A 63,681-nucleotide genomic window follows, 5' to 3' on the forward strand; every position below is an offset into this window, starting at 1 on the left:
AATAAAGTGATCAGTAAAATATTTTTATGCTGGATTTCACGGTATTTAGGAGAGAAAATAAAAATATTTAACAAAAATGAAACGTTAAAAAAAGTATTTTATGAAATATAAAAAAAACTTGAGAAAATCAAACTTAAATCCTTAGCAAATACAATCAATTGTAAAACATATCATAGGAGGTATGATATGTACCGCATACATTGTAGAAAACAATGTTTCAGGTAATACATGTCTGTAAGATGAACACAAATATCAACACTTTAAGTAACAGCATCTCTCAGATGGCATATTTTTTAATTAAGTTCTTTTTGAAGTCACACCGCACCACTGTTTAGCTTCAAACTTCACAAACGTTATTTGCAATGTTTAACCTAAGCATACACTGAAGGAACAAACAGTGCTAAATTATAAAATGTGGAGAATTAGCAAACCTAAGCGTCTGATATGTGTTACCAGTTGCGGGTTAAGGAATGCATATCCACCAAGTTTGAATGATAAAAGACTTACTGACAAAGCCCTTTGTTGTTTGGTAAATTACTTTGTAAAAATCATTAAAAAATGCAAGTCCTAAATATATTTGTAAAAAAGAAAACTTTATTTATTATAAATTAGTTTAAAAATGTATGCAATTATGAAAATATAGTTATCAGTAAAATACATTGAACAATAAAAATATAATAAATAAATTACAATCTAACAAAGGTCAACAAATTTTCTTAGACATAAATGAAACTAAAAATTATAACACTTATTTTTTATAAAAATTCCTACAGCTAAACCTAATATTTAATCATCTTTTATTATTATCTTCTGTTTGTATAATTAAAAAAAGGAAAATATTTATAGTAAAAGAACTGACATAAATATTGGCTTTTCCCATTTTTTTTTGTAAAAATTTAATATTTATTTAATTAACAGTCATAACAACAATAAGCTTTTATTGGAGAATTTTATTTTATGCCATTTTCTAAGGTTTTCTAGGCAAATGAAAGAGTGAATCCTTTTCCAGAAGCCTTTATTAGAGAAACATTTCTTTGAGAAGAATGCTTTATGTTAATTTAATATTCACAATCATCATTATACACATCCAGTATCATTTAACATTTATGATTTTTGTGGACAAGTGTATTAATATAGATAAATCTGTTCTTTGAAAATAATTTTTATGCGCTACAGCATTAAATTTGAAACATATAAACTCCAATTTTGAGTATTTGTTATGTAATGAACAATTGTATTTGTGGTATTTAAAAGTTTTAAATACCACAAATATATTATAACTTTTAAATACCTTTTTAATTAATTAAAAGTTATAATTAAAATATTCAAATTTTGTTATTATTTATTTAAAGTTTAGTAAAAATTGCATTTAATACAGCTTAATATTAGAGAATCATCTTTATAAATTTTGAGGAAATTATAGTTAAGTTTAGAAATTGAACTTGTCTTAAAATAAATATCTACTACTCTATGACATAAAATTTCAATAAAAAACACTAACAGTGTTTCTAGTAGTTGTGATTGTAATTTCACTAGGAAATTTAAAAAAAAAAAATTATTATAGCACTGAGTAAATTCTTCATTAGTGAAATTGAAAATTGTTATTGTAAACAATTAGAGAATGATATCAAATGATATGCTAAGTACTGTAGGTGAAGTGCAGTACAAACAAGTGCAATTATGTTACCAGTTGCAACATATAAATGAACACGACGAAAATTCTTGTGTAATTTTTTGTAATGAGGACAGTTTCTTAAAGGTCCTGGATCATGAAATCCAACCTCTTGACCAATTCCAGCTCTCTTTTCAATCTCAGTTTTGGCAGAAATAAGTTCAAGAAGAGGTGGTACAGCGTACATTCTAATGATTAATTCCAGTAAGAAGCATGTGCTTAATGTTACTTCCTAAAACAAAAAGAAAAATATAATTCATATCTTAAAAACAATTACAGAAAATAATTTGATTTATTATTAACATTTCCTAGAACTGATAGTTAAGAAATGTTAGATAATCTTAGAAATCTTGGGGTGCAAATTGTGTTCTACACAAAATTGGTTTCAGATTTACTTATCTACTTGTTTTCTAAGAAAACAAGTTTATTGTAAAGCAGAAAAAGCTTCCCAATAAAAAAATTAAAAGTTTATAACATAATTCTGAGAAAACTTTGGAAATAATTAACCAAAAAAATATAATTAGTTACTTATATTAAAAAGTTATAAAAAAAAATTTAATTTTTAATTTCCTCAAAACTAGGTTTCCGATGAGACAAATTTATTATAAAAAAAGATCAATTTTAATAGATTTCTACGCACTTTAGTGATTACTAGCACTAAAGTTTATATTTTCATTGATGAGATGAAAAATAGAGTATCTCCCATTAATGCAAAAGATTAGTTAAGCGCAAACTTAAAACTCTTATACTCAAAACTGTTCAAAAAATATGATTTTAATAAAAAAAAATCTTTAAAAATGAAAAAAAGAATAGAGAAAAATAAAAGTAATAATAAAAAATATGTAATATTTTATTACTAAATTATAAACAAGCTCATTGAGCTGGTCTAGCGGTTAACTCAGCATCGCAAATCAGTTGTTTAACAGCTGATTTTCAAAGTCGAAGGATCTGAGGTTCAAATCCTAGTAAAAGTTAGTTGCTTTTATATAGATTTGAAAAATAGACAGTCGATATCAGTGTGATTTGGTGGTTGGGGTTCAATTAACCACAGATCTCAGGAATGATCGACCTAAGTCTGTTTAAGACTACATCTCATTTACATGTCATACATATCATCCTCATCTCATTGCACCATGAAAGGGGTTGCTTATTGTTCACTAGTTGAACAGATTACAACATACAGATTAGGAAAATAAAATTTAAAAAATTAACAATTGTAAACTCATGAAATAGTAAATTAATTTTGATTATTGAAGCTGGTCAATTTTCAAATTAATATTATAAATCTTACAATCCTAATAACATAGGAATTGGGATATTGAACAGTTCCCAACATAGAACATTTAGAATAAGAAATTAACCCTCCACCCAGACAAACAGGAGAAACATGAACCCAATTCAATTATTGTAACCAATAGGGTATTCTGTGTAATCTGTTTTTATTTTTTATTTTTTGTAATTTCTTACTGAAAGATCAAAATCATTTTTATACCTAATTTCAAGAACTTATTCTTTTAAACGACGGGTCAGGAACCTTTTTCAATGCCAGAGATGGATCGACGTCCTGTATAGATCTTGCACTCATAAGCGGATCGATAGCACCGAGGTACAGGTTCCATGTTTTAGACGATTTGCATGGAAGCGATCATTTCCCGGTGCAAATTGTAACTGATGTTACAAGAAAAATATATCCCATCTCTAAAAGATGGTTGTTTGAAAAGGCAGATTGGACGAGCTTCACAGCTAGAACGATACTCCCTGAAACAACTGGAGTTATCGAGGACGATGTCGACGCTATAACAAATGCAATACTTGAGTCGGCATCGGGATTCATTCCCAAAACATCTGGGAAACTTACGAAGAAACCCGTTCCATGGTGGAACGATGAAATAAGTGAAGCTATTAAAAGAAAGAAAAGAGCGTATAACGTCTTTAAGAAACGTCCTACCACAGAAAATCTTATTGCCTTTAAGAAATATGCAAAACGTCTCATGATAGATTCTAAGAAACGATCCTGGCAGAAATACGTGTCATCCATCGACAGAACCACTAATGCATCAGACGTTTGGAGGAAAATGAAGGCGATTTGTGGGCGTAAATATTTTTCTCCCATAACTAGCCTTCAAGATGATGATGAAATTAAAGACACTCCAAATGAAATTGCAGAGCAATTATCCAATCACTTCGAAAAGGCCAGCAAAATGGCCAACTACGAAGAAGATTTTCGGACCAAAAAAGAACAACTTGAAGGTCTACTAAATTTTAGAACTGAATATAATTACTTATATAATGTACCATTTAAAATGGAAGAATTTGTGAAAGCGTTGGAAAAAGCAGGCAACACAGCTGCTGGTCCGGATGAAATCCATTATAATATGATCAGGCAGCTGAATACCACTGCAAAACGCAGATTCTTAGAATTGTATAATCAAATATGGCGGGATGGAATGTACCCGCAGCAGTGGAAAAAAGCTCATGTTGTTCCAGTACCAAAGAAAAAGAAAAATTTAACAGATCCCAATAGCTATCGTCCTATCTCCTTGACGTGCACTATGGGAAAAATATTCGAAAAAATGATTAATAATCGACTCGTTTGGGTTTTGGAAAAAGAAAACCTGATATCACCATATCAAGCAGGTTTTCGTCAATACCATTCTACCACTGATCAAACTATTAACTTAGAGAACGTTATATATAACAACTTTATTACAAGTAAACATTGTGTTGGAGTCTTCTTTGATCTTCAGAAGGCTTTCGATATGACCTGGCGTCATAGTACAATGCTCCAGATACATGAATGGGGCATTCGTGGCAAACTGCCAATCTTATTGAGAAACTATATGAATGACCGTACTTTCCAAGTACGTGTCAACAACGAATATTCATCTATAAAAATCTTGGAAAATGGCATACCACAAAGTTCGCCGTTGAGCGGTACTTTGTTTACCATCGCCATTAATAAATTGATATTAGCCATTCCAGTAGAAATCAGCAAAAGCGTCTACGTTGATGATTTGGCAATTGTATATGCCAGCAACAAGACTGCTATGGTGAAATACAAATTGCAATGAGCGATTAACGCTCTAAATCAAGTTGCAAGGAATAATGGATTCCAATTTTCACCAGAAAAAACGTGCTGTGTACACTTCTGTAGGAAGAGAATTCCTCATCAAAGTCCTACGTTGACAATCGGCAATAATCCAATACAATATAAGGGAAATGTGAAATTTTTAGGACTAGTATTGGATAAATCCCTTACATGGGGATTACACATACAGTACTTGAGTGTTAGATGCAAAATGCCCTAAACATTATCAAATGTTTATCGAACATTAATTGGGGCTCAGATAAAGAGATATTATTGCGATTTTATAAGGCAAAATAGTTTTGTTCAATCAAAACCAGACTACGGATGTATTGTATATTCATCCGCTAGGAAGTCGCATCTAAGAAAGTTAGACGTTATTTATAATAGCGGAATAAGATATGCGACAGGCGCTTTCCGCACAAGTTCCGGAATTAGGTACCACGAATTAAGAAGAAAACACGAAATTGCTATTCCTGAGACACTAGCAATTTCCACGAGAGAAATACTGCCATGGCTCTTGCGGCGGTAAATACAAGGTTGGATCTCTCTCAGGGAGAAATAAAAAAGAAGCCAGCAGTGATCATCCAACAGGAATTTTTAGCCACCGTCAGTAACTATGAAGAACATATCAGAATTTATACTGACGGCTCTAAAACTGAACATGGTGTTGGATGCTCCATATATGTAAATGGAGAAGCCCACTTTTGGAAACTGCCAGATATGGCCAGTGTTTATACGGCAGAACTTACTGCCATTCAGCAAGGTCTTCGCTTCACAGAACATTATTGCGAAGAGAGAGTACTAATTTGTTCCGATTCTCTAAGTGCACTTGTTGCAATTCGGAACAAAAACATTAAGGATGTCTTAATTTCAAACATCCTGTCCTTTTTATACGTTTTAAATCAACGAGGACAGCGATGCGTATTTGTATGAACTCCAGGGCATGCTGGTATTACAGGTAATGAGAGCGCAGACGAAGCTGCCAGAAAGGCAACAGTCTGCGATGATTTGGTTGCGTTTGCTGTAAGAGTGGCAGATGTTAAAAATTGTCTAACTAACGTAGTAAAAAATAAGTGGAATACTGATTGGAGAAGTTTAAATACAAAATTAAACTCGGTAAAAACTTCTCCATATAAATGGAAAAGCGACGTGAAGTTGATTCGCCGAGAAAAAGTAGCTGTGACCAGACTTAGAATCGATCACACGCGATTAACAAATTCATATTTGTTAACTGGCGATGAGAGACCAATGTGCGGTGTTTGCAATAAAACACTTACAATTAAGCATCTAATAGAAGAGTGTACAATATATGAGGACCTCAGAAAGAGGTTCCGTCTAAGAAATGGTATTACTGCTGATTTAGCTAATGGAAATGAAAGAAAAATAGTTGCATATTTACATGCCAGTGGACTTCATAATAGTCTATAAAAATGGAAATTTTAAAGCTGTGTTAAAGAGTCTCTAAGAGGTAGTTTCATCCATATATGGGAGTCTCGAAGCGTGGCACGTTTAGTGACGGGAGGTAGCCCTCTTGCCTAGGCCACCCTGGCTTGTCTGCATTCAAGAGCAGTGAGTCGGGGTGTGTCCAATGATGGCATGGGGGACCCTCAAGGGTGGACTGAGGGCGCGAGGCTATGGGTGGGCGCAATGCATGCCTGTAGCCTGTTTATATGGAGAGTCAACTGCCACGGCATCCTGGCGCCACTGATATTCTGCAAACGGCGGTTCTGGTCGCCCCGAGTGTGCTAAAATTAACAAATAATCGAGACAGGCAGAAGAAGATAATGGTATTGATCACTTGTATTTTTAATTTCATGGTTTTTTGAGAACTTTATCTCAAATTTTAATATCAGGGCCCTTTACACCCTGTAAGTGTTGTGCTTGTCTTTGTTATTTGTGTTTTAATGTTCTGTGTAGTTTGTGTTTTTAAATAAAATGTAAGGGCCCTTTACACCCTTACATATGACGATCCTGATGGTGATACTAATTTCTTTCTAAGAACGTGACGAGGGCACGTCACGTATTACTTTAGTAGTCGATGCCCGTAAAAATTCAAGAAAAAAAAACATTGGAAGTAATTTAAAATAGAATCATTTATAATTTTTAATAATCTTTATGTGTTATTATATTTCATCGTGCTTTATAATGGAAATAATCATGTAAGTTTTACATATCACTAAGTGTAATAATGATTCTGCATTATTACATATTCATTTACGAAACTTTTGTATGTAACATTTGTAGGCTTAAAACAAAATAGGAATTCAAGGAATAAAATAATATTCCTGTTACTTCATTAATTGTTAACTGAAAAATCTGATCATAAATAGAGCTAAATTAATTCAAAAACTCTCATATACTATAAAAATTAATCATAAAAGTGAAAACACTTCTAAAAACATTTTGTTGACCATTTTTTTACTCAGCTAATCAGTAGTTTTCCAATTAATTCATGCTTATTATTAAAATGTTACACTTTATAATAAGATGTAAGGGAAAACAGCATGTTAGTTTTAAGTTTTATTAAGTTTTCTTATCTTCTCCAAATTTTTTAGTTTACTTAAAACAAAAAAAAAAATCATTTCTTAAGCTTGTTAGTTTATAAAAATGTTACTGTGTAATAATAATAATAATAAATAAAAGACCATTTTGTTCTCTTAACAGTTATACAAAAATCTATTAACTACATTAGTTGCATTAATTTCTCATTTACTGATATGTTCACATCAATGGAGATTTTCAACCCATTCAAAGAAAAAACATAAGTTAAAATATTCCTTAAAATAGGTTGGTTTCCAAAATACGTACTATATTATATTTATTAAATATATTTAATCTTTTAAAAATTATGTTGCTTTCTAAATTAATACGTATACTGCATATTTCCGAAATCTCATCTACAAACTCAATTCATTTTTTCTCGTTATGGGTAGTTGTTGTAATGGTAACTAGTATGTCTTTCTCATATTACAAACATACTTTGGACATTATATTATTCAAGATTTTACATTGTTAAACCTTCATGTAGATGCCAGTAATAGAAACAATAGTTTAGAAAGTCAGTAATGCCAGTAATAGAAAGCTTTTTCTTGAATTGCAAGTTATTTTTCTGTTATAACAATGTTTTTAGATGAAAAGAGGATATAATTACAGAAGAAATGATACTTGTTTGTACGAGTAATTATATTTGGAAATTTTTAATTTTGACTGTAATTACTTGTATAAACAAGCCATGAAGAACAGAAAAATCTGTTCTTTGTTGTTTACATTTGAAGCACATAAGGTTAATGCACGGATACATCATTTCATCTGGTGATGCTCTATTTGGTACCTTGGTTAACTGCAATGTAATGGTGCATCACCTTCTACTTGATTGTACATGCCAATAATATGTGACATCAGATAGCAGGTTTAAACTGATAACAGAATGGTGGTGATTTAGGTGATAAAGAAGTTAAAAATGATAAACTTTTTAAATTCTTGAAGTTAGTTAGCCTTTAATTTTAGTTTTAATTTATCATATGCTACTTTTCATTTTTGCAGGATCACCTCTACACTCCCCTGTTAATTTTTTACAATCCATACATGCAATTTAATTTGTTTCATGAATATTGATTTTTCTGAGCAATTTACCTCTAGTTTGCTTTCAGGTTTCTTTCATTACTGGGATTCATTTACAATTCTTATCTCAATTACTTACAGTGTCCCTTACACTATAAGAAATCATTTGAATAATTACGCTTATTTATTACTAACTTTTTAATTTTGTTAAAAAACTGCTATTTTTATTTTTTATGAGCTGTAACATTGAAAACTTTTGTTATTTATATCTTTTACATCCTTTCCTAAAGTTTCATTTAAGTTTTACATAGTTTGAAGAACAAGTCATTGTTTGTGTTTATCAGGCAAGTATAACCTACTTTTCTAAAAAAAATAATGGGTAAAAAACTTTGCTGAGAATAGTATTATATTTCTAAAAAGAAATAGTCTCTTCTGACAGACATAGCATTGAAAACAACCTTTGAGAGTCAGCTGGTTAGAATCTTTTAGTAAAAGCTAGGTAGTAAAGGATGGAATTAGTACCAGCTGATGGCCATGATAAATGATATTATATTATTGTGCACATATAAAAATCTACCAAACATGAAGCTGCTAGACAATATGGTAGTAACATATAGGTGATTTTCATTCATGAGCATGAATCATTTTAATTATTTACATTCAAGGTGCTCATTAGACTTTGTCACACTATGATTCCAAGAAATTGATTTTGTTGAATAATGAGATATTAACTGATAAGAAATTAAAATAGCCAAGAGATAACAAAGTTGCTTTGATTTCAAATATGTGAAATAAATTGATGAACAACTCATGAAAATTCTGTTTATCAGCAAAAGCTAAATAATGCTAATACTTATTATTCTCTTTTATATCTTACTTTCCAGGGCATCTTTATTTATTTGTATTATTTACTCCTGCTGCAGGTGAAAACAGAATTTTTAAATGATTTAAAAATTAATTTTTAAATGATTTCTACGTGTTTTTTGTTTGTTTAACCTCTGAATTCACCATTAGGTATTGCTTCAAAGGATGAGATGAATGATTTGTAGCGTGTGTGAAAATACCAAAGGCCGAGACGTTACCACTCACACCATAAAAGCTGGCAGCCTACACGTTTTATCATTTGTTTACCTTACTTATTTACTGTAAAAAAGTTACTCCTTTAGGGCGTAGGTAAATTTTAATAATGAATTATTTTAATTTGAATCAGCTTATGGGAAATGTTATATCTTTTGTGGTATATTAATGGACAAGAATAAATAAAATAACAACCACATCTAAATGGAATAAACACAAATAAATGGAGGTAAAACTGTTTGGCGTTTTTAATAAACTAAACTCTATTTTTTGTAGTTTTAATTGTTCTTACCTTCGGTAACAAGGTTAATGAAGGGAGAATGAGCTTTTGTGGTGCGAATGACAATGAAAATGGATGTACAAAAAATGAGTTGAACTGGACTGGAAAGAATAGAAACTTATGACTTGAACCAAAGTTTTGCTTCACAATGAAAGATATGATAATATGATTAGCTGAAAGATGGCCACTCTTGTGGTCTTCTTTAAGGACTGGTTGGGTCACTGAAGCTTTATTATTAAAACGTGTTTTAATCCTCATTATGTAAAAAAATGTTAAAAATTCAGCCCAATTTTTAACTTGAATAATAATATTTAGATACAGAATAGTTTTTTAAATAGTTTCTAGGAATTACCCACATTTTATAATCAATTAAGTTGTTATTTGTAAGAAATAGAAAACAAAAATTTTTAAAGCATAAATTATGTATCACAATATAATATATATATTATCAATTACTATAGTTATTACCTGTAGCATTTTTCCAGTATTCCACGGATAATTTAGATGATTGAAAGCAATAAGTGTTACAGCACTGAGAAACGTATTCATCCCAAAATATTTTGGAAACAATACTTTTTGAACTCTACCAAAAGCATGTCGAGGAAGTGAGAAATATAAAGATAACCCTGAAAAAAAAATTATACATCTATACATTACAGTTACACATTTTTCCCCCTATACAGTATCAGTGAATTAAGATGTTTTAAGTAATTAAGCTGAAGTCGAGTGGAAGCTGGTGTTGCGGTCGGACGTATTGTTGTGCGCTCTGTCTTATACTGTTTTTTTCGGATCAACGGTTTTTATATCTGATTTTTGGAATTGGGAATCGACGGTGGAAAATTTTCGTAAGTGTTTTAATATAATTTGGTAATTTTTGGTTGCGGACTTACCTTTTTATTGAATTTTTTATCTGAGTAGCCTTATTGCTATTGGCAATGAGGTTCATAGTTGACTGCTGGTCGCAGTGATTAGTGTGAGTTAGTAATGGTGTACCTTAAGTTGTTTTCAATTCGGGTGTAGCTTATGAAAGCTACAGTGGATGGCACAGTGGCTACAGTGGATGTTTTCTGCAGTGGATGGCATAGACAATTGTAACTGGCATCAACTGTGGATAATATTGTTTATTATTCTTCAAATTATAAACTTTTGATATTGGAATTAATTTAATTAATTTCGGTTGTTGTTATCTCTTGATAAGATAGACTGCTGTAGCTTAGTTTATCAAGCTATCAACTATATTTTTTTAATTTTTTTTTGGACACGGAAGTCTGATAGTGCAAGTATGAGGCGCAGAGATTCGCTCCCTTTAGAGGCAACAGCCGCTCAAAGTAGAAGTCAACAGAGGGTGGTGCCTATCAAGAAATTAGAGGACAAATGCAAGAAGAGACCACGCAAAGGGTCATCAGAAGAAGAGGAGCTACCAGATACTTTGGGTAGCCTAATTTATCAACTGGGACACACGCTGGCTTCCCTAAAACAACATATGGGGGCTGGACTTAGCAAATACATTGGTACGCATGAGCAGGAGCTCAGAGCAATTTATGAAGGCCTGAACGCGCTGGCTGAAACGCCATCCACAGCAAACATGGTGACGCAAGCCACACAAACGGATCTGCCAATAACTGAAGATAGCATGGAACATATTCTTTCTAAGGATTTAGAAGATGGGGAACTGTTAGAACTCCTACACAGAAGGTGGCCCGATTCCTTGAGGAGTAAGCTAAATTTGGTGACAGAACTCCCTCCTGACAGGGAAATTACATGCAGTCTAAAAGACTTAAAGATGATGGGAGAACAAGAACAAGGCCCCAAATTAGTCGCAGGAGACATTATAAAAGATGAAGTTTCAGTCATTGGAGACAGCACTACAGAAAAAAAGAGAAGTAAATATAAGATATGTTACAACTCTGGCGTACCTGAGAGGGAAACCCTTGCTACATTGTTAAGAGCGGTCAGGAGGGTTATATCTCAAGTACCAGATGCTGCGTATATTTTGCAGGCAGGGAATATTGGAAATTACACGAAGAAGATCCTGTCCTATTTGTTAAGGAATAAGGAAACGCCAGTATACATATTGACGCTTCAAGGAGATTCAAGTGTAAGGTATGTGGGAGTGAATCATATACCCATAAAGAAAGCTACACCACTAGCGGATCAAAGTCGTACAGTAATCGTCAAGGCTGAGGGTAAGACGTATGCGGAGCTCCTTAGATCGATGAAGGGTGCGGTGACAAGTGAGGAGGCAAACAATGTAATAGCACTGCGCAAGGGCAGTAACAAAGGGTTACATGTAAGGATCGAGGGTGCAAAAAATGCAGAGCACATTACTTAGGGATAAGGCGGCGGATTTGCACGTTGATCTTAAGTGTAGAGCCACCAGAAGAGCTGTTGTCCACATCAGAGATGTAGAGTTTGAAACATCAGAACAGGAGGTGATGGCTGCAATAGCAAACAGGGTTGGTCCAAACGAAGAGTTTAAGATATCATCAATCAGAAGAGGGTTTGGCAGGACCAGGAACGTCACGGTTATCACCTCCTATAGAACAGCGTGCAAACTCGTAGAGCAAAGGCTCAGGATAGACTGGATAAGTTGCCGATCCTATATACGCGAGGACGAAGACAGGTGCAATCGTTGCTGGGGGACAGGACATAGACGTCAGGACTGTAAGGGCCCAGATAGGTTGGAACTCTGTTTCAATTATGGCGGTCGAGGTCATAAGATTGCTGATTGTCGAGAACCGAAGCAGTGCCTCAACTGCAGAAGCAGAGAACATAGGACTGGAGCTTGGCAATGCAAGAAAGACCTACGTGTATAGAACATTATTTGCTAATGTGAACAGGAGTATCCTCGCTCATGATCTAATTGCACGAGTCGTCGTCGAGAGAGGAGTTGATTTCCTTGCAGTTGCCGAGCCGAATAGATACGAGGCAGCCAAGTCATGCTGGATCGCTGATACTCAGGGGGATGTTGCTATTATGGTCATAAATCATAATATTCACTGGAGACTCAGGTTTAGGGGGTAGGGGCATGGTGGCATTGGAGAATGAAACCATGCCCCATCATCACTACACCATCATCATGCCCACTATCATGGGAGTCATGATAGTGGGTGTGTATGTGTCACCCAACATAGAGCTTGCGGAATTTACTCGCTTCGTAGATATCCTACAGGGATTAATTACTAATTCATCGAAGAGGTTAGTTATGTTGGGTGAATTTAATAGTAAAATGGTGATGGCTGGTAGTAGTTACACAAACAGGAGAGGACAGATCCTGGCGGACCTGCTTGAGACTACTGGCTGTCATTGTATAAACGACGGCATACCCACTTATGTAGCAAGAGCCCACCAGTCGGTGCTGGATTTGGCCATCCTGAATAATAGATGGAAAAGTGAACAATATGACTGGATGGTCCTCCTTGACGATGTAGCTAGTGATCACCGCGCAACGATACTAGACCTGAGAGATGCGAATTTCGAGCGAGTGGAGAATCCTCTCCTACCAAGTTTTTCAGCGGAACAAATTGAACTAATAGTCAATAGAACAGCTGATAGACTAAAAGATAGGCAGCAGCAGACCCTTGAAGCTTTATCAAATATAATTAAACAAGAGATAGATAGAGTGGCAAGTAATGCTGCAAGGAGACGTAATGTATATTGGTGGACGACCGAGATCGGGAATATGAGACAAGAGCTCCAGTCCCTTAGGAGAAGAAAACATAGACTTCTTAGAAATGGTAGGGAAGATTACCAGGATATAGCAAGAAGGTATATTGAAACTAGAAGGGCCCTTAACAGAGCAATTAAGAAAAAGAGAGTGCTGGAATAATCTCTGCAGTGAGCTCGATACTGACCCATGGGGCCAAGCTTATCGTATAGTAACTAAGAAGTTCGGCAGACGATTACCTATGTTGGATAAGGCTAATGCTGAAATGCATGTGGCGAGATTGTTCCCTAGCATGATAGCCAATGATAGTGGACCCACACCATGTGAGAGCAGGAGGTTTACTATAGATGAACTGCAACTAGTGGCCAAAAGTCTGACTTTAAAGAAGAGCCCCGGACCAGAAGAATCCCTGCAGTGGTGATCAAAGGTTTAGTCCAGAAGACTCCCTGGGAAGTATTAGAGGTTGCCAGTTACGGTTTAGAGAGAAGAGTTTTCCCCGCGTGTTGGAAAGAGGCCAGGGTGGTGTGCGCCTTCCTAAAGGTGCACCTATGGAGGAGGACGACACTTACAGACCCCTGAGCCTATTGAATACCATGGGGAAACTCGTGGAAAAAATGCTGGCGAGCCGTATTATTCGGGAACTAGAACAGGGAGTCGGGATTAGCCCAAACCAGTATGGTTTCTGGCGTGGGCAGTCCACTGTGAAGGCCATCTGTAGGATTTCGGACTGGGCTAATGAAGTCCGAAGAGGCACATGGCGCACAAGACGCATTCCATTAATGATTTCACTTGATATAAAGAATGTCTTTGGCTCAATCAGTTGTAGTCACATAAACAGAGCAATGGCCACAAAGGGATTGAGCCCTTATATATGTAGGCAAATCGAGGACTATCTTTAGAATATGCTTGATTGAAGGAAGAATTCATTTTGAGATGCAAGGTGGGATGCCACAGGGATCAGTCCTGGGGCCGCTGCTGTGGTTGCTAGTTATAGATGATCTCCTGCACAGAATGTTCCCTGCTGGAGTTGAGGTTTTGGCATATGCAGATGATCTCGCTGTACTAGTTGAGGGCAGGACGGTAATTGAGGTCCAAGAGAGGGCGAACGCGGCCTCTCAGATCATTAATGAGTGGATGATTTCTAGGGGTCTGCAGTTGTCATTGGAAAAATGAAGGTGTATCGCCTTCACTGGAAGAAGAGTACTGGATCCTATTACTATTTTCATCAATGGTAAAGTTATAGAAGAGGTGCATAGTTTGAAATACTTAGGAGTTACCTTCCAGAGGAATTGTAGATACACTGACCATATAAGTAACATATGTAGGAAGGCTGAAGCAATGGTAAAGAGTCTTAACATTATAATGGCAACGCAGAATGGCCCTAGAGCATCAAAACGCAGATTGTTGGTGTCAACGATAGTATCATCATTGATGTATGCTGTTCCCGCATGGAGTCACGCTATAGATATCAGGCGTAACAAGGAGAAGTTAGTGAGGGTGCATAGGAGAGGGCTCCTAGGTGTGGTGGCTGCGTATAGGACAGTGTCCTATGAAGCCCTTTGTGTTCTCGCCGGAGTACTGCCGATAGACCTCATCGCGAGATATAGAGTCGAAAGATCGAAGGGCAGAGCAGATCAAGAGGCCAAAGATGAAGTCAATACTACCTGGCAGGCGAGCTGGACTAATAGCGGTGTGGGTCGCTGGACAAGACAACTCATCCCGGAGATCGAACCATGGATAAGAAGAGGTTTTGGCGAGATGGATCACTTTTTAACGCAATTTTTCACCGGGCATGGCTCATTTAATAATTACTTAAATAAAGTAGGAAGGAGAGCAGAGGCAATCTCCATGTATTGCGAAGAGATCGACGATGCAGAACATACTTTCTTCATATGTGAAAGATGGGCCGCCCTCAGATTTGACATGGTGATCGACGGGATGACTCCCGAAGCTATAGTACCTTTTATGACTAGTCGGGAATCCAACTGGAAGAAAATAGCGTGTTACACCAGACAGATCTTATCGCAGAAAAACATCGACGAAAGGAGAGTGGGTTTTTGATTTAGGTTAGTGAAGGGAGGACAGCCTCAGCGGGGAGAGCCGGCATGTCGAGGTGTGTCGGTTCCAATGAGCCGCTGGGGATTCCTGGGGATATAGTTTAGGGAATAATAGAATAATAAAACACAAGATATAGAGAAAAGACCTCGACACCATGTCACGACACCCCAGGTATGGCGTGGTGTCTGAAAGGGGCATATAAAATAAAAGATTACTCTCAAAAAGATCTACCGGTAAGCCGACCTGCCATGCCTGTATATAGCTGGTAGGCGGGAAGGCCTATTTGAGTATAAAGACACTCCCCTGGGTGGCGTAATACCAACAAGTCGGTCCAGCCCAGGGGAGCTGAGAAAAAAAAAGAAGTAATTAAGCTATAATTAAAATTGCTAATCATTCAATAATTTTACTCCAAAAATTACAATGCAAAACAACAGAATAAACCAGTATGGCTTGTAAAATTCTTGGGTGTGGTGCATATTTGCCGGAACATATTGTTAGCAATGCATTCAACGCACGTATTCTGGTTAGCTATTTACCCCAAAAATAAACATATTCATCTAAATATGACTAAGACAGACATATATAAAAATATTTCTCTGTTACTGTAAAAAATACTAATCAAGTAGAAATAGCTCCTGAAAAATAATTAGCACAATGATATCTGTGGCAGAGTGGTAGAGTCTCTGCCTTTCAGGTAGACATTCTGCTCAAGTCATAGTACAAAATTCATTATCATCCATCATAATGACTAATCTTGGGCATCAGACTGTTTGTAACTATTGCAGGAATAAGTAAATAAAATACTCATTATTTAATAAATATTCTTATGCATATATAAATAGTTCTGAAACTACATTTGTTACAAATGCTACAAAAAACTGTTTCCATTAATAAGTATTAAATTAAGGTACTTAGTGAAGAGAAGGCTGAAACATTATTTTAACCAATAAAATATTACACCAGAATGATGATGCTGCATCTGGAACATCTTATAGATGAGTAATCTGTAAATTGAAAAAAATTAACTTATAATTAATTTTAATATAATTTAATTAAAACATTAATTACTAATAACTACAAATCAAGTTACTGCTGGGTACATTGTATCTGCATGTTGTTGGAATTTAATAATGGCACTAATGGCTACAGCCATTGATGCCACTTAAAACACAAAAAGACTAATGATATACGATTAAATTATCAATATCTTACCAGACAAAATTTAACAGTCCAATTCTATACTAAATTTCCAATTTTGTATAAATTTTTCTGTAATTAATTAATGTTTTTTTTAGTATAAATTTAGTATAATTTTTTTTCTGTGGAATTTATATGTACTTTTATAAATTGGACCAACTACACATCATTAAAAAAAAAAAATTCTAGGCAATTAATAAAACATGACAGTGTTATTCTTTTAAATGTCATATTTAATAAATTAGTATGGCTAGTTAGTACAAAGGCTAGACAGTATTTTTGTTAGCTTTGGTGATATTCTCAACTAATTTTCTAAAATAATTTTTTGATTGCATTATTCTTTTTTATATACCTGATATAAATGTCATCCAAAACTGAGAACCAAAATGAGAGCAAAAGGCAAGAAGATATGTAATCATAATAATAGATGATGGTTGCTGAAGTGAATTGTTTAATGAAGATGATAAATCTGGTGATGACTTTGGTGAAGATGTGTAGAGTAAAGATACAACTGAACTCACAGTAATTACACTAACTATATGAGCTGGCTGTGTTGTACCAAATAATATTCTGAAACAATCAAAGTGATTTAATTATAAGAAAGACTAATTTATCTATTCATGTATCAGAATATAAAAATTAAGTTTTTAAATAAAATTATTGAAGATAGAAAAATAATAAAAACAGAATAATGACTATTAGAATACTTGACTAACCTTTTCACACTCAAAGTGTTACATAAGCAACAAAAAGAGAAGAGAATAAAAAGTTTTCATGCAAAATAAATGTCATATACTATTTAAAAAATTTTCTATTTTTTTCAAGTTTATTCATATTAAAATATATCATTAATGAAAGTATAAAGCTTGACATTTTTCATGCTATACAAAAAATTATCTCTCTGCATAGCAGTTATGATTGGTCAGTTAGTCTCTAGTAGCTTAAATAATAAAATAAAAATTATACTAACTAATAAAAAGTATAGAAAAATATATAGTTTATGTAACATTATAGTGCCCAAGTTCAAAACAACAACTTGCCTTTTACGAAATAAAAACTAAAGATGTAAATAAAACAAAACAATTGTTGATATTTTATATAATCAAAATTATAATCATTTGAAAAAGGGTGCATTAATTTTTTACTTCACACATTGAAATAAAATATTCCTATTGCACAATGTACAATTTGTGTGCATCTTGTTATACAATAAAATTTCATTGGATTATCAGATGATTTCACTTGCAATAAATTCAAACCAATTTTTTGATTTGAAGTATCAGTCGTTAAGATTATTAATATTTATTATACAATACAAATATTCTATCTAAAATTTAATATTATATCCTATGGTTATTAATAAATCCTAAAACAAGTTTTCAAATTGTAAAAATAGACTGAGAGATCTTGTTCAGCTAAAATTTACATTTCTTATTTAAACAATGTAAACTGATTTTCAGTAAATAAAAGAGTTCTGAATTTGCATTTAAGAACATGCAAGTCTTAATAAAACATTTTAATGGGCATATCATATTGATTTGCAAAAGTATATTCAACTTGGCAAACAAATCAATTGGAATTGATTTTAACATTCATTTTTCTTAAAATATCTATTGCATTAAACATGGCTATACTGTTCTCAGGAATGATGTGTAAAATTAGCTTGTGATTTATATCTTTGTTAGTAAGTCTTTTTTCTATGAGATGATTTGATTAAATGATATATATAGTGCTACTTACTATTTATGGATAGTGCAATCATTGCAATTTAATTTGTATAATTTAGAAAAAAAAAATTGAGGTAGATAAAAATATTTCAAATCCTTGACAGGAATTGAACTTGAATGTGAGGGATTAATTTTTGATTGGTGCATAGGTTATCCTATGGTTGGACAACCATTTTCATTTATTTAAAGAAATGGAATTTGTGTTTTAAAATTTTTTTCTAAGCAGTTTTATATTATAATCTGATGAACATGTTGTGAGAAGTTTGTTATCATGAAATTGTACCAAACATGTTAATAATAATATTTTATATAGCTTATACATAATTATTAGCTTTAGGTAAGGCTGTACAAAGAATATTATAGGATAATAGAAAAAGCTATTGTAAAGTGTCATGATATATTTATTCTTGAGTTGTAAAAAGGGTGAAAGAATTATATATCTTATAGGACTTCATTCCATAAATCAAGATGCCACTTAGATCTAATTACCCTCAGTTCCACATTATTAATCTTATAGTGGGATTGGTCAGATATTTTATATCTCTTAAAGTTGTGAAATACAGATGTCAGAAGTTCAAAGGAAGTTATTTTTTTTCTACAGCACTACTTTTATACTCATAGTAATTTGTACATCTGGAATAATGTTCACAAGTGAATATTATTTATTTATTTATTTTTTTATCATAACAAAAACTTGTAATATTTTTTTAACTCATCAAATAAAATTTGTAATAATTTACGAACTACAAGAAATTATGTTTCCAGAAAAGCTTTATTCCACAGCAAATTATAAGATTCTTTCATCTACTGAATCATTGGTGATGCTATTGTTAATGATCCCAGATTCAAAGTACTTAGTCTCTTCAATATGAAGTTGAATATTACATTTGTTCTCTGTTATCTCTGTCCATTTAACACAATATTTTTACAAAATTTAATGTGTATATAAATTTCATACTGTGCAAGCATGATATTGTGGTACTTATGTGCAGTATGTAAGACTTGCATGTTTTAGATAAGATCCTTGTATGTATACCATGTTTTTTTGAAGTTATTTAGAAGAATGATTTTATAATTGTGGATACTGCTGATATATGTGCTTGACATAGTTGAGCAAATGTGTGTCTATTCTACTTGATACTGTGTTATCTGGCATCACTGTAGTTTAATATTTTTACTCTTAGAGTGCTGAATTTATCATGTGTATTTTGCTATATAATCTTATGTATTTTGTTTGAGGTTCTGAATGGGAGACAGTTACCATCGACCCTGAAAATGTTGACAATGACATATAGTTTTTTATTATATATGTTTCCAGTGTGGGCTTTTGTCTATGGGTGATTTTTTTATTTTAGTTCTGCATATTTTGCAACATAAGGTCTATTAATACAGGTGGATAGTTATTAACCTGCACTACAGGGATGAGTTCTTCACTAAAATTATCAGGTGACTTGATTTATTTTTGATCATTTGCTCTTTATTCTATCCTGAGATCTATGGGATAGCTGAGAGAGAAAAAACAAAGAAAATGTTGATTTATCATGATGTATCGTGAACTGTCATGATGAGTAAAGAAAATCTGACAAAACAGAGGATAATGAAGAATAAAACATTGAGATAGAGATAAAATACTGTAGTTAAAGAATTTTGTTATTTTATGGAGTAAAATTACAGAGGATGCATGAAGTAAAGATCAAAAGCAGATTGGTAGAAACAAAGACAGCTTTTATATAATAAAAGAAGTCAGCAAATATTTAGAATGTAGAAGTATTAAAAGTAAGAGTTGAAATGATTTTTTCTTAAAAATATTTTCGTCCTGTGAGTTATTTTATGGAAGTGAAATGTGGTCAAAATAAACGAGTAAGGACAAGAGTAGAAGCCTAGTTTATAAGATAATATTGAAAATTAGGTAGATTAAAATACAAAATGAAGAGGTCTTATGAAGAATAGGATAGAAGAGAAGTGTGTTGTATATATACTAGCATCTCCATTGCAGCTACACTCGCACTATATGATTACTTGCGCTTCCCGTTGCGGTCACGGGCTCTGCTTCTGGGCCTCCTGTGTTCATTAAACTCATGCTTGTGAGAATAACAGTGATAAATGAAAATTAAAGCCTGTTTAATTTATAAAAATATCAGTGAAAAGTAAATTTTCACAGCAACAATTTGGTCAATACAGGACCCACTAATTGGTTTTTAGATTTCCCATCGCTGCTTCGCTCACAAAATACATAATCAGAGTTATAAACATAAATTACCATTATGATGTTACCAAATCTCATAAAGATTAATCGACCTAGTGGTAGCGAAAATCCAAAAATATAAACACAATTTACTTGTATATTCTTTATTGCCTTAAAATATTAAAACTAAAAAAAAAATGAAAATGGGTTTGGGTTTTAGATATTTATCTGAAGAGTATTTTCAAGCTCAAAACAACTGATTATCTCATTAGTAGTCAGTAATGGAAAAAATTTGCAATCATTGTTCGACATTTTTTTTACCTTTCTTCACCCTTTTAAGGTCGAATTTCAAAAATAATCTAGAAATTAGTTTTTAGATATTCGCATGAAGATTCACACACCAAAGATCAAATTGATATCTTCATTTGTTACAGAGAAATGCAAAGAGTAATAAATTTCATTGTTATTCCATTTTAACTCTTTAAACTTGAAATTTCAAAAAATCCCTTATTATTATGCACTTACAGGGTAAGAAGAATGTGTATACAAATTTTCATCACTTTATCTTCACTAATTTTTGCTGAGAGTTGATTATGAATCAGTCGTGACATGTTCTTTGATATACACACACACATAAACATATATATATATATATATAGAAGCAGTTAATGATGTTAAAGAACAGTATATTTCCAGTTGCAAGGTGAAAAGATAAAGATGCTATGATTTGCTGATGATATAGGAATTCTAGCTGAGTGTAAAAAAGTTTAGAAGAAACAATGAATTGCATGGAGAAGTCCTTCACAAGAACTAGCGCGTGAAAATAAACAAGAACAAAACGAAAGTAATGAAATGTAGTAGAAATAATATAGATGGACCACTGAATATAAAAATAAGAAAAGAAAAAATTATGGGGGTCAAAGAAATTTGTTATTTGGAAAGTATGAGAGAATTTCTAAAGATGGACGAAGCAGGAGTGATATAAAATGTTGAATAACACAGGCAAAACGAGCTTTCAATCAAAAATAAAGCTTACATCAAAAATTAATTTAAACATCAAGAAAACATTTTTGAAAGTATATGTTTGAAGTGTAGCTTTATATGGAGTGAAACTTGGATAATCAGAGTACCTGAGAAGAAAAGATTAGAAGCTTTTGAAATGTGGTGCTAGAGGAGAATGTTAAAAATCAGATGGGTGAATAAGTGACAAATGATGAGGTATTGCAGCAAATTGATGAAGAAAGAAGCATTTGGAAAAATTTAGTTAAAAGAAGAGACAGACTTTTAGGCCACATATTAAGACATCCTGTAATAGTTGCTTTGATATTGGAGGGTCAGGTAGATGGGAAAAATTGTGCAGGCAGACAATGTTTGGAATATGTAAAACAAATTGTTAGGAATGTAGGATGTAGGGAGTTTACCGAAATGAAATGACTGACTCTAGATAGGGAATCTTGGAGAGCTGCATCAAACCAGTCAAATGACTGAAGACAAAAAACAATATATATGTTACATACAGATATACAAAAGAATGCAAATACAAAACGCATCTCACAAAAAAACTGAAAGACTTTTAGAACAAGTTCAAGCGTAAATAAAGAAATATGTTCACACAATCGTGGATTCAGAAATGCTTTGATTTTGAGTTATGGTTTGTGAAAAATTTTGTCTGATCTTTCTCAAAGGGTAAAATCAAGTCATACTGAAATTCTTAGAATTTAATTAAGGAATAAATTGATGGTTTCTTATGGTTTTTTATCTAAAAATTAAATAAATCAGGTAACAGAACTGTATCTCTAATAATCTTTTAGAAAATTATTGTAAAACAAAAGAATTGGTGTCACAAAGACAATTACTTTATGTATGACAGAACTTCATTAAACTGTCAGTAAACAAACAAAATTTTGCAATAAAATTTATAGGGAATTTAATTCTAGAAAACCTATTTAAGTAATGTCAATTGAACATGAAAATGGGTGTAAGAAATTTGAGTTTATTAAAATCAAAACAGATGGAAACTTGGCAGAAAAATGGTGGACATATTATAGTAGGAATGGCACATGGTATTTTTAATAACTGATTTTATTTGTAGATATTTTCCAATATTGAAATTATTCTTCTGTTGGTTTAAAATAACAGAACAGTATTCATCATGATCATCATAGTTATGGAGAGTGATCAGGTATGAAAATTAAATCATACCTGAAAATCACTCAGCTATTCATAAGAAAAACATGAATTCTATGCTTACAAAACTGAAGAATGAATTTTTTCCCACTGAGTTGAATATACTAGTATTTCTGTATATTAGCATCCCAAGTCAACAAAATGGCAAGTACCTTCATCTATAGGTTGAAAGGGTCATCATACCTTTGAAAGTTGTTTACCACAGAGTTGTGCAGTGAATACCACTCAGATTAATTCCCTGATAACAAGCAAATTTGAGTGGTGAATGTTAATCAGGGAACCTTACATACTTTACAAACGTTTGAAAGGCAAGGACAATTCCCATCGTTTCTTTATATTGTCTTCTTTATAAACACTTTTACCATCTTTCTTCTCAATTTCCCTAATTTTATAAGTAGGGCTTCTTCTATCCCATGTGGTGGTTTTTACCTTCTTATAAACATGTCATACTTCTTTTTCTTTTCTAAATCTTCTATGTCTTTACATTCTTCTTTTATCCATATTTCCCTAGCTTTATCTGTTTCTCTCTTTAATTCATTATACAGTCATCAATATATTGCTCTGTTACATTCTTATATTTGTTTTTATATCTTCTTCTTTCTTCCATTTTTTGTATAATTTCTTGTGTTACCCAGGTTTCATTTCTTTGTGTTTCTTTGCCTGGGTGCCTTCACAGAAAGGTATTTCTTTCTCTGCAGTTTCCCTCATAGATGACTTTATTTCTTAGATTCTTTAGTACTTTTAGAGCGGATATTGCTCTCTCAATTTGTTATGATCAGGATATCTGTCCACTAATAAGAAAAAACAGGTTTGTAGATAAAATCAATGTTATGTTTGTCTCAGCACCTCTCAACCTTTTGCGTATGGATGTTGAACTTCATGCCTATATATCCTGTATAATATGATTTGGTAAGTTCAATTTTTTATCTGATTAATTAATATTTTAAGTATTCTACTCTCTTTGTATTTTTTAAACTGTAGGATAAGCTGTTCTGTGGTGGAGTGGTGATGATGTCTTAAACTCTTTATCTGAAAGGTTCTGTATTATAATCCCAGTCAGGATTGACATTATTTTCATATGCTACAAAATTTGTTTCTCAACTTCATCATAAAAAAGTGACTAACTGGGCATCAATCTGTAGTTATTAAGAATATGTAAATAAATAAACAATAATTCAGTAATATAACTGCCTTTTTCAAAAGAAATTTGAAAAAAAACTGTATCCATTTTTTTGTCACCTAACAATTATGTAATGGCCAAAGAACAATGACTGTCCCTACATTTGGCTATAATTTTTTCTTTAAAACAAGTTTTTTAAATTTTTTCACACTCATAAACTGCTGTTGGTGAATTTGTAAATAGATTTAATAAAAAAAAGTTTGTCTCTTTTAGCTGATGATGTTAAGGAAATCTTTTCCTTGAATTATCCAGCTTGTACCAGTTGCCTTCATAAAAGCAATTTAAAGATAATTTTCTCAATGAGAGAAATTGTGAGTTTTAATAAGCTACTATAATGATAATTTTATGTGTGACTTCTAATAAAGTATATTTTAGCATTTTATTTTAAGTATTTTAAATCATTTAGTCAGTACTAATTTTCATCATTTTTTATTTAAAAATAGTTAAATTATAAATATGTTATACGCTAAATGATGTCAATAATGACACTATTCAATTAACTACACTTTTCTATGATGATTAATTGGAATAGTAAAAGTAAATAATAGCTGTAAATGGAGTTACAGTCTGTTTTAAGATAACATAATCTTAAAAAAAAAGAAAAGATAATAACAAAAATGAAATGAAAAATTACAAAATGAAACGAAATTAAGTCAATTGAATAGGTTAATCAAAACATAACACATACCAGCAAGAAATATAATTCCTAAAGCAGAATTAATGATTTAGATGTTGCAACAATCTCTGGGAATTAGAAACAGGGACGGTCACATGTATAAGTATGTGCATATAAATTTATATTTAAGCATCTCTCCAATAAGTCATTCATTATTAATGAAACTGTTGACGCCAGCCTGAACTCTTACTAAACTGGTTTTGGGATCAGTTCAAATCAATGAACTGCATTTTGTTATCAAAATCATTATTTAAAAAATTAAATATCAGCATAACTTGGTATAAGCATGTTACAGCTAAATATTAATGGGATGTTTCAAAGATCAAAAATTCCATAGAAAAGCTGATATTTTTTAACTTCTATAAGGAACTAAGGAATATTCCTTACAAAATGTTGCTGCTCCAACTCAACTCTCTCTGAGATTAAGTAAATTACTACAATCACAATTTTTAATAATAAAAAGTAAGGTTTTTTGTTAGTTTCACTTTCTTATAAACAACCTTCTGCAAGCTTGGATAGTAAACTACATGATAACAATCAGCTAGTTTTGAAATACCGGGAATTTCTCAATCAGTACCATTTTGAAAAGTAATATTATGCTGTTAGTAGGATTAATTAATTAATAAACAATGATATCATCAATCAGTGCCATTTTATATATAAATATATATATTTTAAACATTCGAAAGATTCATAAAGATTTTATATATTTCTAAATTATCATTGAATCTAATTATGAATTACTTTAATCGTATCATAGATTGAAGTTTAATGGTTAGCAAGTAGTACATCACTAGGTCTCAACAGGAAATCACTTTAAAGATAACTTAAAAATGAAGATGCACAATATACAAATCCAGTTATTAATAATTGTTAAAGAAAAATCTGATGTAGACACCACATGTCATCATTTTTGCCTATTAAATTAATATTCACATTTTTTTTTAAATGAAAAGTACATAAATTTTATTTCATTAAGTTCTGATATTTTTTCATATTTTTTTGTTTTACTGAATTATTATTCATCATAATTTTTTTTTACAATGAGAGGTTAAGAATTAATAAATCAATACATAAAAATAAAAAAAAAATAGATGAAGTCTGATTCAAGCTGATGTGCCTTCCCCTAAGATCTAAATATTTCATTAATTTTATTTGTCTATAACTCTGGAACCAATGAAAATAAGTCACTTATGCATGATTGAAAAGCTCTCAATGTATTATAGACACTTAGAGAATGGGTAAGAGAAAGGAAAGTTATGCCGTATTTTGTCCCTTGGATAATAGAAAAGGGTCATAAAACAGACTTACTCCACACCCAACTAAGTTGTTAACAGATTGAACCACTGTTCTGTACAACCGGTATGAAAAATTAGGATTGACTTTTACTTTTTAATTTATAGCTTTTTTTATTGTAATTTCTTTAAATTATTATTCCTAAAAAAGAAAAAAATTGTCTCCTTAATGATGTATAAAGGACATCTGTCATTTTTTTAAATACCTTTAAGTAAAATCTCTAGATTGTTGAATTCCTATACTTATGATATAATTCTTTTACAAAAAAAAAAAAGCTGAAAACAAAGTTATTATACTTTCCTGACATTGGTAAATAACCAATTCAAATTCAAATTCTTTTATTTCTTTCACTTTTACAAAATTAATAATTAATGGAGTAATCCTAACACTAATTATAATTATACTCTAAGGTTATCTATTCATAGTCTAGAACCAATATTAAGATTGTTTTATAATACAATTTAATATTTATTACTTAACTTAATTATACTTAATTTATATGATTTATAATCAGAAGTGAGTTTTGTAAAAGATGAAAGATTAGGTGTCCACAAGGGTCTTGGCTGTTTTGTGGCACCATCCCTTTTATATTAATCTGTTTAGTTAGAGTAAGGGGACAAAAAGTAAACAGTTTTATCTTATATAGGAGAATTAGTTTTTGTTCAATTCATGTTTTACTTTGGTGGAAACTTATCTTTTCTGCAGTTAAGTATAGAGAAGATCAATCGTCGTCAAATATTTATGTATACTAATAAACCTTTCATCCAGTGCTATCCATTAAGTTATATATGTAAAAATCTATTACTATGTTAAGACCAATAGTATAAAGCATTATAATTAATTATATATGTAATCATAAATCATGTAATTACATGGAACATACTTTCAGCATCTTCAGTATTAATCAACCATCGTCTTAATAGCTTTAAGAAAGTGTTTAGGTTCCTACTCGGTCTTTATATGATTAGGAAGTATGTTATACAATCTAGGAGCAGTACTTGAAAAGAACTTCATATAAATAATTTTATTTGCTCTGGGGACATATACATTCCTTTTACTTCTAAGTTCGTACTCAGTTATCATACTATCTCTATGACCACTTCTGATAAAGAAAATTTTCATTACTTTATAAACATATTTAAATAACATAGGGGTAATATAGACAATTCCCTAAATATTGGCAAAGAATGATCCATAGTTCTTTTTTTACTGATCATTCTAACGAATCTTTTTTGGATTTTGATTATGGAATCTAAATTTGTAACATAATTTCCTGCCCAACAGCTGATGCCGTAGTCTAGTCGACTAGGCACAATAGCAAAATAAAGTTTTCTCATGGTTATTTTGGGGATAGTTTGTTTAAAAAATAAAATATCCTAAGATAGCTTAATAGTTTTTGCTTTAATAGTGCAATACGATTCTTCCAGGTTAGACCACTATCTAACACAATGCCCAAGTATTTACAAATATCACGTTGTGCAATCTCACTACATTCTAAACAGTAGGATTTATTTATCACACATTTTTTACATTTATATTTTATTGTAAGTGGCAATTTTATTTTCCCCCTTAAGCAGAAGTTGATAAACAAAGTTTTTTCAACACTCAAGATCATGTAATGATTTGAAAAGCATAACCGCAGTGCGTCCAAATCTGATTGCATGTCCTCAGCCACTTCTATCCAGGTGTTGCAGACATAACACAAGGAAGTATCATCTGCAAACGCATATACATTACCTTTAAGCGGGGCCGAACGGACACTATTTACATACATTATGAATAGTATGGCTCCCAATACAGATCCTTGTGGGACTCCATATTGTACCCCAGCAAAATTACTTAAACACCCTTTTATTCTCACGCACTGTTTTCTGTTGATCAGATAGCTCTCAAACCAATCAAATGAAACACCTCTAATACCACTCATCCACAGAATGCATAGAAGGACATAGTGGTCTACACAATCAAAAGCTTTTATGTCTAAAAATAGACCGCTCACACATTTCTTATCATTTATGCCCTGAAATACTTGGGTAGCAAAATTTAATAGCGCCTTTTCAGTATTGCTCCCAGCCATGAATCCATATTGGTTTTTACTAAAATAAGAAGTTTTATTGAGGTACGATATTAATCTGTTCTTCATACATTTCTCACAGATTTTAAAGAAGATAGAAATATTATTGGTCTATATTGAGTAACAGAGTTTTTATCTCCTTTTTTAAATACAGGAATTACTACTGCTTTTTTTAAAACGTCCGGGAATTTCCCAGATTGGAGGCTTATATTTACAAGAAAGGTTAAGACATATGATATATGATCTACGGCTAATTTAACCATTTTTGAGCTTATTCCATCAATACCAGGGGATTTATTGTTTTTGAGATTTTTGATAGTATTTTTAATCTCAGCATTAAGGACAGGCTCAACGAACATTGATGACACTTCACATTCATTTTATATTTGCCAGGTCACTATGTGTATCATTACAAACTTCATTTAATTGTTTACGTAAGTCACTTACAACATTTATGAAATAATTGTTAAATATGTTAGCTACTTGAAATGGTTCAGAGATATTTTTATTATTTCCATTATTTAGTTCAATAACTTTATCTTTTCTTTTTTGACCGGTTAAGGAATTAATTACTTCCCAATCCTTTTTAGAATTTCCTTTACATCTGTCAAACATGTTATCATAGTATTTTTATTTAGCCGATGTAATCTCAATTTTAAGTTTATTCCTATATGTTTTATAAAGTTTAATTAAATGTAAGTTATTAGGGTGCACTATTGTTTTTTTGTATAATGAATTGCGTATTGATATCATTTCACACAGTTTATCTGTTATCCATGGTTTTAATTTTTTGAATTGCTTACCCTGTATGATTAATTGTGTTTTAGATTTGTTTATAATTTCAGTAAACTTTTATAGTAAATGAAGTTTTTTCAGTAAATTATTCTTATATAGTGAAAAATAATGATACATGAGAAAAACTTTTTAAAAATCTATTTTTTTTAAATTCTTTTCTGCTCTCCCATCTCCAAAATCACCTACCCAGAATTTTTTTTAATTTATCTACATTAATTATGTTAAATGGAAGAAACTAAAAAAAAAAAAATCAGTGAGAAATGAGCAACCAATAAAAAGTAACCTAAAATTTATTTTTTCGAGGCAAGAAAAGTTTTAAAAAATTCCAAAAATCGATATTTTTAAACTTTGATCGGCTTCCCCACCCTCAATACTGCCACCAAAGTATTTTATTTTTTTGGCTACTTGTACTACTACTACACTTAGGAAAACATAAGAAAAAATTCGGTTAAAATATATGCAATATAAAAAGATAGCTTTTTTTGTTTTTTTGGTAGAGGGAGAATTTAGCTCCAAAATGTTTGTTAAAATGGTAATATAACCATGTACGCATGTGCTGAGATTAATATAAAATGGAGTTATGTTTGTAAAATTTTAAGAAAATTGACAACAAAGAAACCATCTACTATACCTCCTGGAGATATTGACCCCAAACTTTTCCAACAAATTGCTCCAGCACAATATAAGACAAATTGCAGTCTGTCCCATATGAGCATGCACACAAATATGAGTCTGTGTGCCAAATTTTATTAAAGTCGTTTTATACAGTCAAAGGTTATTAAGCTTCAAATACCAGCACACGTTTGTACGTACGTTTATTACCCTAAATTTTTTTTGAGGTTCCTGGTCATGAAACATCGAGAAATGCAAAAATCCCATACCTCATTTTTTAATAATTACCATAATTTCCTTTTTTCAGCATAGCTCTAGAGCAATGATGAAAGGAAAGTAAAAAAAATTATCATAAAGCAATCTTTTTTAAATATAATTTTGGTAGAACTAAGATCAGGATCCTCTCTTCTCTCAGGATCCTCTGATTAAAAAGAATATTTTTTGGTCAGAGTATGTAAAAATTAGAGGATGGAAAAGTAAATCCATTCCAATTATTATGGATGCCAATTAATCAAATATGGTTTTCTTTTTTGAGTAATGTAATTCATTTGTGAAGACTTAGAATATTCTGTCGACTTAAGTTAGACTATGGATACCGATGTTCTTTGGTGATTGAGTTTCAATTAACCACATGTCTGAGGGAGTGGTCAGCCTGAGTCTGTTCCAGACTACATGTTTACATTTACACTTACACTGCAATTACATCACTTAAGCAAACCAGTAGTAGTAATTGCATTTGCCTATAAACACACACACCCAGAGCCGGCAGTAACTGGAAAACTGGTTGGAGATATATACGAGGTCTGTAAATAATGTAATGAGACTAGTTTTCTTTGCAGCCAAAGTTGGAACACTACAAGGTTATTAGTAAACATATGATTATATGAACAGCTGATTTATATTAGGTATTAATATTTTTGTTAATAATATTATTAATAAAAATTATAATTATTTATAAAATTATAATACGTCTATTATTGCCACGTGAGACGTAAACAAACTTTTCGTGAAATGAGTTTTTGTTGTGCGTTACAGAAATGAGTGATACTAATTATGAGCAACGTTGTGCAATCAAATTTTGTGTTAAACTCGGTGAGAATGCTACTGAAACTTTTTCAGAATTGAAAATGGCATATGGAGATGACGCCCTGTTACGAGCTTTTTTAGGGTGAATTGAAATTGATCCTGATTTTCAAAAAAATGTTATTATTGTCCTGAATCTTGGATATTTGAGTACGACACAGAAACAAAATGCCAGAGCAAGAAGTGGCATACTTCAACACTTCAAACTCACCTTGTCCCAAAAAAGCAAAAATGAACAAATCAAAACCATGCTACTCATAATTTGTTTCTTCGATAGTATTGGCATTGTCTGTAAGGAGTTTTTGCCTATAGGACAGACTAAATCAATATGTTTACCAAGAAAATCTTGAAAGGCTGCGGAAAAGAGTTGCCCACATGAGACCAGCCATCAAAGACAACTGGGTGCTGCATCATGACAATGCAACTTGTCACACTGCACTCCCAATTAATGAGTTTTTGGCAAAGAAAAAACATTCCTGTAGTTCCTCAACCAACTTATTCACCTGACATGAGTCCCTGTGACTTTTCCTATTCCCAACTTTAAAAAACACCTCAAAGGACACTATTTTGGAACTGTAGGAAACATTTTAAAAAATGTAACCGACCATCTAAAGGATATTACGGTCTGAGTTCAAACACTGCTATGAAGAGTGGGAAATCCATTTAAAGCGTTGTGTGGTTTCCCAAGGAAACTATTTCAAAGGAGATAGAATCCATGTATAATTGGATTGTAAATAAAAAGTTTTTCTGAACCAGTCTCTTTACTTTATTTACAGACCTACTCCTGTATATATATATATATATATATATATATATATGCATATATTAATTTCTTCTTTTTTTTTTGTTATAGAAATAAAAATAAATAAAATAAAAAATATATTTAAATTAAATTACATTTAATTAAATTTAATAATTATTATCTAATAGCAAATACTACAGTTTAAATATTATTTTGTATTTACTTTTTTGTTGTTACTAAACTTTTTTGTTAGTGTTAATTATTATCTATTAATATTTCAGAATAACATAAACATCGTTAAATTTAATGTGGTATTAGTTAAAGGAATAAAATGTTAATATTTTATACTATACCTTTTTTTAATTTAAGTTGAAGTATACAATTTTTTCTTAAAATCTTTTTTATTTTTTAAATATTTATTACCTACAATATGTTATTGTAGATGACAAATATTTATTAGTTCTGTATAATAAATAATCTTAGCAATAATCAAAATCATATTTTTAAATAATCTCAAGAATGAACAACTGCAAGAACATACAAGAATTGTGATTAGTAATGAATGATCTATAGAATTTTAGATCAATAATCTGGTCTGTTCTATTTAAAACAACACTACGAATGTAATATGTTTAATCAGTTTAATACGAATAAACCATCCATTAGTTATAGAGAAAATTGTTATTATATTCAAAGCAGGAGTGGCTGTAGAAATAATCCTTTGAGATACGGAGGGAATTGAATACCTTATCTACCAAGTTACAAACCTGTTTGTTAAAGATTAATAAACATGATTACAAATACTATCGATTCGCAATTTTTGTTTTTTTTGTTTTTACCTAAAGGTTCATTTGTGTATAGGTAATTCTAAAGTAAACGGGATCAAAATTAGCTAAAATTATTGAAACTAACATAGAATAATCAGGAAAAATTAACTTGGGGCTTATGGGCTATAAAAAAGCAATTTTAATTTTACAAAACCAAAAAGAAATAAAATGCAAATCGAAAAAACAAATTATTCACTCTTTTACCAAAAGGCAAAAATTTCAAAGTGTTTTAAGTTTATTTATTTTATAAATTGTAACTTATATATTATCTGTGTGTTTTGGATTAAATTGCATCTTTTAGACATCGTAAATGCAAGGTTGATACTTCCGGAATGACACAAATACGTCATTATTTTTCTTTTAGACAGATGATTTGATATAACATTCCTGGAAATATCATAACCTTCCTCAAGAAAAACAAAACCCAAGTATATTTATTGCTGATGACAAGTAATAAGGTGGTGATTTATATATTTCCAAAAATAAAAAGCACTTTATGCCAGATTTTATTTCAAAAATTAGGAATGAAGAGATTTGTTGTTGGCTTCTTCAATGAACCGAATATACTGTTGAATGTTACCATGTCCAGCCCTTAAAACTGAGATGAAATTTACCTCAGAGTGACACTTTCCCTCTGTTTTCCATAGAGAGACAGATTTTAATCTCAGGGAAAACAAGCCAATTTATGCTTTATATGTATCATATCTGGAAGAATTTTATAACAAATAACACAAAACAACAAATAAATGTATATCTTTCTGGTTGTTAACCAATATTTTATTCTCTTCAAGCCAATATTATCTTCTCAGTAGGTAATATTTCCTGCATAATATATTAGATTAGAAGTTTTCCAAGTTATATACTGTATTTCAAAAGTATTTAGATATTTTACAAAATATGTGAAATACGTATATAGTATTTCGTTTTATCAATATTGGTTTATTCTATATTATAATTAATTCTTTATCTCAACTGAGAAGTAGTAGCTTCTCAAATTTTCATCTGCAAAATCTGTGCTCAAATCCCAGTCAGGCTTCATTTTTTGTATGTTAGGAAACTTCCACACCATATTTCCATGGAGAAGCTTCGAACCTATTAGTAATTTATGAGTACGTTAACATTTCATTTCTATCTACGTTAACATATTTATTTGTTGTTATTATTACGATTTAGGATCTATACAATATTGCCTTACAATAGGCTGTTGCACAATTAAACTTAAGCATCCTAATATTCATAAATAAAGACGACTGGCAGCAATTTCAGTGGTCATACCACCCTCTGTGTTCCTAGCCTTAAAGAACTAGCGGTTGTCTATAAGACTCGATCACTGAATTTACAAGAAGTCCTGACCCGGAGAAACTTTGAAGTCTCTCATTTAAAAAAAAAAACTAAAAAAAAAAACGATTGCCATACGTGCGGAGAAGTTTAGTTTCCCATTTGTATTTATTTTGTGGTTTTTCAATATAAATTCATATCTGAAAAACGGATTTAAGTATATTAATAAATTAGGTATGCATGCTTAAACTGATATTCTCAATGAAAAAAAGTACGAGTATATATGGAAATTCTTTTTTGCAAATTTCCAAAAGGAAGAAATATTAATTTTTAATCATTAACATCTATTTAATTATATATTGTTTTTTTTTAATTTGATTTCATTACAAAAAAAAAAGGCTTATGTGTTTTGTTATGAAAAAAAAAGACAGCTCAAGTTCAATCAAAACGAAAATGAAGTTATGACGGAAATCGATAGAGTGAGTCAGTTTGAATTATTAACCATTTTTACTTCCTTGTACGAAGTAAAGGAAGTATTGTGATCGCGAAAAATTTCGGTTTTCAGATTTCAACGGAAATATCCATTTTGACCATCCCTGAATTCATTTTACTAGTTTCGGCGTGACATCTGTACGTACGTGTGTATCTCGCATAACTCAAAATCGATTAGCCGGAGAATATTAAAATTTTGGATTTAGAACTGTTGTAACATCTAGTTGTGCACCTTCCCTTTAGATTGCAATCGACTAAACCAAAAGTATACAATAAAATCGAGAAAAAATTTAGGTTTTGGACTTTTTCTGCAGTAATCAGCCCTCATTGAGAGCTTTTCAACGATAAGCGGTACTTATTTACATTGGTTCCAGAGTAATAGAGAAATAAAATTTTAATTAATGAAATATTTGGATCGTAAAAGGGGAAGACACGCAGGTTCGAATCCGACTTCATTTCCTTTTTTTTAATTTAAAGATATTGATTGATTAACCTCTGATAGTAAACAAATTTTTTTAACTTTTTTAACTAATTTATTTTTAACTTTTTTTTAAATTTAAATATATTAATTTATTAATTATTATTAAACTCTGATTGTAAAAAACTGCGTATATGTAATTTAATAGCGGTACAAGAAAGTCATGTGGTGTACAGTGTATGTGGTGTAGCAACAGTGTATGGTTTCTCTTGTTCCTCTGATGCTCCATATTAATGTAAAGAAAAAAAAATACAACCCCAGTGTTTTCGAATAAAACAATGCATTATGTTTCAATTTATTCTATATGGTTTCAATATTGCAGAGAAGGTGCATCTACTCAGAGGGCGATAAACAGTATACATACATAAAACGCTGATGTAAATGATGTTACAACAGTCCTAAATCCAAAATTTTAATATTCTCCGGCTAATCGATTTTGAGTTATGCGAGATACACACGTACGTACAGATGTCACGCCGAAACTAGTAAAAATGAATTCAGGGATGGTCAAAATGGATATTTCCGTTGAAATCTGAAAACCGAAATTTTTCGCGATCACAATACTTCCTTTACTTCGTACAAGGAAGTAAAAATGGTTAATAATTCAAACTGACTCACTCTATCGATTTCCGTCATAACTTCATTTTCGTTTTGATTGCACTTGAGCTGTCTTTTTTTTTCATAACAAAACACATAAGCCTTTTTTTTTTTAATGAAATCAAATTAAAAAAAAAAATATATATAATTAAATAGATGTTAATGATTAAAAATTAATATTTCTTCCTTTTGGAAATTTGCAAAAAAGAATTTCCATATATACTCGTACTTTTTTTCATTGAGAATATCAGTTTAAGCATGCATACATAATTTATTAATATACTTAAATCCGTTTTTCAGATATGAATTTATATTGAAAAACCACAAAATAAATACAAATGGGAAACTAAACTTCTCCGCACGTATGGCAATCGTTTTTTTTTTTTAGTTTTTTTTTAAATGAGAGACTTCAAAGTTTCTCCGTATATATATCATACGTTTAAATGAGAGACTTCAAAGTTTCTCCGTATATATATCATACGTATGTCTGACAATAAATTTAAATTAAAACTTTTCCTTTTATTAAATACAAGTATAACTTACTACAAAAATTGTTTTTTTTTTTTTGTTTTTTTTTTTTTGTGGAGTAAACTAATTGTTAATTTTATCATTAGCTCTAAATCTTCCAAGAAGGATTTCTGCCAATGATATGATTTTTTTCTTTTTGGCCTTTGACAGCTGTCATTTTTACCATACTTTAGAAGAAGATTTCGCGTAATTTTATTTGCACCTTTTAGTTTATGGTCAATTTTAACATGAGGTGAAAAATGGACATTTTCGATATATTTTACTTTTTTATTTCTGAAAAGGTAAGAAAACAGTTGGGATCACAAAGAGATAGGTGAAGTTTATGGTGTTGATTCCCTAACAGAAGGCACGTGTCAGAATCAATTTCAAAAACTCCGTTGTTGAGATTTTTTACTCAAAGATGACCAACGTTCTGGTCGACCTACTGAAGTCGATGAACACAAATCAAAGTCATAATTGAACTGGACCGTCATATAACTATGCGGGAGATTGCAGAGAAGTTAAATGTATCGTTGTGTGTGATTGAAAATCGCACACGATTGAAAATCGTATCAAATGTCTTGGACTCATTAAAAAGCTCCATATTTGGGTTCCATACGAATTGAAAGATAGTCACTTAATACAAAGAATCAATATTTGCGACATGCATCTCAAACGCAATGAAGTCGATCCTTTTTGAAACGAATATGACTCGTCTACTACATCATCAATGGAAAAACATCATAGTCAAAACGTGATGAACTGGACCAAGTCATAGAGAAAGCTGAGTTGCATAAAAAAAGATCTTTCTATCAATTCGGTGGGACTACAAAGGAGTTGTGTATTTTGAGTTGTTTCCAAGGAATCAAACGATCAATTCAGATGTTTACTTTCAACATCTAAAAACATCTATATGAAACTGGAGGAATCAATCAAAGAAAACGGCTAGAATTGGCAAATCGCCAAGAAACCGTGTTCAACCAAAACAATGCAAGGCCTCACACATTTTTGGTAACTCATAAAAAATTAAAAGAATTTGGTAGGGGATTGATGTCTTAACCCCCATATACCCCTGATCTTGCCCCATCAGATATCTATTTATTTCAAAGTTTGCAAAACTCATTAATTTGTAAAATTTAATAATTATGACCTGGAATCGCATTCGGCTGTTTTTTTTGTTTTTTTTTTTTTGGTTTTTTTTCTAAAAAGGATAAGAAGTTTTATGAGGACGGAATCATGATGGTACAGAAAGATAGCAAAAGATTATCGGTCAAAATGGAAAATATATAATTGATTAAAGTTCATTTCTTTTATAAAAAGGTTTTTTATTTAACATTACAAAACCGAAATTACATTCTTTCCAACCCAATAGCTCTGTTAAATAAACCAGTGGGAAATAGGGATATGAGATATCCTTGTATGAGATTAATGGGAAATTTTATTTTATTATCTGGGAATTAAAAACGGAATAAGCATAAATGCATAAAGGATTGATATTAGAAATAAATTTGACGTTTTAATATTATTTACAGAATCTGGAATATTGTAGGTTTAAACATGATTTTACATTTTTTCAAGTAAAAACAATATCAAGCCTGATCGGGATTCGAACTCGACATCTTTCGCTAAAACTATGAAACTCCACGACTAGGTCAAATATTTTTATCTTAATAATCTTCGTATTTTGTTTCATCGCTGAAATGTGAAACAACAAAATAAAAATTTGTTGATATAATTCAATGCATTTACTGTAGTTAACAATTTCAATTGATTTAAAACCCACAATATTCGATTTTTTTTATCATCGTAGTTCAATTAAAGGTACTTTCTCTCCCGCTGATTTTGCAGTAAGTGAACAAGGATAATTTCCTAACCGCAATTAATTTTGCTTGATAATTGTAGGTAGTATTAGAATACAAACTATAAATTAATTTTTTTTTTTTTAATTTTCTGTTAAGTAAATCTATTAATGTATTTGTGTGTGCGCGTGGACCCGCTCTCACATCTGTGAGTGTATTTTTAGAAGTTTTAAATTTGGAAATAAAAAATGTGGCAAATTACTCGTATTAAGCTAAAATTAAAAACTAAATTTTTTTAGTACTTATTTTGTATAATATTCCCTTAAAGATACACGTGAGCGTATGCTTCAACGAAAAAACTGAAATTAAAAGATTATATACAAAAGAGGTTCTAAAATTAGATACGAATGCAGCCTACTGAAGTGATCAGTATGTTATACTGTTTAAAATCGTTTTATTATATGTATAATGATATTCCAGAAATCTCCAAACTAATCCAGTTTTCTTGATTCGGGGTTCGTTAATAGCTGCGACCTCGTACGTGTAATGAATGTATCTATTGAAATAAGTAATTTAGAAATTATGATTAAATAATATTTACATAAAAATTAATTTTAAAACATTTATCTGAATGTGAAGAAACATTATCAGTTTATGTGAATTATAGTCTCATGCTAAACCAACAATATTTTATAAAAAAGTATTATAATAGTCTGAACGTTTTATACTTTTTTTTAGCATAATTATGTTCTTTTTTTTATAGATTTTTAATAAGTACACTGAATATAAAAGATTCTTTCTAGTAAAAGTTTTTTTTTCTAAATCTGTCATTTATTCCCTTTCTCTTTAAGGAACTGATTTTAATGATATTGCTTACTTAAAAAGCTGAGTTGTAATGCTTTCCTGGCATTGGTTATTTATTTTTATATAGTGGAAAAATGATTCGTGAAAATAAACATAAAAAAGTTTTAAAAATTCAAAAAATCAATATTTTTCAATTATCATCAGCTCCTTCGTCACCAATGTTGTCTCCAAAGTATTTTTTTTTTTGTGGTCATTTATACTACTATGCCTAGGAGGACATAAAAAACATTCGGTTAAAAAATGTGTAATAAATAAAAAGATAGCTTTTTTGATTTTTAGAGAAGGGTGGAATATTGGGGAAATTTTTTTTAACGTTAATATAAGCATGGGTACATATACTGAGTTTAATATAGTGTGTGGTTTTGTTTGCAAAATTTTGAGAAAATTGACTCCAAAAAAAAAACTATTTACCGCACCCTCGCAGATAAAGTTTCTCCCTCCGTATAAAGTTTCTGAACAAAATTTCATCAAAACCAATTTCATCCAATCGAAAATTATTAAGCTTCAAAGACGGCAATAAGTGTACGTACATTATTCCCCCCTCCACTTATTTCTGTTTTTTGGTGTCCCTGGGTCATGAATCGTCAAGAAGTGAAGAAAAAACCATACCACATTTTTTTACTGATACTTTCCTTTTTGCAGCATAGAACTAGAAATGATTCCAAGAAGTAAAAAGAAAATAAATAATAAGTCTGTATAAACAAATAATACAATTTTAGTTGATTTAATAATAATGAAGTAAAATTTTTATAAATAAATTTAATTATAAATTTAGATTTTAAATTATAAATCACAATTAATAATTTGATTTTATTACTAGCTCTTTAAAAATGTTGTAGCTCGATACAACATTCAATGATTTCTTTACAATTTAATAAATAAAGTGTTATTTTTTAAACAAGAATATGAATGATTAAACTATTAATGCAGAAAGTCTCGACAAAACTGAGTAATGACCTGATTACATTAAAAATTAGAGTTTTAATTTATTTATTTCTATTATAAAAAAGCAAAAACATAGTAACACTGCAAAAATGTAATTATGACATTATAAAATACAACAAATATATTTCTTAAATTACTATTTGATTTTGTTTAACTTAAATAGAAAATGTTTATTTAATTAAGGTAACAGAAGAACTTGATGGGCTCATATGCGTCGTAAGTTTTACGAAGTTTTACAACAGCAAATTAACAAATATCAATAAAAAATTTCTTAATATTTGGTAATAATACAAAATCGATTATCCCAGGTTCAGTACCCAGTTAGAGCTCGTTTTCTTAAAAATATCATAACAAATCGAAACCAAAAAAAAAAAAACTGCATTGTGAAAATTAACTATTCTTTGATTTCTAACAGGAATTTTTAAAAGTATAAAATGTAGAATATATTAAAGTCATAGATTCTGAATCATGAATTTCATTAGAACTGTTGGTATGCCAGTAGACTATTAAGTAAACTTACTATATAATATTACTTTTATTGTGATAAATGTAAACTGTATTACGCAATTATTATTTGTTTTAAAAATAATTAAGCAAAATAATTGCGTAATTAATTTGATTTTTCAAAATAATTACGCAATTTTTTAAATCGTTTTTATAATTTTCATTAAAAATATTAATCGATCTGAATAACTGAATAATTATTTTATAGTATTAGTAGAAAGAATACAGAATTATGTTCACATTTCGAATGTGATTCATACAAATTTTATTTCATTTTTAGGAATTTAAACCTTAACACACTTACTTGTAATAGCGGGATTTGTTAAAATCTTCCCATTTCTGATTTACTGTCTCAACGAATTGGCGCTGATGTGACGTGAAAACTGCTAAAGTGTCCAAATCTGCCTCAGGATGTTGCTCGTCATTGTTTTCAATTTTTTTCATTTTTTCCATTTTTAGTAACATTGAATTAACAAATTTATCTGTTTTTAAATTATTTTCACTCGAATGATTTTTATTGTCGGTCCGTACACACATTTTATTTTTAATTAGCACTTAACAATATGAACTGGATTTCGACTTGAAACTACCATCCACAGCAGTATACAGCTACAAACTGAGCCGAAATGTTTACCGACCTCACTTTTGTAGCCAATCATTCCCCTCCTCGCGTACACGCACTCACCACCCTTCGTTGATCCAACCAGAAGTGATGGATTGTTCTAATAGTCTCCCAAGGATAAAAATAATAAAGTAGCTCAATAAAACAAGGATCAATACGCGCGCGCACATATAAATATATGTATATATATACATATGTAAAATTTACCATTATAAAAATCAAAACTTTAATAGGATGGAATTAGTTAGTTATTTAATATCCGATTTTTTATTAAACACAAGCTTAAATATCTAGTGTTGCGAAAATCCTTTCTATTACCTGAAGAGAACTGATAAAAAACGACAAAATAAGTTTTCTTCAAAAGTTATTTCAACATTTATTTATTTGATGTTATTTATTTACTGTTTAAGGTTAATATTTCCTGAATTTCTTTGTAACATCCACTTAAAGAGTAATTTTTTTTTTTAATTCTTTTCATCACTAGGTGAAAATAATTATAAAACTATTTTCATAGTTTTTTTAGAATTTTTAAATTTAAAGCAAAAAGTAAATAAAATTTTTTACTGTAGAATAATAGTGATTTGAAAAATGAAGGAAATGAACAAGTGATTTTTTTCAGCCTTTTGGGTAAAATTTTACAATAGTAGATTAATTTTTTTCTCTAACATTACGGAACCTAAAATTATTTAAAAATTCGTTATAAAATAGGTTATTCCAAATTTAATTTGAAATTAAAAATAGAAATACTGCGGTGAAAGTCTTTAGAAACAGATCAAATCTACCATAAATTACATTGTATCTGATGGTTTTTCCAGTAATATTCGTCATGTATTCAATTATATGTGTACGAGGGGATTCCGAAAAATAACTGGAATTCTTTTTTTTTATTTTTTTTTATTTCTTCTTTTTTACAAAAGCCCTTCAATTCCTTTCAAAAGAATAAATATTATTTCTTTTTCATTACAACTAATGCATTTGTCCAATCTTTTATTCCATTGTTCAAAACATTTGGAAATTCGTTTTTTGTGATGACCGATGGCATTTTCGTCGTATTTTTCTAGATCTTATCCACGTCGGCAAAACGCTTTCCTTTCAATCCCTCTTCATTCGCGGAAACCAAAAAATTTCGCACGCAGCGAAAAAATCAGCTGAAAAAGCGGGATGAGGCAAGGAACTTATGCCGTTTTTCTGTTGAAAATTGGCGCACCAAGAGAACTGTGTGAGCTTGCATTGTCATGGTGGAAAAACCAGTCCTCCGTCTACCACAAATTGAGCCATTCTTCCCACAAATTGTTGCGCTATCACTCTCCAAGTAGAAATCCTAGTTAATAATCTTTCCAGGTGGAATGAATTCCAAATGCACCATCCTTCTCACACCGAAAAGAAAAAGAATTATCTTGATGTTTGACTTCAACTGACGAGCTTTTTTAAAGCGAGTCGACGTTGCAGTCTTCCACTGGCTTTACTGTTGTTTGGTTTTAGGAAATCATACCACCATCATTCCCCCATCATAAATGATCTTGCAAAAGAAATTTTGGTCGATTTGGGACAGTTCTTTCAAAGCACGGCATGTTTCCAAACGACCCTTATTTTGCAGAGCAATCAGAAGCCGAAGCACAGACTTTGCAGCGATCTTCTCATTCCAAATTTTCCGATAAAATTCACTGAACCAGAGCTCCAAGTTTCACCAGATAACTTCTTCATTTCTTCAGTGGTATGTTGTCGGTCTTAAAATACAATTGCACTTATTTTTTCGACGTTTTCGTGCGTTCGGGAAGTTGAAGAATGTCCAGAACGAGGTTGGTCATCAATCGCATTTCATTACACTTGAGCTTTTCCCATAACAGTATCTTTGTAAGCTGTTTTCAACGCAATAATTTCAGCGGCGTTTTTCCGAGTAGGAAGTAAAACTTCACGATCACGCGCTGTTTAATAAAGTCCGCCATGACAAAACACTAGAAGGCGAAATAGCTTTCAAAAAAAAAATTCACTGAGGTTTTTTGAGGTTAATTTAACGTAATTATAGTAAATAATGTATCTAATTTTACGTATTATAATGTACTTTATTACTTTAATATTTAAATTCCGACGATTTATGTAATTTAATGATTTTTTTATTGATTAACCAAATGCGGAATTTTTCTTGCACTATTTTCTTTTAAATCTTTTTAATCTTGTTAGTCCACCGATATTTTGATTTTACATTTTTACCTTGTAACACTAAGTGAAATAGTAGTAACAGAGAATTATAATAGAAACAATTTTTTTATACCCACCGGGTTGGTCTAGTGGCAAACTCGTCGTCGTAAATCAGCTGATTTCAAAGTTGAAGTTCTCAGGTCCAACTCTTAATAAAGATACTTTTATTCTACTTTTATTTTACTTTTATTCGGATTTGAATGCTAGATCGTGGATACCGGTGTTCTTTGGAGGTTGGGTTTCAATTAACCACACTTCAGAAGTAGTCGACTTTCCTTTTTTCCTGTTTAGCCTCCGGGAATTACCGTCAGATATTATTTCAGAGGATGAATGAGGATGATATGTGTGAGTGTAAGTGAAGTGTAGTCTTGTACATTCTCAGTTCGACTATTCCTGAGATGTGTGGTTAATTGAAACCCAACCCCCTAAGGACACCAATATCCACGATCTAGTATTCAAATCCGTATAAAAGTAACTGCCTTTACTAGGACTTGAACGCTGGAAATTTCGACTTTCAAATCAGCTGATTTCCGAAGACGAGTTCACCACTAGACCAACCTGGTGGGTTAGGAGTAGTCGACCTGAGTTTGTTCAAGACTACAAATTTACCGGCAGTTACATTATACTGATAAGTCGCTAATGGCTTTAATTGTTGATGCGACTATAAATAAAAGTATTAAAAAAAATCTTATTAAACGGTTTTAAAACTACACTAAATAAACCATAAAGGTGCAATAACGTGTGAATATATTGAACCGGAAAATGGAGCAAAGAAAATAAATGAATTCCAACAATAGCCAAGTTAACTGCACCGATTGGGAGTGTTTCTTAAGTGTTCAAGTGAAATAAATCTTATTTTGGTATTAATTATTTAAGTTCAAACTTTGCAAAAGATGAAAATTTCGGGGTAAAACTAGTCAAAGCACATATTTGAAAGATTACAAAAACGACAAACATAGTACGAAATCAAGTTTGGATGCACCAGTAATGTTAACGCAATAACAATAGTAAAATGAAAGACTCAATGTTGCTCATAAACAAGATGGTAGATCATAGAAAATGAGACGAAACTTTTTATATCTATACATTATTGAGGGCAAAGTTTTTAGGTAAACATGATGATATACGGATAATTTAATCGGCTAATATTCTACTTTGGAAGGTTTTTTAAATTTATGGATTTGTTGAAATTTATATTATAATTAAAATTCATTTCATTTAATTTAATTACAAAAATGTAAATTTAGTAGATTATTCTACGCAAAACTGATTAAAGTGTAATTCATTTTTTTTAATAATATCTATACGAAACGAGTCCATCTTTAAAGTAAAAACCTGCTAAATCGAAAATGTTTATGATATCCCAATGATTTCGGTATAGAAAAGTTTTACTGTATTTAATCTTATAGTAAGACAACTAGTAGAAATACGTGTTTCGTTGTAAAAAGATAAAGATCTTGATTTAAGATAGTTAATGGAGGCAAACCTCCACTTTAGGATTAAAATGAGTCATTAAAGATAAAATATTAATTAATATACTCGTGTATCTTTCCATTATCTCAAATGAGAATCTAACTTTTTTTTAATAGCAGTCATTTGTAGACTGTTGTTCTTGATGTTACTATGTGTTGTGATTTAAAACGTAGGGAAAATTTGATCCATCAGAAGTAAATATAATTGGTAGAAGTAGAAATACAGATAACGTATATTATATTTACTAATAATATTACAATTCGTTGAATATTTAATAATTGAGTAATATATTTTAATAATTAAAGTTTAGTTATACCGATCTCCGTGGCGGAGTGGTAACTTTTCGATCTTTAATCCGGCGGTCCGAGTTCGAATCCCGGTGAGACATGGCTTTTTTGCACGCTACAAAAAATTCATTAACATCCATCGGTAAGTGGACGTAATCCTGTTGTAAATGTAGTGTATAAATATATAATTAACACAAATAGAATTAATTAAATTAAATTTTGAACAAACTACGAAAACAGAAGATCTCGACGTAAACAACAGTGGCAAAGTGCCTCAGCCTCTCATCCAATAATTCCTAGGGTAAAATTTATACGCTAAAAATTTCTATATTATAGTCTTAAGCACAAGTTTTCAGTTTATATATTTTAATCAACTAAAAAAAAAATAAAAATGTATTTCATCTAAAGCTGATAAAATACTCTTCCAACTATTATAATATATGGACATAATATATGGGACGATCTTGGAGTAAAACTATTGACAGAATTTTCTTATTACAGAAGAAATCCATTAAAATTAACTTTTTGTAAAAGGATCATTAAGAAGTAGTTTTATAGATAACAATACGTACACTTACGATTTATGGACTTCAGATTATTTATTGTAATTCTTGCAGCTAAAAATAGTCAATTCAGTTTGAAAAACGTTAAATATTTATGGATGTGATATATCCAAAACAAGTTAAAATTCCCATAAGTGTTAATTACAAAATAATTATTATAAATAAAATTGTTTTTTTTTTGTTTTTTTTTTTTATAAAAAATACTTTCAAAATAAGTTTTTAAAGTTATAATGTAGAATTTTAAATTTAATTGATGTGAAGAAATGTTTTTAACAAACTGCTGAATTTTTAACCTCGTGTAAATTTTTATTCACGTGAAAATTTAATATCTGCAGTTTTATTGATTCCTAACAATTTTAATGATGTAGCAATTATTATTAAAATTCTTTTTTTAGTATGATGTATTTAGAATTACTACGTAATAAACAAATTGATCAAAATACAAAAAGCAACCATTTTAGTTTTAAAAATGTAGCTATAAACATTTGTTTATAGATAAATTTGTTTATATGTTTTAATGTAAAATGAAACCTTGCTTATTTAAAAAAAAATCACTTTCGGCACGCCGGAAGACGGAGATAGATTCTCCGGTGCTAAGTAGGGAATAAAAAAGATTTTCACCTTAATGTTAAAAAAAAACTTCAAATTTACTCAATGCGACAATGGTTGCACGTGAAAAAAGTTTCACTTGTTTAGCATACGACTAGCGCCATCTTACAATTCCAGCAAAATTTTAGTCATCCATTACCGAAATGGTTGTTCATATCAAAAATTATTTTAGCAAACGTTTTACGTTATGTTTAGAGGACTAACGACCACTTTAAACCGATTTGATATTGTTCCTATTAAGGGAGGTATGATTATTTGTCTTCGAAACCTCATTTTTTCCACCCCCTGAGCCATTGGTTGGTGATATCAAAAAAGTTTATGCAGATAAGTTTTAGGCCCTTATCCAAAGAATAGTAGGAAATTTAAAACGAATTCGATATTTTACTTAATAAGAATGTTATAGCGATATTTCGTTTTTTCGAAAAAGTCTTCACATTTCCACCCCCATGGTTCGAATTTGACTTTTAAAAAACTAGACTGAGATTTTGAGACGAGATATTTTTAAGGAACAATTTGAAAGTGATTGGCAGAAAATTACGGCAGTTATCGTGTCCACAAGGAAGTGAAATATAATATATATATATATATATATATATAAACTTTTGAGCTGACGGTGGTTTTGGGGTCTGGGGAATGTGAAACGCGAAGATATGTCGAAATTTTCCGGAAGTCGAATCATGGTACCCATTACAATAGGTATCTTTCTTATGAAATCTACCTAAAACCAAATTTAATAACGTGATTTTAATTATGTATTCCGTCTGGCATGTATATTTTAATCAGTATTTTTAAGAATATTTATACTTTTTACAAATTATGATAGTGAAATTAAATAATATGAAAAAAAGTTTTTTTAAAAATTATTTTAATTAAATACTGTCAAATGTACAGTAAAATTCTTTAAAAAAAAAATTCAGATATTCTTTTAAATTTCGAAAAATGATTGTGCAAAAGAACAGATCTACTAATGTATAACAGATGGGGATATAAGTAAGCTGCCCTAGAACACGCTTTCATTAACATTCTTTAAATACTCCAGAAATTCTAATTTACAAAATGAGCACTGATATTTAGAAATCAATAGTGAAAACGATAATCTGATGCCCCCAGGTCCTTTAAATGGTACCGATACGTAATATATAATAAATATTCTTCTGTTTCCTAATGACACAGTCGATATAAAGGCGAATTAATGAAAATATAATTTAATTAAGCAAAACATTTTACTCCTTTAAAAATTAGAATATTCTTAAATGCTCTCGTCTGTAACCTCCACTGGTTGCGGGCTTCTTGGCATTTTCAGTGGGTAAACGAAATTTTTTTCTCGATTCTTCTTTTCCATTAGTCTCCTTTTTTTCTTTTTACTTCACATAAACAGGGCTAGTATGGATTTCTTCCAATTAAGAAGAAAGAAAGAGAAAATAATAATGAAAAGAAGAATCCAGAAGAAACTAAAAGGGTTTCTTTTTTTAGAGTAACGGGTCCGTTAAGCAATCTGTTCTTTATAATACAGACAATGGAACCTCCAAAAGCTGTTGTTCGACCAGAAGAATTACCGAACCGGAATAAGAATTTATAGAAAAACGAAAGGGCACGGATGATGAAATTTATTACGCTTCAAAAATTAAAGGGATGAGGCGGGTACTGGTTTTGCAGGCCAGGGGATATAATACTACCGGGGACCAGCATACAAAGTCAGTAGCTCTGCAAAGCCGTGATCGGTGTAGTCGTGATATCAAGCGATAACAGTGAGTAATTCGGCGAGGCCGTATTCGGCGCATTCGTGATAACAGCGATTGCTTGTGGTAACGCGTGAAGAGTACGTCAAGAACATTTCATTGTGGATAGTGGGTGAATGCAGGAAGTTGTTGGGTGAGTTATTGGTAAACAATGGTGAAAGTGATAGTATTCTACTCATTCATCAAGTGTAGGACATTTCTATTGTAACCAGTAAAAGTAATAATATTTGCAAAAAATTGAATTGTAGGAACTTAAAACTTTTCTCTAGTATTATCTTGTTAATGCAATATCAGCTTCTAGCGGTCATTATAACGTTTTTAGTAAATTAGACTGTATTCTGGTTTTTATAATTTAACTGTCTTTAAACAAATCTTGTGTTTCTTGAATTACTATTTTGTATGTCATATATTCATTATTACTTATTTTTTATGTTAGAGAAAGTGACATGGAGCAAGTTTATTAGCTCTTGTTAAATTTTCTTCTAATATTTCAGTGTGTTCCTCAGAAAAAAAGGGGGGGGGGAAATACTGCTTTTTTAATAGCTTGTTTTGAACATCTTATCGGAATCTAATCAACAACTTTTTCAGATCATAGCATAATTACGTTACACAGATCTCATCAGGAATGAGATCTGTGTAACGTAATTACGCTATTCCTTGGGTAGGAAATGATTGCTTCAAAATTTTCCGGAAAGGCCCAAGGAAGCTATGGAAAAACCTTGATCAGAACAAAACACAAAGTAAAAAATTATCAACGTAAAAAGAGAAATTGGTGTATGCTATGTTAATATAAAAACCAAATATTATATGAAATAATCTGATGGGACTACATAAAAATATTAAATAAATAAAATAAAGTTTTAAAGCCTTTTATTGCTAAATATATAAATTCGGATTTAAATACATTAAATAAATAGCAGATTAGGTTTATTCATTAATATTATTTAAAAGTTCATTCGCATTATAATACTATTCCTGTAGAGGGGAATATTTTAATTTAATTTCAAATAAATTGGTTGAAAATGGTCTAAATCATTAACTACCTTATTTTAAATGAAAACGGAACCATAACAAGCTCTTTGAATAAATAAATAATATTTTCTAGATTGTGTTATAACGCTTGAATACGTTATGCGACTGTACCATCTTTTGAATTACCTGTATCATAATGAGGGTCATTATGAAACAGATTTTCATTATGATCCAGGTGTTAAACCAACTTCTCTTTTCAACTAAGACGAATCAGAAGCGGATATCAGCTGTTTTTTTTTTCTTTGATTTTAATCCGATTTAGTATTTAGCAAATAGAGGTTAATTTGAAAGTACACCAATGTGTAAATAAATTTTTGTATTACTCTGTTTTCCTTTTTTTGAATATGTCGGATTCTGGGAAGATGTCTTCAACATCAATCGGTATTAAAGAAAAGGCAGAACTTTTACTAACAACCTATGGCCGTAGAAATGTATTGTCACTCTCTTTTTCTGTTTAGCCTGCGGAATCACCGTAAGGTATTACTTCAGAGGATGATATGTATGAGTGTAAGTGAAGTGTAATCATGTGCTGTCTCAGGTCGACCTCCTAAGTGTGGTTAATTTAAATCCAACCACCAAAGAACACCGGTATCCACGATCTAGTGTTCAAATCTGTATAAAAGTAATAAATTCCTTTATAAATGTATTGTCTAATGTATTTTTTGAAAAACTTTAAAAAATATTCCATAAACAATGTATTCTATCACTGATTTAAGTCAATAATTCCAGTATTTTCTCAGCCATAGAAAAAATATGGTATACAATTCTCTATGATAGCCATTAATGCACTCTTACGAAGTACACTTTTATAAACGTACTTCGTAATCGACATTAATGGCTATCATTACAAGCTCTTTGCATAATGAACTCTTTATAACCAATAAATCATGGATATAAACTCATGGAAGAGTTACAATATTTAAATTACTAAAACACCGTTTTAGTAAACATGAAAAAGGATAGACGATAACTATTTTTTTTTTTTTTTTCATTCTTTGTATTCTGAAAATCAATTAAGTTATTAATTAAGCAACTAGCGAAACTATATCAATCGCTCTGCAGGAATTTCTTATTTCTTTAACTCAATAAGAATATTGAATTTTAGTATTATGGGAAAGTTAATAAAAAAAATAATAAATAAATTGCTTATTGTTTCTTAATACAGGTTATTGGCAGACTGTAATAATAAACAATTTCAATTAAAAAAAATTTTTCGTTCATTTCAAATTAAAAAATTCGTTTTAAGACTACTTGATAAAGGACAGACGATATTTAAAACAAGGAAAATTTTTAAATTGCTCATGTCAAATACGAATTTAAATATTAGAATAACTTAAATGCATAAATAAGTTAAGCTTTTATATTTTGAAAAGTTTATTAGCTTTAAGCGATACCTTTATAAGCTTATTAATTTTTTTAATGATAATGCTAAAATATCAAGAATGGTTTTATTTAAAAAAGATTAATATTTTATCTACTCAACGTTATTTCTTATTGTAATTTTTGTTAAAAAAAATTGAAGAAAAATTCTATAACTCAAAATCCGAAATAATTTGAAAAATATTTTTACCTAATTTATTGCCATTATTAAACGTTGTTCAAAGTATTGCAATAAATGTAACAATGCCCGATAATTTGCTAATAAATTAATTAAATTCCTCAAATTAATTTTCCACTATTTTAAAATAACTAATTCGTGACAAAATTATATGAATTTAAAACTTCTATATTTTGCTTTATTTTATAATAAACATTATTAAATGTAAATTACTTCTAGCTATTAAATTTACTACTTAAAGAATTTTTTGTTCATTTATTAAGAACTTAATAATACATTAATGACAAAGCGATTCATTAACAAGAGTGTTTATATTATTTAAGGTGTAAATCAAATTAAAGTTCAAAAATATGGCATGCAAAAGAAACTTTTTTTGATAAGTTAAATGAGTAACTTAGATAAGTTAAATGAATAGTAAAAATGTAACTTAGAATATTCTTAAAAGTACCTAACATCACGATACGTATTTAATTATTATTTTGCACGCATGCTGTTTATCTAACTGCTTAATTCAGTCTCTCCTTTGCCCTCATTTTACAACCTCCCATTACCTTGAGAATTTGATTATGTAATTATTATTATGATTATTTGATTATGGAATTACTATCAATTAATTATTATAGCTTATATTATTTATATTGCATTTTTTAAATTATTTTCTTCTACTAAACTAATTCTTTTTCAACGTATTTTATTACTATTTTATGTACAGAGTAATCAACTCAAGATGGCCACCATAGGATCTCAGAAACTATAAATTTATGAGAAACTTTAAACGGGGAATCTTCCGTAGATTTTTCCCTACATAAAAAATACGGTATTACCACCTTTTTAAATCTTCATCCTTTCCCAGTATGGTGACCAACTTCATTATTTCATATGAAAAGTTCACATTTTTATTGCATTTTTGGGTAGAAAATATGATTTTAAGAGATTTTTATTCTTGAATATATTTCTCTAAACACAGCTGTTACGGAACTACTGGCTAACAATTATAAAATCAAATATTGTGACCATTTGTATTATTTTAAACGGAAACCTAATGTTGTTTAAAGTACCTGGTTATAAAAAATATTTTCAAAATTCAAAAATTTCACTCGTTCATTTCAGTGGAAACGGTAAGACTAAAAGACTTTTACCTTGAATAGAGTGTGGTTTTATTTTTGGTTTTTTAGGAGGGATGAATTACAACATAATTGCAGTGTCAATTATAACAGATTTTCAAAATGGTCACCATAGTAAAAATGTAGGCACTCCCTCTCCTGAAACGTCATTAACAACTTTCGACAAAGTGTTGTGACGGATGTTGTTCAAATTTTCGACTACCTTAACTGTTACTTTTTCCACTGAAGCATACCTAGATGTATACAACCGATCTTTCACGTATACCCGCAGAAAGTAATTTAACGAGGAAAAGTCTGGACTTCTCGCTGGCCAAGCAATAGCTCCTTGGTTAGCGATCCATCTGTTTTGTATATGAGCATTTAAAAATTCCTTTCTTTTACCATAGTTGTATGCTGGAGCTCTACTATATTGGAAATACATTTGAATTCGTAAATCTAAAAGCAAGTCATCGATAGATTGCGAGATAACTTCTTTCAGCAATTGATGATATTCAGCTGCCGTAATATTTCCTTTGTAGAAATGGACGGCCAACATTTTATTATTGATAATGATACACCACCAGTTTATGGAAAATCTCACTTTGCTGTGCCCTTCTCTGATAATTAATTTTTTTTCTTTTAACCATTAATAGTTGTTTTTCGAAAGTGCACTCCATTATTGGAAAAACTGGTTTCATAGCACAAATAATATTAAACAAAAAATTAGGATAATTTATAATCTTTCTGCAATCAAATTGCTGAGTTCAAGTCTTCTTCCATCAGCAGACATCATAGCATGAAGAATAATAGGTTTATACTGTGTAACTATGCTTCCGTGACACACTTACTATTGAGACATAAGATAAGGTTAGCAAATGCGCTGCTTCCCTTATAGAAGTTGTAGAATATTTTTGAAAGAAGGTCAGAATATCGGTCTCAATATTTTTAGTAACAACTCTGTACTGGCGATCCCATTTTCCTGAAATGGCCCATTACGTCGTAGATTTTCGGCTAATCTTGCAAACAGTTTGTGGGGAAGTGGATGTCTATCAGGATATCGCTGTACATATGTATTTCTCGCTAAATTTCAATATCTGTAACTAAAAAAAATAAAATCCACTTTCCTGCAAGTGCACCAGCAAATCCACTTTTTGTTTGTTATCAATCTGCATTATTAAAATAAAAATTACACAAACAACTGATAAATAGACATTTAAAAAAAACTAACAAAATAAAGAATATTAAAAAGTAAAATTTTTATTAACTTCTTGACAATTCAAACAACCAATGCCAGATTAATCATCATTGAGTGTACTCTTAAATTTGAGAAATTTTTCAACAAAGCAAAAAACAGTAATGTTATTTAATTAACATTAAAATTGTATTTATTGTTCTTATAAGTTTACAATTGTCTGTCCATAGCTTCATAAGGATTTATTTAGAGAAAAATACCCGAGAATAAAAATGTTTTAAAATAATATTTTGTACCTTAAGTACAATAAAATCATGAGGTTTCAGTTTTAAGTAATGAAGTTGCCTGCCATATTTGAAAAGGTACAAAGATTTCAAATCTTTGAAATCCCACCTGCCTCAGCGGCAGGTGGGTCTCTGCTACAGCATGGCAGTGATGGTCCCCCAGAGCCCCGCAATGTCGGGTTGACGTTGGTCGTCTTTCGCCGGCGCGGCTAAGGCGGTTCTCCCCCAGCGATCCCACGCTGGGGCGGCTCCTGCTGCTGAGTACGCCGGCCAGGGCGATTGAAGCCCGGCGAACTGGAGCAGGTAGATAGCGTCCGTGTCCACCGGCTCCCTCGGTAGGCCAGCCAGGCCTGCTGCTCCGGCGGGGATATTGGCATCCGCCAGGAGGTTCCACGTTGAGGCGGCCAGGGAACTTCTTCTGTCTTCTTCCATCATCTTCTTCTTCTTGGTATTCTCCAGGTAACAGTCGACGATGAATTAAAAATTCACTCTCGTGCACGCTCTTTTATTGGAGCCTGAGAGTGGTGGGCCCGCAGCGCCGCTATGGTGGGATAACTACGCGGCGGAAGTGACGCTGAGCCAGCGCGTACGTATACTGTGCTCCAGATGACATCTGAGCTGCTACCGTTGACATCCGCCGATATTAAATTAGGCATATATGTGGTAACAGTGTACATTGCAATCTGTTCAACTTTTAAACAATAAACAACTCCATGGCTCAACGAGATGAAGATATATTGTATGAGGACAGTGAAACTGGTTTATTCTTCGAGAAAGAAGAAAGGGAGAGAAAATAAGACAGAAGATTCTAAAAGAAACCAAAAAGGGATTCATTATTTAGAACTAGCAGACCCGGAAATGCTTCGCTATTGCTAGATTTGAGTATATGCATATATACATATATATATATATATATATATATATATATAAAGATTAAATTAACAATACGGTTTTATTAACAAAATGAACTTCACAAAATTTAATCTTTCCTTTTTTCCCTTTTACCCTTTCATAATTTTCCCCTTTTCCATTTCCTCCTTTCCTTCCTCCATTTCTATTTCCTCTTTCCTCTTTCCCCTTTTCTTTTTTATCCTTTCCCCTTTTCTATTTCCTCTTCCCATTTTTTCTTTTTCCCGTTTTCCCATTTTTTTTATTTTTTCCATTTACCCTTCTTCCCTTTTTACCTTCTTCCACTTTACTTTTTTCGATCTTTCCTTCCGATTTTTCCCTTTCTCCCTTTATCCCCGCGCGTAAATCGGTCCAGTAGTTTTTTAATCTATAGCAGACACACATATCGGAAACATTGAAATGGAATCGTAAAATATTTAATATAGCGTGTGTTGTTTTTACGTCCAACAGATAGCGCTGTTTTTCAAAAGAAGCATGTTTTTTACCTGTTACAAGTGTGCACATCTTAGGTATATAAATAGTAGGTTTATAAAAACACAAGCGTATTCAAATGCAACGTTGTGCCAAAATTTCAAAGCAATCGATTTGAACTTTCGGAGATTCAAGATTTTGAACAATCTAACATTTACATTTTTATTTATATAGATAACGGATCCGTTTAACAATTTTTCCTTTGTAACACAGACAATAGCACCTCCAAAAGCTCTTGTTTGACCAAACGATTACTGGATGGGAAAAAGACTTATAAAAAAGCGTAGAAGACGCGGACAACAAAAAATATTGCGCTTGAATAATGATAGGATAAGTCGGGTGCTGGTTCTGCAGGCCAGGAGGTTCGTATACGACCGGAGACCAGCGGACAGAGTGAGTAGTTTTGCAGTCCGAGTTCGGAACAGCGGCGATAACAGTGTGCGTGTGAAAACAGCGGCCGAAGATTGCTTCATGAGTATTCCATTTTGAACAGTGGTTCAAAAAAACAATAAGCCATTCGGTGAGTTATTTGTAATTACTAGTGAAAGTAACAGTATTCTTTCCACTCGTAAAGCGAAGGGTAGGTCTTTTGTAAACAGTAAAAGTAATACTTGCAGAAAGCAAATCGAATGAATTTTAGACTTTTCTATTGTTAATACAATATTAGTTTCTATTAGTCAATGTAAAGTTTCAGTAAATTGGACTGTACTTTGGTATTTATAATTCAGTTATTATTAAATCAATTTTTTATTTATTTGAATCACTATTTTACGAATTATATTGTTATTATTATTATTATTATTTATTTATTTATTTATTTTATTTTATATATTTTTAGTTTGTTAGTCTCAATATCCGTGTGAACATGCGACAATTATCTTTTAAGTGAGGTACTGTCTTGTACAGACTCAGACCGAAAATTCCTGAGGTGTGCGGTTAATTGAACCCCAATAACTAAAGTACACCTATATTCACCAACCAGCACAAATCTTTCCCAAAATTAGCATTAAAATCGTTACTTTTGAGTGTTATAACTGAATATCGAAAAATAATTATTTTAAATTTTGATATTTCTAAATTCGATAAGATTTTTCCATATCCAGAATATACAACAGGTTCTATTTTATATAAAAACATTAATTAATGCTTTAAAGGTAAATTTTAATAACTACCACCCACTAAAATATGATCTTTGTAGCATTTTCTTTTCATTTTATGTTCCTAATATTACTTTTTTCATTAAATTTTATTATTAATAAGTAAATGGTTAACAAAGCAATCATTTTACGTAAACAAAATCTATATATTTTTCTGTTTTTAAAATTTTTTTTTTATTTTATATTTATAGCTCGGAGCAGTTCTTCTGAATTTCATGCTATCTATTCAAGTAATTTCTTTACCAAAATTCATTGTTCCATATTCTAAATGAAGTGAAACCAGATATGCGAGTATATTAATAGTATTTTTAAGAAATATATTTAAAAGTTCAAAGCTTTGTTCATGTATGAAGTGTATGAAGGGTGTAGAAGGGTGAGACAGACAGGCCGACGTGAGTAATCATCGATCAGACAAAAACCATACACTTTTATTATTATTAAGGACATATGTTCATATTAGATAGGGAATGCATCAGTGGCCTACCGCAGCTACATTGCCACTTTTTAATGTGGTTGTTTTTGTTTTTCCAGACGATTGCCGAGGTCGAGTTTCGTGTTTAACAATCTAGTATTCATATTTGTATTTACGTATAACGTATTATAATTGTAGTACTTTTCTTTTTTCCTGTTTAGCCTCTGGTAACTACCGTTTAGATAATTCTTCAGAGGATGAATGAGGATGATATGTATGAGTGTAAATGAAGTGTAGTCTTGTACATTCTCAGTTCGACCATTCCTGAGATGTGTGGTTAATTGAAACCCAACCACCAAAGAACACCGGTATCCACGATCTAGTATTCAAATCCGTGTAAAAATAACTGGCTTTACTAGAACTTGAACGCTGTAACTGTCGACTTCCAAATCAGCTGATTTGGGAAGACGCGTTAACCACTAGACCAACCCCGTGGGTTATAATTGTAGTACTAGAGCTGAAGAACTTAACATTGAGTCGCTGCTGTTTTAAAATTGGTAAACTGAAATTGTTTGAAACTCATTAAATTAAGTATTCAGATAAAATTCATCGAAAAGAGAACTTTAAAAATTATAAATATATAAATTAATATATTATAAGGTCCAGTTATATTATTGGATAATTAATAGTCAAAATATGATTTTATTTCTTTATATAACAATATTTATCATTATTCATTTATGCTTTTTTGTTATAATTTTATAATAAATTATATCCAGAAAATTTATTAACTATTTTTCTTTTATATTTTCATGCTAAATAATTAATATTTACTAAATCACTAGACTGATAAATGTATAAGTTAAATTCATATCTAGTTTTTTGTTTTGTTTTTTTTTTGGAGGGGTTTTTTCTGGGCAAAAAAACGCTTTTGCGTTATCGTCACCCGAACATAAACGTATCTGTTATAATAAACAAAGATATATAAATTAAAGTAATAAAATTACCATCTGCTTTGCGGCAAATACCATGAATAGCTGTAACACACTACAGTAACTCAAATATTTGTATATAAAAGGACGGCCCTAGGAAATCGTAAAACAAAGGACAACAAATCTAGTGAATTTTTAACTACAGATATTTTATTTCTGATTTAATGAATTTTATTTTAGAATAATTTTTTTTTAAATCAATATAGAAAAAGGAACTTTAATATAAAAAAGTTGTTATACTTTCCTGACATTAATTACTTATTGTTATATAGTGGAAAAATAATGATGACATGAAAAATTCAAAAAATATATATTTTTAAACTTTGATCGACTCTCCCACCCCCAATATTTCCCCCAAAGTATTCATTTATGGTTCACGTTTACTACTACTACGCTTAGGAAGACCGTATAAAAAATACGAAATAAATAAAAAGATAGCTTTTTTAAATTTTGGGGGAAAGTGGTTTATTGGGGAAAAACTTTTTTAAAAATGATTGAAAAGCATTTAAGCGTATTGAGCTTTATATAAAGTGGGATTAATTTCCAAAATTTTAAGAAAATTGACCCCAAAATAAATTACCTACCCCACTCCCTGAAGATATTGACCCCAAATTTTTACCAACATATTTTCTTACATACTCGAGAATCGATGCCAAATTTCATCCAAATCGTTTTATCCAGTCAAAAGTTATTAAGCTTCAAACACGTCAACTACGTACATTGGAATACTAACCCCGCTTTTTTATTTTTTGGAATCCCTGGATCCTGAAAAATAAACTTCATCAAACGTCAAGAAGTGCAAAAAAACCCATACCCTATTTTTTGACTAATTGCCTTACTTACTTTTCTTCTTGCAGCATATCTCTAGAACTATGATATCAAGAAATTGAAAAGTATTTCCACATTAAAAATTCATGTTTAAAAATTATTAGAAACATAAAAAAGAGTAAAAATAAGTTACCTTTAACACAAAAATAAATATTTTAAAAACAGCAGCTTATCTAAAGTGATTATTAGATTCATTTTTTTTAAATTGCACGATATAAAGTGATTAAAACTTCAATTTTAAGCATTAACACTTTTTGTCATGTTGTTCAGATATCCTCATTATTTCAAAGAAAAGTCCTTCTTTAGATGCCCCCGCTTAATTGAAAATATGATTTTATTATTTTATATAACAGTATTTATTATGGTTTTTTATTATAAATTTTCTGACTGATATCCAAAAAAAAATTGTAACTATTCTTTTATGACAATTGAAATTAATCAATACTCACTGAATAACTCGACTGATATTACATTAATAAATGTAAAAGTTTAAATTCATATCTAGTAAATTTTCAACTAAAAATAAATTTTTAGTTAAATATTTTACTTTTAAATAATTTGTTTTAAAAATCAGCGTAGAAAATTTGAACTTCATTACAAAAAAAAAAAAAATTATTTTTACAAGAGAGTGGTTTCCATTTTTATAAAATTAACTTCGTATAATGAATTGGATAACTATTTTAAACGATTTTAAAGGAAAAACATGTTTTAATAAAATACCAGCAAAGAAAGAAAGTTTTAATAGGTTTATTATATACGCAGCAACTCATAAATCTTGATTAGCTGGCTAATTTTATGTTTTTATGTCAGTTATATATAAGTATCTTGTCACTGACCGTCACTAAAAAGGGCGAGAATGGAATGTTTATTCCCACAGGTAGACAGAAGTAGAGGAGCCACCTAGAATTGTGAACGTGCATCCTGTCACGGCACTCCCAGCACGTGCGTATATACAGAAATCTACCCTTCGTGCTCATGAATTTTGTGTTATAATTTTTTTTAATGTAAATAAATCACAGCCTATTTTTATAAATAAACTGATAATAATAAGATTGTAAGGATAATATTTTTTTTTATCGTACTTGAATAGCAAAATAAGAAAAACTAAACTTTTTTATTTAAACATCAGGTCACCACCTGGTATATTTTATTCTTTATTTTATGCTGCTACATAATCAAATACATAGAATAAAAAAGTTTATGACTCCATTTCATTGAATTATTTATTGCCTCCTAAAAAAATGAGCTTGTAATTAAATTGCACATACATTTAGAATACACAAAATTCATCTTTTGTTTTGTTTTTCTTATTCATTAATTTTGTATCTCATTCTAATAACATATACCTCTACAATATGCGCGCGCGCACACTCATACATACAGAGAGAGAGGGGGAGTTTATATATTAATGTGGCTTCTATGTTGAAAACACCATTTCATAAGTACCTTAAACATTTTTCACAGTAGTTTTGTAAATATTTAAAAATATAAAATAATCCCTTTATATCTCACTACTATACGAAGAGACGTCTTTTTCGTTTGTTTCCAATAACCGGAAAACTACTAATTCAATCATTTTTAAATTTTAATTGTAGTCATTATTATCCCCGGATTTTTTACAATCTCACTTTTATATAAATCATGGTTGAGTACTAAAGTTCCAGTTGGAAAATTCCAAAAAAATAAATTCCAATACCCGAAAGTTCTAAAATCATATTTTCCCAAAACAACATTAGTTCAAAATATATAATTCCAATCATAAATTAGCATCAAAATGTTAATAAAAATTCTTAGAAACGTAAACTGTAACCGAATGTTTTCAAATATACATGTATTTCATCTTCAACGAAATCTGAAAGGTTTGGTAATGAACGTAGCCATACTTCATTTCATCGTGAATGAAGTTGATTTCAGATTTCGTTGATGAATATTTGTGTAGTTCAGATGTTTTATTTCATCCATAATTTATAATATCCTTACACAAATAATTTATCACTTATTAAATTACATAAATTGTAGCCTCAAACCAACCACACATTTTGCGATTAAATTTACAAAAATATAGCAAGAAAATTAAGTTAGTTGGTTACTATGGAAATCGATGATTATTGAAAAAATTATTTTCGAAAACGTAACTTTAATAGAACAATTAAAAGTGGAAAAACAATATTATTTGGAAAATAATTGTATTGGAAAAAGGACGTTGGAAAATTAATAATATTCAAAATTTTGCATTTGAAATTTTAAACCTGTGCTTAATTCATAAATAAAAAAAAAATTTAAAAATAAATATCTTCAAACTACTTTTACTAAATTTAATATTATTTTCTATAAAAATAATGTTGTCTACGTCAACATCAATTTCTTCAGATTGTTATTGTGTGATTTACTAAGTTTATGGCATTGTCTATAAAAGAAAAATTTGTATTACTATCGTAATATACGTAAAAAAAAAATAGTTTTATAACACAATTAAAGGAAATGTCAACTGTTGAAAAAAATTTTATGGTATGACGAATTCGAAATTTGATATCGATATTGACTTCTTCAGAAAGGTATTATGTTTTACAAAATTTAAGGATGATTTCTACTTGATTTTCACTGATGAAAACTCGGTTTTGCTGAGCATTTACGGAGAGCCGCTGACAAACCCGCGAGGGCCATAACCGCCTCAGTCAGCTCATGGCGAACATCGGTAGACTGAAGGTCAGCAGACGGCGACTGTTGATGTCCACAGTGCATTCCGTCCTGTTATACGAGGCGGAAGTGTGAGCCCAAGCATTAAGATTTAAGAGAAACCAGAAGCGACTCGCGCAGGTGCAACGCATCGCTGCCTTATGAGTTGTTTCTGCGTATCGGATGGTTTCTGAGCCTGCTATTCTGCTAGTCGCCGATGTCATACCTATTGCTATTTTGGCGTGGGAGTGCCCGACGGACTACCGGTGGGCAGGCAAAGATTGGGAGACCATCGCCGGGAGGGATGAACCCTCACGTTCCTCGCCTGACAAAAGATCTTGGACCGTGAGACGAGAGGACGATGGTCCGCTAGGCTTATCCCTCTAGTCAGCTCGTGAACAGAGTGGCGGCATGGAGAAGTGGAATACTATGTGACCCAATTTTTAATGGGTCACGGGCATTTTCGTGCTTATTTCCATACCGTAGGGAAAGTACCGTCCCCGACGGCCTCTATTGACCCAGTGTACGGGACGACACCAAGCAGCACACCTTTTTTGCGTGTGCTAGGTGGGCGGAAGACCAAGGGACACTAAAGGCGGATCTTGGAGCACTGAGCCCCCACAATGTCGTGCGATGATGCTCTGGGATCTGAACAGTTGGGAGAGTGTTATCTGATTCGTCACCCGGTCCGATTCGTCGGCGGCATCCTCAAGATGAAGAAGGCCCTGGATCGTCCTGAGCGAGATTGAAATTAGGGAGCGGCCTTCTCAGGCGACAGTGAGGAGGACTCAATCCGAAGTAACGTGTAAAACGGTTCCGGGCTGAATCCTGGTAGAAATGAGGGCGGTTTTAGCCGGTAGTCTACCGTAGCGGGAGCCCGGCATTCCATGTGTAGATAACATTTCCATCTCCTTCCCCCAATTTTTTTTTTTATTATTAGTATTATGAGATGATTGCATTTAATTATTTATTTATACATTCTAAGCAATTTTGAGTAAATTTATTCTTTTCTACGCCTCACTGAAAATATTACTATTCACTAGGAGAAGTTTATTTCCCCAAGTTGTGGTTAGGCATTACTATCCTAATTCACTACTAATTCATAAAAGCGGTGAATGTAATTCTCGCACAGAAAAAAAGTTTATGACCAAGTAGATACAAAATATAGCTTTTATTATCTCAAGAAAGGTCCATTTGGTCAAAATTAAACTTTTTTTCTTATAAATGTTATTTCAAATTTTTTAATTTTAACATTAACTTTCAAAATTTTACCTTAACATTTTTGTAAAATGAATTCTCAATTAAAAAAGAATGTTTTCACAAACGTTGTGATAGAACTTTGTTTAGAATTTCATAAACTGTTTTTTTTAAAATTAATATTACAGAAAAAAAACTGATAGCAAAGTTTTTGTATTTGCGGGATTGGTTATTTATTCTTACGTAATGAAAATAATGTAAGGAAAATAATGATACACGAAAAAAGTAACGTAAGATTTTTTTGGTAATGGGGGGTAACTTATGATGGAGTTTTATTGTAAAATTATTATTGTATGTTTAAATAAACCAAAAAAAGTTTTAAAAAAATACAAAAAATCGTAATTTTCCCTGCTCCTCCATCTCCAGAATCACCTTTCAAGAATTTTTTTTAATTTTTTTAAGTTTACTATGTTAAATGGAAGAATTTTTTTTAAAGCCACCAAAACATGTACAAATAAAAAGTTACCTAAGATTTCTTTTTTTGGGTAGGGGTGAATTATGATGAAATTTTATTGGAAAATTATTACAATAAAAAAATTAAGTAATACATTTTTAATACTATTAAAATCTTAAATAAACCAAAAAAAAAATTTTAAATTCAAAGAATTGATATTTTTAATCTTTGATCAGTTTCCCCACCGCCAATATTGACCCCAAAGTATTATTTTTGGGAGATCGTTTGCGCTATTGCCATACCTAGGAAGACATATCAAAAATTGGTTAAAAGATATACAATTAATAAAACAATAGCTATAATAATAATAATAATAATAATAATAAATAATGGAAACCTAATTAAAAAATAAAATAAAATAATAAACATCAAATAATTATTAACAAGAAAATCAAAAAATAAATAATTAAAATAACCTAATAATAATAATTTTATTTCCAATTAAATCAAATATTACAAACTCTATTTATTATTGTTATTATTATTATTATTCTATTTTAAAATTAAAATAAATTTAGATTACTTAATAATGTATTATTATAAAACTGTCTAAACACTCCAAATTATTGGAAATTAGGTATCTCAAGATACAAGCCTATTTCAGCGATTACCAGCAATATAGTTAATTAATATAGTGAGTAAAAATAAAACACCAATTTAATACTAACTTATAAAAGGAACGGTATTCACCAGTTATCGTATAACGTAAAAAAAAAAAAAAAAAACAGAATAAATTCCACTCAATTGACATATGTTCCCTTATTACAGTAGTCAAATTGCAACAATTAAGCTTAACCATTCAAATATAAAAACAGACAAATATTATATCACGATCGATATCATATCAGTTGTACATCATATATATTGAACAACATTCAAAACAAGAGCGATTAACGTATATTCGTCAAACAACTCAAGTAATCCTGTAATAAAGTCACCGACCAATCAAACCTCATAACTTTGGCAATAGATAGAAAGAAAAGCACTGGCTCATCCATCTCAAATATTTTATTCAAATGAGATCTTTTTATAACAGAATAAGTTCCAGCTTCCCTGATATCATCATATAATAAGATATAAATCTTAGGAGTCATATAATCATACCGTATTTTCAAATATACATTTTTTGGAAAAGGAACAATAATTTATTTTAAATAAAGCGTTTTTACGATTCTTTTGGGCAAGAAATTTTAGGGAAAATTTATTATTTAAATGTTAAGATAAGATAATTGACCCCAAAGAAACTATCTACCGTACCACAAAAGATATTGACCCCCAAACTTTTACCAACAAATTGCCTCACATACACGAGTCTCTGTGCCAGATCTCATCAAAATCGGTTCACCATTAAAAAATTATTACGCTTCAAATATATCAACACTCGTACATATGTGCATACGTATGAGCATTACCCGCACTTCTTTTGTTTTTTGGAGTCCCTAGGTCATGAAATGTCAAGAAATGGCAAAAACGTATATCCAATTTTTTTACTGTTTAAAATACTTTCCTTCTTGCAGCATAACTCTAAAGCTATAATACCAGAAAAGTAAAAATATGTGCTTTGTTCCACCAACCATCAGTTTAAATAGTATTTAAAAGCCACCTTAATGATTACAATTAATAAAAAAAAAGGTAACATAAATAGTAAATTTAAAAAACAACCTTTACTTAAAATTCACTAAAAATTAAAACATAATTTTTTCAATCTTCATGTTAGTATTATATTTATGGTTCTTAAAATAGAAGGGAGGAGCTCACCGTTTTAAATACTGAAAAGGGTTTTGTTGTTTTCTTTCAATGAGCTATAAATTTATTCATGTTACTCTGTTGTTTGTTAAACCATTAAGACCATCTGTAACGTCGAGTGCTCTGCCGCTTTTATTTTTGATCTCGTATTATCAAAGTTACTTTAAGGAGGGTATTTTTATATTTTAGAACATTTTTGTCAGAGTACTTTAAAATTTTTAAAGTAAAAGGTTTCTTTAAAACTTTCTGAAATAGATTTTCATAATCTACATACTCAGTTTTACAAAATATAATTTGTTATATTTGTACATTATATCATATATTTTTTTGTTGACATAATACCTTTATTGTAATGTATGTTTTTTTTTTTTTAATTTTGATTTAATATTTAGATTTATTTTTTTTTATAATTTCAGTAATTATCAATTAATTAATGTCAGTGATGACTGATTAAGTCAGTGATTTGGGTGACTAATCACCCAAAATGATGATCATATATGTAAAACTTCAAATAGGTTTGATTGTTTGTAGAACATGAATAAAAAATTGATAGAACGATTTGATCCGGCCTTCTGGACGTCTATCCTTACAGATAATGTTAATTGAATGAAACCGTTTAAAAACAATTAAATGGGAGAATGCTCTACAATAAATAGTTAACTAAAAACGA

At 30.7% G+C, this 63,681-nt stretch overlaps 1 protein-coding gene across 1 annotated transcript; it reads right to left on the bottom strand.

The window, feature by feature from the left end:
* Positions 1-1,397: 1,397 nt before the first annotated feature.
* Positions 1,398-40,049, bottom strand: LOC142318158 (transmembrane protein 205). Its single transcript, XM_075354702.1, has 4 exons — positions 39,753-40,049; positions 16,953-17,170; positions 10,147-10,304; positions 1,398-1,904 (listed from the first exon to the last, which is right to left on the bottom strand). Exons 1-4 carry the CDS (start codon positions 39,983-39,985, stop codon positions 1,602-1,604), a joined length of 912 nt encoding a protein of 303 aa, XP_075210817.1. The 5' UTR covers positions 39,986-40,049; the 3' UTR covers positions 1,398-1,601.
* Positions 40,050-63,681: the final 23,632 nt, after the last annotated feature.

This window comes from Lycorma delicatula, chromosome 1 (assembly GCF_047948215.1).
Source record: "Lycorma delicatula isolate Av1 chromosome 1, ASM4794821v1, whole genome shotgun sequence".
NCBI lineage: Eukaryota > Metazoa > Arthropoda > Insecta > Hemiptera > Fulgoridae > Lycorma > Lycorma delicatula.

Coding starts and splice junctions, on each gene's coding strand:
- LOC142318158 (XM_075354702.1), bottom strand. CDS start 39,985: ATGTGTGTACGGACCGACAATAAAAATCATTCGAGTGAAAATAATTTA. Junction 10,305..16,952: donor TTGGATGACATTTATATCAG/GTATATAAAAAA, acceptor TTTTTTTTTCAG/GGTTATCTTTATATTTCTCA. Junction 1,905..10,146: donor ATACTGGAAAAATGCTACAG/GTAATAACTATA, acceptor TTTTTGTTTTAG/GAAGTAACATTAAGCACATG.